The sequence below is a fragment of the Dendropsophus ebraccatus genome, chromosome 2, assembly GCF_027789765.1.
Source record: "Dendropsophus ebraccatus isolate aDenEbr1 chromosome 2, aDenEbr1.pat, whole genome shotgun sequence".
Lineage (NCBI taxonomy): Eukaryota > Metazoa > Chordata > Amphibia > Anura > Hylidae > Dendropsophus > Dendropsophus ebraccatus.
Genome location: NC_091455.1, coordinates 50,415,949 through 50,488,037, shown reverse-complemented (window position 1 = coordinate 50,488,037; position 72,089 = coordinate 50,415,949). Strand labels below are relative to the sequence as shown.

The window sequence follows — 72,089 nt, the reverse complement described above, 5'->3', positions numbered from 1 at the left end:
CTTTTTTTTTTTTAATGTTTAACTTTCATCATTCTCCAGTTCTCTCACTTGCCAGAGCAATATCAGAAAGCTGAGCTGTGATTGGTTGCTATGGGGGCAAAGAAAATCTTCCTCTAAAACAGCCTGCTGATTCTCCAGCCATATCCTATGAGGAGCTGATAGAGAGAGGCATCATGGGACCTGTGAACTAAATGAACTAGATGAACTGCTGAACGAAATGGTTTGAGAGTGAATCAGGAGAGTCTAGTTCAATGTGATGCATATGACTGAGCCCAGCACTGCCCCCTGTGGTAGTGTAGAGTACTGACTCATAATGAATGTGTATGAGGGAGCTGAGAAGCAGATCAGCAGCCACCATTTTGAGTACAGAACAGGAGCCAGGGGGTAAAGATTTTAGCAAGACTGATCTTCTAGGCTACAGGAGGCTGATCTAATCACAAGGACAGGTGAGGGACATGAACCACACATAGAAACTCTCTCTCTCATACACGCATATGGGCTGTGTCTGTCTACTGCATACCTCCCAACCGTCCCGTTTTCGGCGGGACAGTCCCGATTTCGGGGTCATGTCCCGCCGTCCCGGAACGGGCCCCAAGTGTCCCGCTTCCCAAAACACAGCTGGCCCTTTAACTACTAGTGCTCCTGGTGAGCGCTGGCAGATGCGGAGCTGTGATTGGCTGGCTCCTGTGACCGGAAGCTGCATTCTGCCTCCGGCCACAAGAGTGCGGGAGATACGAACTCCCTCTGTGAGTCTGTTCCCGGCCTCAGGAGTGTATCAGCCGGCTGCACCAATGAAGCAGGGGAACTACTCCCTGCTCCCGCCCACCAGAAGACCGTGAAGGAGGGAGAAGAGGAGCAGCTGCTGGGAGAGGAGCACTGCTGCTGCACGGCCCGGTATAAGGGGATTGGGGGGTGTTAATGAGGCCGAGCAGGAGGCAGTTTACAAGGAAGCGATTAAGTTACCTTTGGAGTCAGCACATCCCCCACCTTCCGTGCTGAGCACCCAGAGCACTGTACGGACTCAGCAGAGAAGGGGGGAGGGGAGGATGGAAGTGACTTAACCCCTTCCCTGCTGTGCACTGAGGTTAGCTGTCTGCTATCATGTCTGTCAGCCAGCTGCTGACGCTACCAGGCACTGCCAGGAGGGAAGGAGTTAAGTGTGATGAATGAGGCTTCTCTGCCTGACCAGCCTGGACGGCAGACAGTGACCTGGAAGGACTGTGGATGAAGTGCTCATTATCTGTGTATTGTCTGATGTCCCCTAAAGTCACTTTAAGGAAAGCCCCTTCTCTAGGGGGAGTAATCAGATGACTTCTAATACTACTACTCCCAGCAGGCTGCTGCATTAGGCTGAGGAGGCAGAGCCAAAACTTAATTTTACATAGTAGCTAAAACTCATCCTGGCAGTCCAGAGGGTACAGAGAGATAATAATAGAGAATCCCTCCTGATAATAGAGAATCCCTCCTGATAATAGAGAATCCCTCCTGATAATAGAGAATCCCTCCTGATAATAGAGAATCCCTCCTGATAATAGAGAATCCCTCCTGATAATAGAGAATCACTCCTGATAATAGAGAATCACTCCTGATAATAGAGAATCACTCCTAAAAGAGAGGATATCACCTTTAATACTGTTTCCCCACAATTCTGGTCCGTGTATGTAGTTTAATCCATGTCCCTATGTGGTCACCAATAGATGTACAATGTTGCCATGATTGCGCAGCTACTGGTGACCACATATATGTCCATACGCTGTACAAACAACGGCCGTTCCACGTGAACAACTGTTGTTTAACGCTAACTATGGTCAGAAGTAATGAACGTGTTCAATAACTCCAGCCGTAGGTTGTGTTAAACAACAGCCATTCAAGCTGAACGGTTGTTGTTTGTACAGAATATGAACATAGCCTTAAAGTGTAACGATTATCTTTCGCTGGTGGCAGGATACGCTGTCAAAATGCTGCCACCATGCTACAGTACCTGTGAAGGTCCAACAATACCATCAATTGCACTGTATGCAACGACACTGCCGGAAGTATTCCATCTCCACTGCGCGCATGTACAGGATATCCTGCCACCAGAGAAAGACGATCAGTACACTTTAAGTTTCACAAAGATTTGAAAAATAGGCCTTGGTACTTATGGCCAAAAGTGGGGAGTTAACAGTTAGAGAAGCACTACAGGAATTTTTTTTTCTTGCTTATATAATGCAACTTGGCAATTACTAGAGGTACTTTAGTTATCATGCTATGCAGTTAGTCTACAGTAGCGGCATTAAAGTGACTGTACCACCAGGCCCAGGCTGAAGCACTGGAGGCGGCCGACCCACCCTTAGTGGGGGGAAACCCCTGCCCCTCTATGATAGGGTTCCATTGATTCTAATGCTGTCACGTCATGGAGGGGCTGGAGTTTCTTCCCACTAGGGTACTATTACACCAACAGATCTGATGACAGATTATCTGCCAAAGATTTGAAGCCAAAGCCAGAAACAGACAATAAACAGAGATTAGGTCATAAAAGAAAGACTGGATTTTTCCTCTTTTCAAATCCACTCCTGGGTTTGGCTTCAAATCTTTGGCAGATAATCTGTCGTCAGATCTGTTGGTGTAATAGTACCCTAAGGGTGGGTCGGCCCGCCTCCAATGCTTCAGCCTGGGCCTGGTGGTACAGTCACTTTAAGTTATTGTATGGTGGCATTATTTAGTCATATATGTTGGTGATATTTAGATCTTTTGCTAATAGCGATAATTGGCGTGTTCAAATGGGCCTTCACAACGGGCGTATTGAGACCTAGGGCAGCCCAAGCTGTAAATACAGCCCTGGTGATCAGCAGTGTATTATATACTTATCTTCCTCCTGAGTGAGTATATATCTCTCCATGCTATGTAGGCAGCAGTGTATTATATACTTATTATCCTCCTGTATGAGTGTGTATATATCTCCCCATTCTGTGCAGGTATACAGCAGTGTATTATATACTTATTATCCTCCTGTATGAGGCTGGGTTCACACTACGTATATTTCAGTCAGTATTGTGGTCCTCATATTGCAACCAAAACCAGGAGTGGATTAAAAACACAGAAAGGATCTGTTCACACACTGTTGAAATTGAGTGGATGGCCGCCATTTAATGGCAAATATTTGCTGTTATTTTAAAACAACGGCTGTTATATTGAAATAATGGCAGTTATTTACTGTTATATGGCGGCCATCTACTCAATTTCAACATTGTGTGATCAGATCCTTTCTGTGTTTTTAATCCACTCCTGGTTTTGGTTGCAATATGAGGACCACAATACTGACTGAAATATACGTAGTGTGAACCCAGCCTGAGTGTGTATATATCTCTCCATTCTGTGTAGGTATACAGCAGTGTATTATATACTTATTATCCCCCTCCTCTATGAGTGTGTATATATCTCTCCATTCAGTGTAGGGATGTAATCCACAATATGTTATATTAAGTTTTATTAAGTTTTATCACTTATTGCCAGCTAAAGTCTTCAGAAATTAAAAAGATTTTTTTTGCAGAGGAAATGAGCCAAAGCCAAGAGTTAGCTCAGAAGTAAAAGAGATATAAGTTAAAGTGCTATACTTACCATCCTGGTCAAACCATTTATTTCTGCAAGAAAACCAATGTGGCACTACAGTGGAAGACGTGATATGGGAGGGTAGGGGTGTGTCTTGGGGATTGGGGGCGTGTCTTAGGGTTAGGGGCGTGTCTGGGGATAGGGCGTGTCTTTGGGTGGGGTTAGGGGCGTGTCCATGTCCCTCTTTCCTCTCAGCCAAAGTTGGGAGGTATGGTCTACTGTGCAATTTCAATGTTATTAATATTATTACTATTATATTTGTATGTGATGTGTGCGGTATAGTGTTTTACTACCTTATTTTACAGCATCAGGAGCTATAGAGCAAGTGTGAGAGCAGGGAGCTTGTTTCCTGGAGCTGGATGAGGGATCACTGGCTCCTCCCACTTTCTGTTTAGTTCATAATGAACTAATCTCTGTCAGGATGGTGAACTAGATGAACTAGTTCACTCTGAAGATTAGTTCATTTTGAACTAATCACTCACGAACTACCCATCACTACAGTACGGTAGGCTCTGCAAACTAAGTGTTCTGTATGTGCTGGTGCTTCTAGTTGTTTTGTGTATAGAGGTCCTGCTGTAATATATATATATATTACAGCAGGATATATATATACAGTATATATTACAGCAGGACCTCTATACACAAAACAACTAGATATCTCTATCTATCTATCTATCTATTATCTATCTATTTCCATATCTATCTATCTCCTATCTATCTATCTATCTATCTCCTATCTATTTTCATATCTCCTATCTATCTATCTATCTATCTATCTATCTTCTCTCTCTCTATCTATCTATCTATCATATGAACATGGTGAGACCTCTAGTTCTCCTATATACAGGTCCTGCAGTGATATTCAGTGTGTATGTGTATATATATATATATATATACACACACTGAATATCACTGCAGGACCTGTATATAGGAGAACTAGAGGTCTCACCATGTTCATATGATAGATAGATAGATAGATAGATAGAGAGAGAGAAGATAGATAGATAGATAGATAGATAGGAGATATGAAAATAGATAGGAGATAGATAGATAGATAGATAGATAGGAGATAGATAGATATGGAAATAGATAGATAATAGATAGATAGATAGATAGAGATATCTAGTTGTTTTGTGTATAGAGGTCCTGCTGTAATATATATATATATTACAGCAGGATATATATATACAGTATATATTACAGCAGGACCTCTATACACAAAACAACTAGATATCTCTATCTATCTATCTATCTATTATCTATCTATTTCCATATCTATCTATCTCCTATCTATCTATCTATCTATCTCCTATCTATTTTCATATCTCCTATCTATCTATCTATCTATCTATCTATCTTCTCTCTCTCTATCTATCTATCTATCATATGAACATGGTGAGACCTCTAGTTCTCCTATATACAGGTCCTGCAGTGATATTCAGTGTGTATGTGTATATATATATATATATATACACACACTGTATATCACTGCAGGACCTGTATATAGGAGAACTAGAGGTCTTACCATGTTTATATAATAATATATATATATATATATATATATATATATATATATATATATATATATAATCCTGTGCTGCTAGTTCTCCTGTATACAGCTCCTGCTCTGTGTGTGTGTATGTATACACACACACACACACACACACCAGGCAGGAGCTGTATACAGGAGAACTAGCAGCACCAGCATGATATATATATATATATATATATATATATAAAATCTGTGACTGGGTCTGACTCCTCCAGAGTCCTGACTACCACAGAGATCAGGAGATACAGGAGAAGAAAGATATGCAGCAGCCGCATGTTTCTTTTGCTGCAAATCTTTCCTCGCCTGTCTCTCCATGATTTGCTCCTCAAAGGGGCCCGCCGAGGCTCTGTCGCCCAAGGGCCCACAAAAAGCTGGAGCCGGCCCTGCTATAAGTCAATGTAATGACAAGGGATAAACCAAGGCCAGGTAACCATCCACATACAGCTGTTTTGGGGTGTTGCCCTTCATCAGTGTGGAGCAGGATTCTGGTTAGGTGGGAGCAATGCCTAGTAGAGCCATAAGAGAAACAGATTGCTGAACTCAGGAAGACCAGCCAAACGACAACACTGCCGGCTGCTAGTGAAAGCGCTCAATGCAGTGAAGTCCTAGGTGCATTGCCCCCTGGGAAACATGAATATGCAAAAGAAGAGCCCGTGGAGTCTCATAACACAGGACTAGCCAAATATCCCTCTGGGAAGGACCCAGCCAACGGGCAGCTCCTGTTAGGAAACCACCATATTAAGTGGCCCTATAAGTCAATGTAATGACAAGGGATAAACCAAGGCTAGGTAACCATCCACATACCGCTGTTTCAGGGTGTTGCCTCTCATCAGTGTGGGGCAGGATTCTGGCTAGGTGGGAGCAATGCCTAGTAGAGCCATAAGAGAAAGAAATTGCTGAACTCAGGGAGACCAGCCAAACGACAACACTGCCGGCTGCTAGTTAAAGCGCTCAATGCAGTGAAGTCCTAGGTGCATTGCTCCCTGGGAAACATGAATATTGAAAAGAAGAGCCCATGGAGCCTCATTGAAGAGTCTCAAAACACAGGACTAGCCAGATAAGTCCTAGGGGCAATGCACCTAGGACTTCACTGCATTGAGCGCTTTCACTAGCAGCCGGCAATGTTGTCGCTTGGCTGGTCTCCCTGAGTTCAGCGATCAGTTTCTCTTATGGCTCTACTAGGCATTGCTCCCACCTAGCCAGAATTCTTCTCCACACTGATGAGGGGCAACACCCTGAAACAGCTGTATGTGGATGGTTACCTAGCCTTGGCTTTTCCCTTATCATTACATTGACTTATAGGGCCACTTAATATGGTGGTTTTGGTGGTTTCCTAACAGGAGCTGCCCCTTGGCTGGGTCCTTCCCGGAGGGATATCTGGCTAGTCCTGTGTTTGAGACTCTTCAATGAGGCTCCACGGGCTCTTCTTTTGCATATTCATGTTTCCCAGGGGGCAATGCACCTAGGACTTAACTGCATTGAGCGCTTTCACTAGCAGCCGGCAGTGTTGTCGTTTGGCTGGTCGCCCTGAGTTCAGCAATCTGTTTCTCTTATCACACTAGGAAATAGGCCTAGGCAAAATACGACCAGAAGACAGCTCCTTTTTTTTAAGGTTGGGGAGAGGGAGAACTTATTGTAGAGGATAAAAAGATATGTTTCAAGGTAAACTTTTATTTCAACTAGAGGATCTTTTTTACAGCTGGTTAGATATTTTTAGCTTTTGTTATTTATGTTCACCTAGAGTTAAACTTTTTGGTCTTGGCTTAATTCTGAAGATCGTCCATAGAATTGTACACTGTAGACAGAAGAAGAGTAAAGAGCAAAACATTTTATATATGAAAAAAAAAACACTTTTATGGATTCTAAGTATTAAATGCCTATCAAGTAGAATAATGACACAGCAATGTTATTGCTGTCAGTGAAGATGTGCTGCCCTCTAGGGTCAAGTATTAGTATTTCACAAAATATTTCCGGATAACAGCATATCTGAATATAAAGGACATACAGTTTAGTGGCTCCATCCAAATGTCTGTATATGTTACTGGGCTGGGATCCAAGTTGAAAAAAATGGTCAGGTCCTAGTACGGACACGCACAGAACACTATCTATCTATGAAGAGGTCCGTGCATTGCAGACAACTATGGGTGCACATCTGTGCTGCAGTCTGCATTTGCAGGACCGCAATTATAGGACACGTTCACACTGCAGTACCGGCCAGGATGATCTTCACTAACACCGGCAGTTCTGTTACACAGATCAGAACGATCAGTGTTTCATGCTGTGTGAACACGGCCATAGACTGCATTACAGACATGAATGAGGCCTTACTCAAGGCCAGCCTTAGGCTGTATGGTGCCGTGTACAAATTTACCCTCTGCAAAAACTGTTATGCTAAAACTGTAAAATTGTAAATCTACCTAGTTAGGCAGATGTACCTTTGAAGGTTCAGGGAAAGCTGGGAAACAAACAGCATAAGGCTATGTTCACACTACGTATCAGATCGGCCGTTCCGTGACCCCGACTGCATCAGAGCTTCCCATAGCGCACAGTGAAGCGAGCGGCCGGAGCCGCTCACTTCAGTGTGTGAACTGACAGGTCTTTCTGCGACCGGAATTCTGTGAATTCCGGCCGCAGAAAACTGACAAGTCAGTTATTTGCAGCCCCGTATGGGATACCGGCCAGAGCATATACGATGTGTAAAGCGCTCCGGCCAATAAAGAAACAGGCATTGTTCCACCGCGCCAAAAGTACGGCCGTTGTTGCCATCGGCAACAACGGCCGTACTTTTACATAGTGTGAACTTAGCCTAAAGGTGTAACAGAGACGGCTGAACATTTAATCTACCTGGAGAATTCCTCCTTGCTCCAGGCTAATAAACCTTTCAGGAACCCAGGAAAGCTAGGTAACTTGCACACCTGTTACCACCATCATAATAGAGTGTGTATAACTCAAAAAACTTGGAATCTATCCTGTACAGTATGTCCCATTTGCCTAGTCCATCAGTGAAAAATCCCTTCTGCCTAAATAGGCAATATTGACATTCGGGCACCTGGGAAAGAGGGGTTACACTTTCTGTAGGTCTGCAATGGATGCCACAATAACTGTAAAGTAACAGTTGGATCAATACCATATACCATAGCATATGTACACACATACAAATAAGGGTGTGATGTGTCCTCAACAGCCTCCTCAACAGGCACTGTTCACATTGGTATTGAAGTAAATGGGCTCAAAGCCTTGATCCTTTCCCTGAGTTTCAAGTTGTGCGCTCATAGAGACATGTCAGTTGGTCCCCTGATGAAGAAGGGATGAGGAGGTATTTCTCTTGAATGGCAGATGTCCGTCTTTTTGACTCTGCAATATGTGATGGCCCCCCAACTCCCAAGCAAAATTAATGAAACTAAAAAACACAAAATAAAGACACAAAATATTGTAATCTGGTCAAATAATCACAAATTTATTTAAAATCACATAAAATTTGAAAGAAATAAAAGACCCCAACTCAAGAAGAGTCACCCTCCAGCACTCAGACAAGGAAAAAACCCCATGTGGAGGAAACCTTGAAGGAGCCATGGCTAGAGAGCTGCCCCTTCCCTGGGCTTAGAGGGTAATGCTATTATAGCATAGATCAACATAAACTACTGTTACGGAAAGAAATGGTACTGATTTTTAAAACAAAAGCGTTGGGCCCACTTGGCTTAAATGAACGGTCTGATATTAATATGGTTTTACAATAACAAAAACAACATGTATTAACTTAACTTAATGGAATTTTTTCCTAGAAATTTGTAGCTTTCTTTATGTCTTTTTTGTATGGTTTTGTATATTGTTTTTAACCTTCACATTATTTTGGGTGTATATGTCTTTAAGATGTCTCTGTAAAAAGACCAGGTGAAGGATATGACGTATGGGCTATGACACAGCGCGTCTTAGTGCGAAATGATCGTCGCCTTTTTGTGCATCATCTCACGAGTGTATGGCAAAATAAAAGTAATTTTTTGACCGGAAAACGAGAGCCGCACTACTTTGCCTGATTGTTGGTGTTTCAAGGACTTTCTCTATGTGTTGCTGAGCACCGTGGGTCCGTGGATTGATTCCAGGTGAGCCAGATCCTGTTATTTCCCAAAATGGTGGTGAGACAGTGCCGTGGCTCCATACTAACTACTGATTGTACCTATTATAGCATAGTTTGAGAATTTGTACATTTAATCTGATTTACAGACAATAATAACATAGACTATAAATATACTACAACGGATGTTAGAGAGATCTGGCTGCCATATCTGTCACCTTATTAATGGCTAGACGGAAGTACCATTTTCCCCTTACTGATCCAGGTTCATCTCTCAAGATGGCAGAGACTGGGTTGAAAGAGTAGTCTAAAGAAGACAACCCCCTGTTCCCCTTCTAGAAGCTCCAAATGACATCAGGGGCAGGAGGGAGTAAAGTAGTCAAGCTCAAGGTCCCCTGGCTCATCCAAGATGGCGCTGATCCAGGCAGCGGGCCTTTCTTTTAAGGAACCTTCTTTATGACATAAGCGATTGTCCTCACAGATTACAGTTGCCATGGTGACTAAAGGTGCCCACAGTGATCCAACGTATTGACCCTCTCTCTAATGCCTGGTGATGTGCTTCACTGCAATGGTGATTAATCATACTTGTGACCACACAAGCAGCTTATGGTTCGGGCACTGAGAACAACAAGAAATAAAAAGCTTAACGACTACACAGGAAGATGTAGATGTGATATACCAGGGACCGGCCCTGTAACCAGCACATAAGTCCCAACTATTTGTACATCCAAATTTGTATACGTATAGTCGCTTCACTAACACAACCTGCACTCGTCCTACGACTCTGTAACTGTCAGTGACTACTCTACATACAGCGTCTGTGGTTGTCATGGTGATGCTGCCATAACTAAACATGGCTACTTTGCCGTTTTGCAAGATTTGATGGAGAGCATGTGGCTCTCCAACACCACTGGAGATTCGGCTACGAGGTGCACACAGCCGTTCTGAGAGTACAATCAGCACAAATGTGCCGACAGGTTCCCTTTAAAGGACAACTCTGGCACTAATAAAAAAAAAAATTAACTGAAGCTCCAGTTGGTGTCATTTTTTTCTTTACTTTCTGGTTTGGGCTTTCCCATGATGCACTTTGTCTCCTGCGATGTCTAAATGACTCTGTAGAACTGTTAGATGGCTTACAGCTTGCTCAGCCAATCAGAGCTGAGCAACCTGTGTAATCTGACAAAGGGAGGTTGGCTTAACAGGGCTTAGACCAGTTTCCCTCTTTATGATGTCATTGTCACAAAATGGCTGCCACAGAAAAGCCTGGGGTCAACAGTCATTAGGTAAGAATGAGTTTACTTCCCTTCCTGGTGGGGGGTTGAGGGGGGAAAGATAGGGATGGGGGGCAGATAGGTGATTGAAGCTTATACAAAGTTATATAACTTTGTAATGTGTTTCAATTACTGGGAAAAAGCTTTTCACCGGAGTTGTCCTTTAAAATCACTACTTCAGTAACTCCCTTTGCAAAGGAACATATTACCTTGGTCACAGGGATCTCTACATTTAGGTACCTCAAAGCCAAGCAGATGACTCCATATATTTTTATTACAGACTCTAATCAAGTCAATTATTTTACTTTTTTAGGACTATTTGTAGAATTACAATATTTGCCAACTCTTAAAAAAATTTGGATTTACAAATATGTTTTGAAAGAGCAGCCAGTGCCTTAGATAGTCTACTGTCTGACCTTACTGTACTCATCACATTATACATTGCCTTGTACATGCTGAGGGCAGATAAAAAAAATAATGTAGATGAATAAGTAAGAGCATCTGATGAGATTACAGCAAAGGTAAAGAACAAAGGACCTTCTTAGAGACTGATGGTACTTAGTAAGAAAATTGGTACAGATTAGGCCTCATATGTCTCATTACTATCATTATGTCATTATAACTATAAGTACAATGTAATGTGGGAGTCGATTCGCAACATGAATTGAATAATCTAAGAAGTCTAAGGAAATATTCTACTATGAAATTCTATTAGGCTATGCTCACACAATGTATATTTTTGTAAAACCACAGCCGTTGTACAACGGCCGTGATTTATACAGAAATATACGTGCCATTGCTGCCTAGGAATCCCGGCCGGAGTATATACACATAGGGGGACATTTATTAAGTCCGACGTTTTTTACGCCGGACTTAAAAATGTCCCCGCATCTCCGGCGCTACGGGGGTTTATGTAGAGGCGGACTGCCTCTACATAAATCCCGTGCGCTCCGGTGCGCACAGCCGAAAACCTACGCCAGCTGAGGATTGGAGTAGGTTTTCAGCGTATCTTTTGGCGGAACGGATGGTGAATCGCGCGGACTCTGAGTCCGCGCCCTCCATTCCGCCCCCTTCCACCCCCTCCCTGCCCTGTGGCGTACCCGGCGGAAAGTCCTGATTTGCGTATATTTTATTCGCATATCGGCCATTTGCGAATAAAATAATGCTCAAATCGGCACTTTCCGCCGAAAAACCCCTGTACGCCCATTGATACATGTCCCCCATAGTATACACTCCGTCTGGGATCTCTAGCTGCGCAAACAACTGACATGTCAGTTTTCTGCGGACGCTATTTATTAAATAGCGGCCACAGAAAACCATGTCAGTGCACACTATGGAGCAAGCAGCTCCAGCCGCTCGCTCCATAGTGTACAGTGGGAGTTCTGAGGCGGGCGTGCGTGGAAGCGCCCACATCAGAACTCTGCAGCTGCAAAGATCCTCCGGCCGGTACTGCAGTACCGGTCAGGATGATCTTTCAGAGACCGGACGTTCAGTGACCCGGCCGGGACACGGGACTGCCGGTCTGTTACTGTGTGTGCACATAGCCTTATATAGTAAGAAATAATTTCCAGATATGTTTACTTGCCACGGTTCACTGAAACATTGGAACCTGCACTGGAATTAAATGATGTAATGCATGAGAATATGGTAAAAATTAAAAACAAAAAAAACGAAACACTCACCTGACCTGATCCCCTGACATTGCCATTCTTACATTGTCTGATCCCCACTGGTTTTGAGTGAGAATTTCTTGCATGAACCAAACCTCACAAGAACCAGAAGAACGGAGACCAGGAGCGTGGTCAGGGACTGGAACAAGAAGCATGTAGTCCAGGAGTTTCACCAAGACCTGGAATGTGGTAACAGCTCAAGAACATGGGCAGGAACCACAGGGGTCATCACCAGGAGAGCAGTTTGGGAACCAGATATCATATTAATGTTTCAAGATGGAAATGTAGTCAGCGGTAGTCACATTCTAGGTGGGGTATCCAGCGAGCAAACCAGGAATGTGTAGCCAGAAACAAGGCCAGGAGACATCCAGGGGAAAAAAACACTATCCAGAAATCAGGTGTCTTGAGGTAGGGACCCAGTAGAGTCCAGTATCTTGAGCTAGGGCCCAGGTAAAGTTTCAGTGTCTTGAGGTAGGACCCACGGGAAGAGAGGCTGGAGAAAAGCAGTAAAGAAATGTACAATGAACTGTGAGCTGACAGTAAGACAATGAGTGAGAGACCTGGCTGGGTTTAAATATCTAGAGCAGCGTTTCCCAACCAGGGTGCCGCAGCACACTGGGGTGCCGGGAGAACCTGTGAGGAGTGCTGCGGGATCCCAGTGGGAATTGCGACACTGTCACTTTAAGCATCCCTTCAGCAGCTTCTAGGGATGCACAGATCACTTTGTTGTTCCGCCCGCACTGTGAGCGGGCGGAACATTTAAGTGAACAGAATGTAGGAGCAAGGCCTGTCAGCGTCCTGCTCCTACATTCACTTCCATAAGCCGCGGCACTTCATACCTGCGGCCTATGGGACTCCGGGACGTGACCTCTCCGGCAGTAGTGATGATGTGACGTCATCACGCCTGCAGGTAGTTCCATCCTCGCCGCTTGCAAGATGGTGCCAGAAGAAAGAGAAGAGCTGCTCCCTGCAGCCACACAGCCCAGATTAGGTGAGTAAGGGTTTTGTTTTGTTTTTAATTATTGATGCACAGCAGGTGGAGGGGGGGGGGGCTAAGAAGTATAAGGGGAGGGACAAATCATGGGGGACATAATTACTAGGGGAAGAGCAGGGGGCATTATTATTGCATGGGAGTACATCTGGGGGCAATATTATTGTATGGGGGCACATCTGGGGCATTATTATTGTATAGGGACACATCTGGGGGCATTATTATTGTATGGGGGTACACAGCAAAGGGCATTATTAGTATATGAGGATCCTGCATACTAGCAGCTGGGGATCCTACATACAGGGGGCATCCCACCTTCCTACTCGTAACGTAACACCAAACAACGCAGTTACTACTGTATGGGAGCCTATAGGAGGAAAGGAAAGTTGCTAGAAATGTGCGGAGCCTAAGATGTTTGTCTTGCAGGTTCTAAAGAGATGAAATGTAGCTGGAAGAAATCATCATGGTGGTCTGGGCTGAATAGAAAGAGAAAGGGAAAGTGACGGCTCAGATCAAAGAAGTTGTCACCTGTGAGTTACTGTATGACGTTTTTTTTATTTTGTAAAACATTATTTAGTGGGGGTGCCCCGAGATAATTTTTTTTTTCCAAGGGGTGCCCCAAGGTGGAAAAGGTTGGGAAGCATTGATTTAGAGTCTAGATATTTAAAAAGACTCTGTACCCACAATCTGACCCCCCCCCCCCCCCCCCCAAAAAAAAAAAAAAAACACTTGTACCTTTAGATAGCTGCATTTAATCCAAGATCTGTCCTGCGGTCCGTTCGGCAGGTGATGCAGTTATTGTTCTAAAAAACAACTTTTAAAATTGCAGCCCTGTGCCCAACGGGCAAGGCCTAGATTGTGTATGCATTAGGCTGGCACACCCTCTCTGTCCCTCCTCCCAACCCTCCTCATCATAAAAATGTTCCAGGCAGACTCTCTCCTATTCGTCAGCTGTGTCAGCACGGCACATGGGCTGGATGGTTAAGGCACCTGTGCAATGTTCAGCATGGAGAAAATGTTCCAGTGGCATTCCTAATGATGGAGAGGGTGGGGAGGAGGGACAGAGGGGTGGTGCAAAGTTAGGGCACGGGGCTGCAAGTTTAAAAGTTGTTTTTTAGAACAATAACTGCATCACCTGACGAACGGACCCCAGGACAGATCTTGGATTAAAAGCAGCTATGCGAAGGTACAAGTGGTTGGAGGGGGGGGGCAGATTGTGGGTACAGAGTCGCTTTAAACCCACTCAGGACTCACTGATTGCCAATGTCTAGATTCTAGTGAGCATATAAATACCACACACAACCTGGGGACAGGGGTGGTGCTGTTTTTGCAAGAAAGTAGTTGTCCTGGATAACCCCTTTGAGGTTCTAAGAAAGCAACAGCAGAGTTGTTTGAAGTAATAGAAAGAAGATAATAATATCAGATAGGCATTAGTCATCTAATGTCATCTGAAAGGCTTACTAGGGGAAACTCTTCACTTCTAAAATGTAGATTGTAAAATGAGGAGAATAAAATGTAAGTATTATAAGGGCTCTTTTCTGCTACTTTACACCACAGCGGGAACATTTAGATTTCCAAGCACAATTTTCATAGCAACTATCCTCACAGCAGGCGTGCGGCACATCTGAATCATCTCGCACCATTTCTGCTTTCAAGCTGCAATTCTGTAAAGTTCCACATTTAGATGTGAGTTAATGTACTGGAGGTGAACAGGATTCATATGTACAGAACTGTCTCCTTTTGATCTATAATAGCTCTGAAAAGAGCATGAAAACACAGTTTACACAAATATATTTATTACATAGAAAGTGATGAGACATCCTCAAGCAACAGGCAACATAATTCCAGAGGTGCCTAGGGAGATAAAAATAATAATTAAAAAAAAAAAAATATATATATATATATATATATATATATTTATTATAACTGGGCATCTTGTAAAAATAAAAAAGTGATACCTACCTAGTGCCTCGCTTCTTGTCTCTTCTCTGTGTCTTGAAGATAAGGAGTTAGTGGAGGACCTGCCTGCTCTGCCATTAACTGAATAAGGGTCCTATTTTTACACTGACGATAATCGGCCGGAACTTAAAGGGGTATTCTGCTCAAAGATAACTTTTCAGATGCTGCTGCCCATGGTGAGACTAACAATTCCTTTCATACTTAAAATCTATTCAGTCTCCTACCCACAGTTTTGAGCTGCTGCTTTCTGCTGAAGACAGAAAAAACAGTATCTGAGCTGTTCAGTTCGTTTTTGCTCTCAACCTCCTCCTCCTTATTATGGGATGGATTTATTTAGATTTTAAAAACTTTTTATTTATTTTTGGCACACTTTTGTAGCTCCTTTAGGGGGCTACTCTGGGCAATACCATGATTGCTCATATGGATCAATGAAGTACAATCCCAGCATCCCAGCACACATAGAAGAGGACCTGGGCTGCCTGTATAATGGATTGGCTCCCCCTGATCTGTGTGGGGCTGATCCAGTCACTGGACCACCAATGACATGTATGAAAAGCCATTTAATTGCTGCCATCAGTTTTGACAACAGCATTTAAATTGTTAAGTATCTGGCACAGAGGATCACTCCATGCCAGCTACTAGCGGTGGCTCTCAGCTACTGATAGCAGGCAGAAGCTACCTGGAATGGAGCAGGGTCACGTTGTGTCCACTCTCTATACTGTCTTACCGGAACCACAAAGCAACTGTTCATTGTGGTGCCAGAAGGGGTTAAAGGGGTACTCTGGTGAAAAAAATTCGACTGGTGTCAGGAAGTTATATAGCTTTGTAATTTACTTCTATATGAAAATCTCACGTCTTTCAGTATTTATCAGCTGCTGTATATCCTGCAGGAAGTGGCGTATTCTTTCCTGTCTGACACAGTGCTCTCTGCTGCCACCTCTGTCCATGTCATGAGCTGTCCAAAGCAGTAGCAAATCCCCATAGAAAGCCTCTGGACAGTTCCTGTAAGAGACAGGGGTGGCAGCAGAGAGCACTGTGTCAGACTGGAAAGAATACACCACATTCTGCAGGACATACGGCAGCTGTTAAGTACTGGAAGATTAGAGAAATTTAAATAGAAGTAAATTACAAATCTATATAACTTTATGACACCAGCTGATTTGAAGGATTTGTATTTATTTATTTTTGCTGGAGTACCCCTTTATAATAGGCTTGTGCATTAAACTCACTGATGCTTGGGACAAACCACACTTCTGTCAGCAGCTGCATCTGCACATGAAAGTTTAGAGAGTCAGCCATGACAGGGATTCTGCACCAAAACAAACCAATGCATTTGCAGAAAATTTGCATGTGTGAACACACCCTAAACCAGCATACGTTTCTACCTCTTTTTATTCAGTGTGAACATGACCTTATGGTTCTAGAGAACTCACACAGCAGTGTATAATACACAACACTTAATATCTGAAAGGTTTATGGATTGTGTAACAGGGCTCTGTTTATTGGTGAAACTTGCATAACAACTTCAATATTTGTAGTGATTGAATTTGGAACTACAAGTCTCAGCAGTCCCTGACAGCAGCAGCAGAAGCCGATCCACTTATTTGTGAGAACATAGTCGAGTATAGTGCGACCCCTAGTGGATATAAGTAGTATTAGCCATATAGTCTTACCTTGTCTTCGCCACGCCCCCACCTCGCCGCATCTGTCAGCAGCAGCCAATCCGCTTGCGTGTTCACTCCGGAAGTAATCCTTTGACCCGAGATCAGTCATGTGCTTTTCCTTGTTGGCTACACGTGTTTCCGCTCTCCGCATCTCCTGCTGTAATCATGGCGGCCACCACCATCGAGCAAGTGCTGGCCCAGGCGGAGAAAGATGAGGCGGAGAAGCTGAGGCTGATCACCGTGGAGAAGGAGCTGGAGCTGCAGTATGACCTGGGGAACCTGCTCGCTATAGACCCCAATCCTCCGGACCTGAAAAGCTTCCGGCAGCAGAACAGAGCCGCGTTCCTGCGCTCCCTGGCCCGGGATAACACGCAGCTCCTCATCAACCAGCTGTGGACACTGCCCACCCAGCGGGTGCAGGAGGCAGTGGTCGCCACCTTACCGGAGCCCACCACCCGCCTGCCCCGGGAGAAGCCTGCGCCTAAGCCCCGGGCCCCCACCCGCTGGGAGGAGTTCGCTAAACTGAAGGGGATCCAGAAGAAGAAGAAGACCAACCTGGTGTGGGATGAGGTGGCCAAGGAATGGCGGCGGCGCTGGGGCTACAAGAGAGCCCGGGATAACACCAAGGACTGGCTGATCGAGGTGCCCGCCACGGCTGACCCCGCCGAGGACCAGTTCGCCAAGAGGCTGAATGCCAAGAAGGAGAGGGTGGCCAAGAACGAGCTCAACCGCCTGAGGAACCTGGCCCGGGCACACAAGGGCAAGGTACCGGGCGTGGGGCTGACCCCCAGCAGCCAGCCCTCCAAGGAGCAGCTGGGGAAAGCCCTGCACGTGGCCAAGAGATCCACAGCCTCCGCCGGCAGGTTCCAGGACAAGCTGCCCAAGGAGAAGGAGCCCAAGAACAGCGGCAAGAAGAGGAAGTTCCAGCCCCTTGTAGGAGACTTCAAGGCGGAGAAGAGCAAACAGCTGGAGATCCTGAAGATCATGGACAGCAAGAAGCCCAAGCTGGATGTCACCAAAGCGGTCAACAGGCAGATGAGAGAGGAGGATGCGGAGGCCTCTGCCAAGAGGAGGAAGAACCCCAAGAAGGGCAGAGGGGGCAGAGACCGAGGGGGGCCCAAGAAGGGCAAAGCCCCAGCCAGGGGAGGGGGGAAGGGGAAAGCCCCAGCCAGGGGAGGAGGGGGGAAGGGCAAGAGGAAGTAAGGACCTCTGGGGCAGTCATGCTGGTGAGGACTGCTGCCCACTCAGGTGCCCCTTGTGCCACCTCAGCTACATGAAAACTGGTCTGTATTGGTGCAGGTGATGCTGCATCCCGGCCTCTGAACGGTCATCATCTGACTTTTTGACATTTACAAATTATTTTTGTATTTTGGGATTTTGATGATTTTCCTGTCTATGATCCAGATCCGACCAGACTCCTGCAGCAATAAAGCTTCTCTGATGTCAGTCTGTGCCTTCCTAGTAAAACCCATGCAGTATGCACTGTGTTGTATATGTTAGGTAATATCTAGTGATGAGCAAACTTGCTGAACGTTCTCTAGTCACTACCAATAACCTTTTATGTAGCTGTTTATGTAAGTGTAAGATTATGTAAAAGGTGTTAAAGTGACCTGTGTCCTTGCCTGATCTAAGTAAGGGTATGTTCACACTGAGTAAAATCAGCGGAAATCTGAGGTGGACCCCCTTCTACCTCAATGTCCCATAGTATGTCTATGGGAGGGCTTGCGCTGCTGCTATCTGTGCAAAAAATTCAGCCAATCTTCCTCAGTGTGAACATACCCTAAATGCTTGTATTCCCCAGGAAATAACAATTCTGGAATAAATGTTTCTGTTGTGCTATTATTATTATTATTCCTGCTAGAAATGCATTTCTAAATAGCCAAATGGGTGTTAGCAGTCCTGGCACTAACAGCTCTGATTGGATAGTGTCATTGTAGAAATACCTCCCTGAGCTGGTTACACCCAGTTGGCTATTTAGTTGTTGGTGTCTAGAGGAACAGTACACCACAGAGATATAAAAAAAGATGTTCTAGAATTGTTATGGGGATTAAAAGGATTTTCTAAAAGTGACAGGTCCTGTGTGCAGAAAAATGGTCTAACCTGTTTGTTTTCCTGACGCTCTTCCCTCTGCTCATCTTGTTTTTTCTCCCTCTGCTCATCTTGGAGATATCCATCCAAGATGAGACGGAACAGGTGCATGGTGCAGTCATCACATGTGGTTGAAATCATATCTGCATGCAATGTCCAGTGGCTGCCTGATGTCACTGCACAAGGTTTATGGAGGAATCACTGGTACTGTTAACCTGTGAAAACATAATGTGCAAAAACTGTATGTGGTACGTTATGAGAATTGAGTTATGGCCGAGGGGAGTCATTAGGTACATTGTAATTATCATTAATGGAACATGATGGGGAAGCATTATCATTCCTACTGTAGGAAAGAAACCTCAGGTCCCCAGCTTCAGAAGATGACTGGTATCCAGTTATGGGCAAGGGGACATGGCAGCTTCCAGTCAAATTAGCAGGGAAAAGCCCTGTATTTAAAGGGGGAGATTTATCAAACATGGTGTAAAGTTGCCCCTAGCAACCAATCAGATTCCACTTTTCATTCCTCACAGACTTTGGAAAATGAGAGGTGGAATCTGATAGGTTGCTACGGGCAACTGAGCCAGTTTTACTTTACACCATGCTTGATAAATCTCCCCCCCCCCCCCCCCCCCCCCCCCAAGTGTCACTGTCCTTTGGGAAAAGTGCAAAGACTTATGATACCAGTGATTCTGCAATAAACCCTGTGCCAAACCTGTGTGTTGAAGCCCTGCCTCCTTCCTGACCTTTTGATGTAAGAAAATTCTTGCAACTTTGATTCCGCCATGAATGTAGCCACATATGCCCTTATTATATCTGTCAAAGACTTGTGGCTGCTCTAATGACCCAAATTAACTACATCCTAGATCTCTATTGTGACCATTTGAGCTTATCCTCAAAGCGAATGTACCACATATATACTGGTGGTGTGGCCCATTTTTTAAACTGCTGCCAGATTCCTGCTGTCTGTGCCTGTTTCTGATATGCAAATAGGGCCGCTCTCTACAGTGGAGATGGACCCAGCGCCCCCAGTGTACTTACATACCCTCCCCTCGGTGGTTTGCCTCCATAAAAAAATGGACCTCACCACCGGTATGAATGTGCCTGGCAAGGTAGTAAGAAAAAATGCTTTAAACTGAGGCTCCTACAGTGAAATCTATATAATATGTCAGCTGTTCAGCCCTAAAACTGCTGTCATGTCAGGTGCTTAGGGGCTGGACTCTTAGTAGTCCTGAACTCTGTGTATGCTGAGCCTTCATGGCCCATAAGATATGGTCCAGCTCCTGAATAGACTCTAAAATTGTCAACCGTGATTGAGAGGAGGAGTCAGAAGCTCCAAGGGATTATTTAGGGTACAAAAAGGTCCTACCTCCTCTGCTCCCTGGTGTTCCACTTCCCTCTGGCAGTCTCAGAATTATACCTGACAGGGAGGCAGGTGTATGTCCTGAGCATTGTGTGCAAGCCAAACCATAGCTGCTTGACGTTACAGCACTGGTAACACCAGGCAGCTTTTGGACATTGGGTGCAGGCGTAGTTTTGCCCACACGCAGTGCTCGAGACATGCACCCACTCCCCTCTTGTCTCAGAAGATACCTTCCTAGACAGCCAAAGGGTGGATTCACACTACAGAATCAGCATGGATAAGTTCCGGCGGATTCCGTGAACTGTGCCATAGACAGCCGGTCCGATTCCGCCGAAAGAACTGATATGAACCCACCCTTTGGCTAGGAATGTATCTTCTGATACCCGCGTGGATTCCGTAAGTGTGAACCTACCCGAAGGGAAGAAGTGGAGCCCTGGGGGGGCAGAACAGATAGGACCTTCTCTAATCAACCCCTTTATTCTAGAGTAACAATTGGAAAAATAATATCCATTGCTTTAAAAGAGTATTCCTATTACCTGAACTTTTAGGCGACAGAGAATGCAAAAGCAAACAATTTTGCAAATGTTTTGCATTAGCAAAATTGCTTAGTATTGCTTTTTGTTTCCAGGTTTTTGACCTCCGCTCTGTGATGACATCACCCAAGTGTTCAGCATCTCAGGAGCGCTAAGTATTCCATTTCTCTGGCTTTTATGTCTCCCTCTGAGATTCCACATGTCTCTAGGGGGTGAGGATTGTTCCTTTGTCACTAGCGACATGTGTAATCCCAGTGGGAGAGCCAGTAATGCACAGCCACGTCCTGTCCTTGTGGCCTTTCGGACAAACCAGGAAGTGTGAGGAGATGCTGCGGTGCCAAATAAAGTTTTGCAGCTGACAATACCCCTCATTTTGGGAACTGCAGGGCTGTGCAAGCCTTGAACCTGTTCTAATCCATCACTTCTGCTTATCCATCACTGCTGCATACATAACACTTCATACAGAGCAGTCCCCCATGTATGCTAGCCTTGTCTGTTTTAACAGTTCCCAGTCTTGACTAAAAAGCGCCTGCTCAGCCAATTGCTCTCCGAGGCTGCTCACCACTACAGCCTGTAGGAAGCTGAGCAAACACCTTCTATGTAGCAGGGGATGGAGAGACTGGGCCCAGCTGGAACAGAAGCCACATGTATTTAACTTCTAGCCTGAACCTCTATACACAAGTTTTGTGGGGCAGGGCAAGCCCTAAATGGAATTTTCCCATTCTAGCACTTCAGGCAGGGCGCACATATTAAAGGAGTTCTCCAGTGCTACAAAAACATGGCCACTTTCTTCCAGAGGCAGCCTCACTCTTGTCTCCAGTTTGGGCGGGGTTTTGCTGCTCAGTTCCATTGAAGTGAATGGAGCTTAATTGCAAACCGCACCTGAACTGGAGACAAGAGTCATGTTTTCTCTGAAAGAAAGTGGCCATGTTTTTGTAGCACTGGATAACCCCTTTAATCTGGCAAGGGAGAATCGTCCCCCCAGATATATCAAATAAAGTGCATGTAGAAGAACTCTCAGTCCAGTGGAACTTCATTAGCAGACACAGTACAGCTTTGTTTTGCACATGGATATTATAGTATGAGAAGAATTTGGGTTCTGCTATGGCTGAGCTATTATAGACAATGTGGCCATCTAAAGTGGAGCTGACGGGGGAAAAAGTGGCAAGGTGCTTTCCTAGTCCCACTGCCAGCGGTCAGCAGGATTGCATCAAGACAGAAGTTGAATCCATTAAAACCTCATTCTGAATTAAACAGCTTCAATAGGATTAAAGTGATACTGTCACCTTACTTTACTCTTGCTTCATTTCATTGGTGGACGGTGTCACCTAGGCGAGGCTTCATGGCAATTTGGCCCTTTCTCCTGGCTTGAAAGAGGGCCCAGCTGCTGTGAAGCCCCGCCTAGGTGACACTGTCCACCGATAAATCGATATTAGAGGAGAAAGAAGACACAGACAAGTTTTTAAAAGGTATATATAAAGTGTGAAGCATGTAAGCTTGTGGATAGTGTGGAGAACCGCATATATAGTGGTGGGGGGGGGGGGGGGAGGGTTTAACCATCACTTTAAAAGGGTACGCCAGTTTTTTCTTTCTTTTAAATCAACCGGTGTCAGATTTGTAATTTACTTCTATTTAAAAATCTCAAGTCTTCCAGTACTTACCAGCTGCTGTATGTCCTGAAGGAAGTGGTTATTCTTTGCAATCTGACACAGTGCTTTCTTCTGCCACCTGTGTCCATGTCAGGAACTGTCCACAGTATCCAGGTGATAACCTAGCAATGTGTCTTGGAAGGTTTGGTCATATGGGCCTCAGAGGGAGAGCTCTGTACATTCAAGAGCTAAGAGAGCATTAAAGAGCAAAAAAAAACATGGGCACTTTCAAAGACAGCACCACTCTCGTCCTCGGTTTGGGTGTGGTTTTGCAGCTTTGTTCCATTAAAGGGGAACTTTCAGCAGGTTAAAATAAATCTAATCTGCTGATAGCCACCTATTGCGCACAGGGTGGCGAGGAGAAAGGCATGTGACTTGTCTACCACCTTGGACCCGTTCCCATGCTGTTAGCAGTGTAATCCTTGGTCCGGAGCGCCGTTCCCCCTCCCCCAAACCACTTGTACCTTCAGATAGCTGCTTTTAATCCAAGATCTGTCCTGTGATCAGTTCGGCAGGTGATGCAGTTATTGTCCTAAAAAACAATTTTTAAACTGCAGCCCCGTTCCAAACGGGAGTATCTGTGCCCTAACTTTGCACAACCTCTCTGTCCCTCCTCCCCACCCTCTTCATCATTAGGAATGCTCCAGACATTAGGAATCCTCCTATTCCCCACCTGTGTCAGCCTGGCACATGGGCTGGATCGTTAAGGACCTGTGCAATGTTCAGCATGGAGAAAGTGTTCCAGTGGCATTCCTAATGCTGAAGTGGGTGGGGAGGAGGGACAGAGGGGGTGGTGCAAAGTTAGGGCACAGATACTCCCGTTTGGCACAGGCTTCAAGTTTAAAGGTATTTTTTTTAGTACAATAACTGCATCACCTGCCGAACGGACCCCAGGACAGATCTTGGATTAAAAGCAGCTATCCGAAGGTACAAGAGGTTTGGGGGGGTCAGATTGTGGGTACAGAGTCGCTTTAAGCTCACTGCCAGCCCCCATGGAGCGAGCCCACCCACTCCATTGATTATCTTTAGAAGGAGTAGGCCGGTGCTGTGGGCTGAGGATTACACTGCTACAGGAACAGCGCAGAGGTGGAAGGTGAGAGGCATACCTTCCTCCTGGGCACCCCGTGCGCAGTAGACCGATCAGTGGCCATGGCGGCATGTCCTGCCTCAGTCAGTTACTGGCTAAATGGTACATTCCCTGCATGGTCAAGAGGTCACTGAAACCACAAAGAAGCTGAGAGGTTTGGGACTAGCACAGCAGTGAGGGATCAGGGTGGAGGGGGGTGCAGCAGCTTATTTATTACCTTTATTTTACCACCAGCCATAGAGCCATTTTTATCCCTTTAATAACACACACACACACACACGTTAGTTTTGTGTTCAGAAAAACAAGTTCATGCACAGAGGATAAAAATACTACAGACTGTAAACTCAGCAACATCCGCTACCTGCTGTAACTGTATCCACGGTGTTGTAACACTATGGATTTTAGGGTACAAACACACACACTGTATACGCAGCAGATAAACAGCAGATCTGCAGCAGATTTGATGCTGTGTTCAGTTATATAGATCTAATCTGCTGCGTATCGCAGCAGTAAATATGCAGCGTATACAGTATGTGTGTTTGTACCCTTTAAGATTATTTCAATAGCTGATTTTTTTACCTGCATAGTAGTTAAAAGGGTTGTTCACCATTTTTTTTTCTTTCAAATCAACTAGTGCCATAAAGTGCCAGAAATTTGTAATTCACTTCTATTAAAAAATCTTAAGTCTTCCAGTACTTATCAGCTGCTGTGTGTCCTGCAGGAAGTGATGTTTTCTTTCCTGTCAGACACAATGCTCTCTGTTGCCTCCTCTGTCCATGCCAGGAACTGTCCAGAGCAGCAGCAAATCCCCATAGAAAACCTCTCCTGCTCTCCAGACTTGAAATAATACAACTTCCTGCTGGGCATACAGCAGCTGATAAGTATAGGAAGGCTTGAGATTTTTTAATAGAAGTAAATTTCAAATCTCTGGCACTTTATGGCAGCAGTTGATTTGAAAGAAAGAAATTTTTGGTGTACAACCCCTTTAAGTTTCTGCATAATAAATGTGGTGCAGGTCATCTCCATCACCCTGTTATGATATATATATATATATATATATATATATATATATATATATATATATATACATATAGCTGATGCATGCCCCCCTTCATCTGACTATACTCAGTAGGCAGCAGTATACATGGGGATGGCTGTCTCTGTAGTGGCCCAGGAGGGAGGGAGTGTACCAGGGATCACATTACCGCCTATGAGAAAACACCAGCACTGAATGCTGGGAAAGGCAGAGAGGAGAAAACAGGATTTGGCGACTTGTAACCACATACACAAGCATTGCTCCAGGTATCCCTGTCAGCGTTCTGTCTCCTATTCTCTGATACAGTGTAATGTATACTACAATATAAAGCCATATACTGATCAAAGCCAGATTAGTGCTCATGTATGACTGACAGCAAGGAAGAGGAAACTACTTTATGTAACACTGTAACTATATGGAGATCTGATACAGGATAATTCCATGTTACGTCTGGGATCACACAGCTTCCAGCTATAGAACAGATCCTGTGTATGTGGTTGATAGGCGACTGTTTCCTTGCGTAGGGTATTAACATTGGGGGTTATGGTGTAGCACAATGGTGACTGTCATATGGCTCATGGCTGCCCAGCTCCATGATAAGTGCCCAGAATTCAGTAAGAGAGGAGTCAAATGCTGGTACTAATCTAGAATTCTGCAATTCAATCCGACTTGTTTTCTCCATGAAATGTCAGTGTAGAAAGGAGTGCGGGATTCTAGAGGTCATATGTGTGGTAGGGCATTGCTGGTGCTGGTATGTCGTATAGATACTATTATAGCAGTAGTGAACTCTGCTGTGTGATTGTATTGTATGGTAATAGAATATTATAGGCTCTAGATCCCGCACTCCTTTCTACACTGACATTTCATGGAGAAAACAAGTCTGACATTGTGGTACCATCTTGTAGCAATCTCCTACTGCTGTATGCATGAAGACGTGTAGAAAAAAATATTCTAGAGGAATATTTTTTTCTACACGTCTTCATGCATACAGCAGTAAGAGATTGCTACAAGATGGTACCACAATGTCAGTACTATAAGAATATTGTGCAGGGAGAGTGAATGTTGATATTTCCATATATCACATATACAGTATCCACTTTGATAAGTGTTACAGATTTTTTTTTATCTATTGCATATATATAGAAAAAGTATACATTTAATTAAATGAAGATAATATAACTACTAAAGCTATTTATTAGCAAAAGTAGAGTACCCCTTTCATATATCCACAACCAGAAAATGGTGGCACTACTGTTCCCAGCAGTCCTCTTGCTCACAGTCCATAAACAGCACTAAAACCAGGTGGTGCTAGCTTCAAAATATTTAGGCACATGTATAATGTTGCAAGCAGAGAAGGAAGATGAAACTGCACTCACCCGTTTAAAATTTCTTCATCTTTATTGGCACATCGTAGTAAAAATCGGACAAGGTGCGGACACAGCGGCGGCAGACGCCATGGAGATAAGGTTACAGGCTGTTTCACGCCCTTACGCCCTTCTACGGGCCACGAGTGGTCTATGGTTCTCCCTCAGCCCAATGGGCCCCGGATTTACCAGTAAAATATATGTATTATAATGTAAGAAATAATAACAATTTTTTTTCTGTTTTCAGCACTACACCCAGCCCCACCTGATAGATATCATGGCTGCTGGACGAGATAAAGTGATTCACCTCCTGAAACAGCTGCACAGAGCATCGTAAGCTTTTCATCTCAGGGTTACCTTTACACACTGTACAAACAATGGCCGTTCTCCCGTGACTGGCCGCTTATGGTCATTAATTCCAGCTGTAGGTAGCATTAAACAAAGGCCATTGTTTGCACAGCGTGTGAACATAGCCCAAATATGTCTTTTCTGGCCATAAGAATGTGCAAAATCTAAACTTTGAATACATCATGTCATTTCTTTAATGTACATAAAATGTCAACTAGCAGTTAAGCAGATTCCAGCTTTGAAGGGGTTATTCTGGCTTAGAAAAACAAGGCTGCTTTCTTCCATAAACAGCACCACTCTTGTCCTCAGTTTGGGTGTGGTTTTTGCAGCTCAATTCCGTTAAAGCAGCTGAATTGTAATGGTGCATTTACACAGAGAGATTTATCTGACAAATCTTTGAAGCCAAAGCCAGGGACAGACTATAAACAGAGACCAGGTCATAAAGGAAAGAGGGATGTATCCTCTTTTCAAATCCATTCCTGGCTCTGGCTTTAAAAATCTGTCAGATAAATCTCTCTGTGTAAATACACCCATATTACCACACACAACCTGAGGTGGTGCTGTTTTTGCTAAAAAATAGCAGTATTTTTTTTTTTTAATTCGGAATAACCCCTTTAACTTTTAAACATACGCAGAGAAACACTCCCTGATTTTCCCATGAGCTTTAAGTTGGGTTTAACACAATGCAGTTTTTCTACATTTACAATGCATTATAAAAAGCACACGGATTTTACCAGATCACAGCAATTTTGATAAAAGAGCAGTTATGGATCCCTATTTACAGGACAGGTGATAAATGTTCAAATAAATGCAACCCCAACCCCCAATAGGTATGGGGGATTTTAACTTTTATTAGAAACATAGCAGTATTTTTCTGTAAAAATTTATATGTATACGACTTGATGTACATGATATGATGTATATGATTTATAATTTCTGTAGGTGCAGATGTCCAGCCCATTCTCACACGTACTCCCAAGGTAGGGACTGGACCCCATCACCCTTTTGAAAAATTTGAAACTTATAATGCTACCTGCAAAACTAATACCAAACATACCCTATAGACATCTGGGGTGCTCTTTCCTGTGGACAGTGTCTATGTTTTTCTAATTTCATACAACCCTTAATAGTGGGATTGCATCACTCTTGAATATCATATTGATTGCATAGATCAGTGATTTTCAACCTTTTTTGAGCCGCGGCACACTTTTTATACTTAAAAAATCCCGGGGCACACCACCAACCAAAATGGCACAAAATGACACTAAAACAGTACATATTATACATATAGTTAATAATATAGATTCTAAATGTATTTATACTCAGTGTGAAACCTGGGCCTGTTTTCTTCTCCCCCCTGTGCTTCTCTCCTGTGCTTCTCTCCACCATACTTCTCCCCCCTGTGCTTCTCTCCACCATACTTCTCCCCCCTGCTTCTCTCCTGTGCTTCTCTCCACCATACTTCTCTCCCCTGCTTCTCTCCTGTGCTTCTCTCCCCCATGCTTCTCTCCTGTGCTTCTCTCCCCCCTGCTTCTCTCCTGTGCTTCTCTCCACCATACTTCTCCCCCCTGCTTTTCTCCTGTGCTTCTCTCCCCCATGCTTCTTTCCTGTGCTTCTCTCCCCCGTGCTTCTCTCCTGTGCTTCTCTCCACCATACTTCTCCCCCCTGCTTCTCTCCTGTGCTTCTCTTCACCATACTTCTCCCCCCTGCTTCTCTCCTGTGCTTCTCTCCCCCATGCTTCTCTCCTGTGCTTCTCTCCACCATACTTCTCCCCCCTGCTTCTCTCCTGTGCTTCTCTCCCCCATGCTTCTCTCCTGTGCTTCTCTCCCCCATGCTTCTCTCCTGTGCTTCTCTCCCCCCTGCTTCTCTCCTGTGCTTCTCTCCACCATACTTCTCCCCCCTGCTTTTCTCCTGTGCTTCTCTCCCCCATGCTTCTCTCCCCCATGCTTCTTTCCTGTGCTTCTCTCCTGTGCTTCTCTCCACCATACTTCTCCCCCCTGCTTCTCTCCTGTGCTTCTCTTCACCATACTTCTCCCCCCTGCTTCTCCCCTGTGCTTCTCTCCCCTGTGCTTCTCTCCCCTGTGCTTCTCTCCCCTGTGCTTCTCTCCTGTGCTTCTCTCCACCATACTTCTCCCCCTGCTTCTCTCCTGTGCTTCTCTCCACCATACTTCTCACCCCTGCTTCTCTCCCGTGCTTCTCTCCCCCGTGCTTCTCTCCTGTGCTTCTCTCCACCATACTTCTCTCCCCCCTGTTTCTCTCCACTAAACTTCTCTCCCCCTGGTTTCTCCATACTTCTTCTCTCCTGTGCTTCTCTCCACCATACTTCTCTCCCCCAGGTTTCTCTCCCCCTTTGTTTTCTCCTGTTTCACAGGGGCACCATAGTTTGGGGAACTTTCCCCGCGGCACACCGGACCATGTGTCAAGGCACACTAGTGTGCCACGGCACACTGGTTGAAAATCACTGGCATAGATCATTAAAAAAAATACTGTTTACCATTTGATGATCTAGTGAAGAGCAGTGTGGAGGTCCACCTACTAAGCTGAATGCTGGTGAACACACGTTTCATCACTTTCTCTAGTGTGTATGCATGAAAGCAAAATATGATTAAAAAGGTATGTTGTAAGATAGAAGCATTTATTATAAAACACCTATAAAAGGTGTATTCCTGGTAGATTTTATTTTTAATGTACAAGGCAATATACTCACATATTTATAGGTAATGCATGCAAGAAGGCAATAAGGGCATGTATTCGGAATAGTATCATCAATGTTTAACTGGAAATGCAGTAAACCAAATAACAATAGCAAGCCTTAAAGGGGTTATCCAGCGCTACAAAAACATGGCCACTTTCCCCCTACTGTTGTCTCCAGATTGGGTGGGGTCTCAAACTCTGTTCCACTGAAGTAAATGGAGCTTAATTGCAAACCACACCTGAACTGTAGACAAGAGAGGGGGAAAAGTGGCCATGTTTTTGTAGCTCTGGATAACCCCTTTAATACTGAAGTAGGTAAAACTGCCTAGTAATGCATTGCAAAGAGGTACACAGGATTCCCAAGATGTACAACAGAGCCCAACACATATAAGAAGGCTGTGTTATCACCTATGGCTGCCAGCTACTTAAAAAAAAAAAAAAATAGAAAAATAAAAAGATTAAAGTGCAATGGTTATTAATCCTCAACGCTCACATGAAGTGAATAAAGTAATACTATAATGACAAGCCCTATTACCAAGGTAAAAGTGCTTAAGGCTGGGTTCACACTATGTATATTTGAGGCTGTATTTGTGAGGCTGTATAGCAACCAAAACCAGGAGTGGATTGAAAACACAGAAAGGCTATGTTCACATAATGTTGTAATTGAGTGGATGGCCGTCATTTAATGGCAAATTTTTGCTGTTATTTTAAAACAACGGCTGTTATATTGAAATAATGGCAGTTATTTACCGTTATATGACGGCCATCCACTCAATTTCAACATTGTGTGAACAGAGCCTTTCTGTGTTTTCAATCCACTCCTGGTTTTGGTTGCTATGAGGACCTGACTTGAGGACCAAATACTGCCTGAAGTATACAGTGTGTGAACCCAGCCTTATAGTGCATTAGAAAGATTGATGAAGTAAACAAGAAAAAAAAACTATACTCACCTCCCCTTGTCACCAGCCTGCTGTCACTGTCGGCATTAGGAATAGCCATTCAGCCAATCACGCCGGCCATAGCAGTGTCGCACCTCAGCCAGCGATTGGCTAAGTAGCAATTCCTTCTGCTGATACCAGGAAGTGCCCTGGCACTGGCGGGGTGTTGGGGAAGGTGAGTATAGTACATTTTTATATTTTACATCATGAGCAGAATTTTTTTTTTTTAAATATCCCAATAACAGCTTTAGGACTTGGTCTGAAAGTGACTCATATGAAAACCTGTTCAAAACTAATGTACCACTAGGTACATCATATTTTTTTTTACATGAAAAGACTGGCGCCGGTTCGGGGATGCTGCTGCCATGGTCTTTTTTTTCATACTGCCGCACACGGCGTCTATTCCCAAGCACCGGTCCGACATCTCCACACTCCGGCATCTCCACACTGATGCCGGTCTGTTCATGAAAGCTTAAAGCAAATGTACCACTAGGTGCGTTGCTTTGTAAAGAGAGGGATTCTGACTACCACTTCTAAGTTGCTCGGCCCCCTATAAAGCAGTAGCAAATTCTGCAAGCTTCTGTTATATTTAGTGAAGATTTACACATTGATTCCTTCTAAATACTTTATTTCTAGCTCCATCATCTCAGATAACAACAGAATATGCATTTGAGGTAAGTGTGCTTTGTAGAAAATAATTTGTGCTATATAATATAGCTGTACGAAAAAGATTGGTGAGGGTGCGACTGCAGGGGCCCCCACAATCCTGAGAATGTGGATAACATTGTCCCTGGAAGAACAGAGTGTACCACACTGGTGCAGCCAGCACTCCACTCATTGTCTATGGGGCTACTAAACATTGCCGAGGTCTGAACCCAACAATATCTGGCAGCCCCATAGAGGATAAATGGAGCACTGGCCACACCACACATGTTCATTCTGGACCCCCATTATGGATGGGTGGGCTCCAATTGACAGGCTCCAGTTATGACAGTTACTACACACTACTTTTGTGTGTCTGACCATGGGCCAATGTAAATGATCATGTTTTGAAGGAAAACTAACAGCAGGTTATGTCCCTATGGCGCATGGGACACTGGCAATTAAGGTAATTTTCTTTCCTTGATCCTCTGCACGTTTTTTTTGTGAAATCTTGACTTTATACCATATGCAAATGAGGCAGTTCAATGCACTGGAGGTGGGACTACTGTTCTAAGTGCACCAATCCTAATGACACCCTAAGAACGTCCTAGGGACGCCCCTCCTAATGAATATTGGGGCAGTGCTGACTGGGATCCAGTTGCTGTCTAAGCTTGTGTGAACGTACCGTAGAGGCAACCAAGGTAGCTTCTATGGTATTCATCTTGCCTCCTCCAAATAGTTCATGCACAGTATGGACCTACATAGGGTTTTCCATCTCTACAGGCCCACAATATTAGCAAATTATTTAGTAGGGAAGGTGTCTTGTCAGGGAAGCACATGAAATTCACTGATATTTCTTTCTTTTAGATGGCTGTTTCGAACATCAGATATGGAGAAGGTGTAACAAAAGAAGTGGGAATGGTAGGAAAATACAGAAACCAAAATAAACCCCAGCAAAGTATGGAAGGTAGTTGTATCCAAAATTTAACATGGGACGATGCTTCTATTGTAATTAACAGGAACTTACCAGGTGTGGGGCTGCTACCTTATCCCCACCCAAATCAGGGCAGTGACCCTTTAACGGGCATTGCCTGTTTAAGACCCACACCCGCTATCTATGTAATTCTTCACAGGATGTATGACAGATTTATTGTGATCAGCTGTGCACTGTATTATGTCTGTTATTCTTAACAATGATTTATTTTTATTCTAAAGGATTTGCAGAATATGGGTGCAAGAAATGTTTGTGTGATGACAGACAAGAACCTTGCATCTCTGCCTCCTGTTCAAGCTGTGATCGATTCACTGACAAAGAGCAGCATCAACTTCTGCTTGTATGACAAGGTCAGGGTGGAGCCCACAGATACAAGGTAGAGACCACAGTGCAATCCAATCCAAATGCATGGTAATGGTAATATATCATTAAGTGGTTCTCTGGGCAAAACTGGTGGCCTGTTCTCAGGATAGGCCATCAGTATCTGATCAGCAGCTAACACCCAGCACCTCTGCCAGTCAGCCTAGATGTACACTAGATATAATGGAACTATTATTGGCAGATCAGGAAAGCATTTTAAGCCTGATATCTTGCATTCTAGAAGAAAGAAACATTTTTGTCTAATAAGATATATTACAAAGTTTCTTATATTTGCTTTTACTATCAATGTATGCAAAGTTTGTTGAAAAGACGGTACCTATTTATCTAATGGGAAATATGTTTACATAATTACACTTTCTGACTCTTCTGAATTGAGATCGGGAAATATTTGAACACTATAATTTTCAAGGCCTCAACAGCCTATAGAATATATTAAATTGTAATGAACCTTATTTGGACAAGCAACTAAAATACAAGCAAACAAAAATTGGTGTTCTTGTATGTGTACAGCTTCATCGATGCAATACAGTTCGCAAAGAGTGGGTCATTTGATGCCTATGTCGCTGTCGGAGGTGGCTCTGTGATGGACACCTGTAAGGCAGCAAACCTATACGCATCTAGTCCTGATGCTGAATTTTTGGACTATGTGAATGCCCCTATTGGAAAAGGAAAACCAGTAACTGCGACTCTTAAGCCACTTATTGCAGGTAAAAAGAGATATTTGACAAACAATGAGAAGTACTTAAGACTGGAGGAGGCTCCATAGGCAGACCCCTCAATCATATTCTTCTTATGTTGTAATGTACAATGGCCTGGTAAGTGATAGACACTTGACATACAAGATATATGAGCAGCAGTCTAACAAGTTAATTTACCACGCCGGCATTGTCTGTCATTTTGCTGTACTGAGGGGGGCACTCGCATGCTTTGGCTGTGCACCAGGGGAATATCATAAAAGTTGTTTTAATGTACACTGCAATATGACTATAGACCACATGTAAGGCTACTTGTACTTTACACTTTTGGTTTATATTTATCCAGTTCAATATATATCAGTGTAAGGGTATATTCACACGAACGGGCTCGCAGCGAGATTCTCGCTGCGAGCCCGGCAGGTCCTGGCAGTTCCCACACACTACATACTTGCTGCGGTCTAAACGACCGCAGCGAGTATGTAATTCTGCCGCCCTTAACCCCTTCTGCTCCCGCCCGGCTCCCCCGCTGTAAGTATACATTACCTGTCCTTGCTGCACGGGTCCGGCGTCCTGCTCTTCCGCCCGGCCAATCAGTGGCTGCGGCTGGGAAACACACTAATTGGCCGGACAGGAGAGCAGGACGCCGGACCCGTGCAGCAAGGACAGGTAAAGTATGCTTACAGCGGGGGAGCCGGGCGGGAGCAGAAGGGGTTAAGGGCGGTACAATTACATACTCGCTGCGGTCGTTTAGACCGCAGCAAGTATGTAGTGTATGGGAACTGCCAGGACCTGCCGGGCTCGCAGCGAGAATCTCGCTGCGAGCCCGTTCGTGTGAATATACCCTAAAGCAGATAATACATAGTCACTAGGAGATTATGCTTGGTCTATCAGAGCTCTAAGGAGTTGCCGGTTCACCTTTGGAGAACCCTTTTAGGCGTGCCTAATTAAATAGTAATTATAACATGTAATACTCCAATAATATAAAAGTAGTGAGATCTCTGACCTCATTATATTACCTTGTTTGATTATTAAAAGTCCCAACGACCTCTGGAACCGGAAGTGAAACCACTGGGATTGCAATCTTTGACTATGAAGAACTTAAAGCAAAAACTGGTAAGAGGAAATTATTTGTTCCATATTAATATTTTCTCTCTCTTGATGCATAGACACAGTTTATTCACTCTGACTTTAAAGGACAACTCCGGCGGGACCCCCCCAAAAAAAATAAAACACAGACACACACAGACACCATACTCACCATCCCTCCGGTGACGATCGCCACTCCATTCGCCCGCCGTCCGCCTCACCGTCACCTGCCTCCGCCGTCCAGCGATGTCTCTTGCTTCCGGGTCCATGAGAGAGAAAAGGCTGCCGGTGCGCAAGCGCACTGGCAGCCTTTTCTTTGGCTGGAGCGCATCACATGGCTTCCAGCAAGCTCAGCCAATCAGGGCTGAGCAAGCTGGAAGCCATGTGATGCGCTCCAGCCAATGAAAAGGCTGCTGGTGCGCATGTGCACCAGCAGCCTTTTCTCTCCCATTCACTCTCAATGAAGACGCCGAAGAGGAAGAAGACCCGGACCGCCCCCCATTCTTTAACTTCCGGGGTGGGGGGTCGGGGGTCGGAAAGTGGGGGAAGGGGGCCAGACCGGGTATTTAACCACATTACAAAGTTATATAACTTTGTAATGTGTGTTAAATAAGCCAAAAAAAATTTCGCCGGAGTTGTCCTTTAAAGCCATTGTGCAATAAGGACACCCATGTTTTACATTGAACCCTCTTTCCTAACCACTTCACATGTACAACACACACATGACGGCCATTTCGCGCGCATGCGCGCTTCATCAGGAACTATGATTCCCATCATGCCTGGACAGCCAAAGCTTTAGCTGTGGCTGCCCAGGCATGATGGAAATTGTAGTTTCCATCCCCGTGTCTAAAGTTATAAAAATAATAGCGATAAATTACAGTTTTTGTGTTTTCCAGATGTATTGTTAAAAAAATTCCTGCAGCTGCATTTTCCAAAAAAATAACAAAGAAACTTTAACAAACAATGTTGTATTTCCTACACTATTGCACAGTGTATATACAGCCTCATACTTATATGTAAAGCTTTCGCAACTTTTATTTTGTAGGTATTGGATCAAGAGCCATAAAGCCAACTCTTGGACTGATCGACCCAGAGCACACATTACACATGCCAGAGAGAGTAGTTGCCAATAGTGGATTTGATGTGCTATGGTGGATATCACTATAGTCCTATTACTATTATTATTATTATTAGGTGATACAATGGACGTTAAAACATCTAATATTTTTTTACAGCCATTCACTGGAATCCTACACTGCGATCCCATATAACATGCGCAGCCCTTCTCCTACCAATCCCATCAACCGCCCGGCCTACCAGGGCAGTAACCCCATCAGTGATGTGTGGGCCAAACACGCACTGAGGATTGTGGCTAAGTACTTGAAGCGGTAGGTAAGCGTTTCTTACAATAAGCTTTTATCTTCTTATTATTATATAATAAAATTCCAGTAACATACATTACATCATACTGTTAATAGAGCTGTTATAAACCCGGATGACCGTGAAGCTCGATTCTCTATGCATCTGGCAAGTTCATTTGCTGGAATAGGCTTTGGGAATGCAGGGGTCCATCTCTGGTGAGTTGTAGTACACACACACTGTATCACATAAGGGTGTTTCAGACAAACTTTTTTTTTCTAATCAGACATGTCAGATTGGTGGGAGCTCCATTCTCTTTAAACAATTAGGGTACAGTATGTTCACAATGAGGAATCGGTGATGAATAGGTGACGAATTAAAGAGGTACGTTTTCTGCTAGAAATTTCCTCTCCTGCTCTGGCGGAATAGGAGCAGAATTCTAGCGGAAAGAAAAAATTCAAAGCCCCAATGACTTCTATGGGATTTCTCTAGCGGAATCCAGCCAAAGAATTTACATGTCAATTCTTTGGGTGGAAAGCGGATTTGCGATGGAATATTGGTGTGTAAATTCTGCTGTGTGAACAACAGAGCAGAAATCCTATTGAACACAATGGGACATTGCTCTGTAAATATTTTATGGGTGGAATTTCAAGCAAAATATGTGTAAAATTGAGTGCGGATTCCGCTTGAAATTCCTCACCTATCCCTCAGTGTGAGCATATCCTTACGTAGTTTATGGATACAATTCTATCTTCCCACAGTCAGCAGTAGGGGTCACTTAGGAGTTCATTGAAGACTCTCCTTACACTCTATAATGGTGGCAACATGCACCCATTGTATTTATCCCATTGTGAATGGGAATAGAGCATTTGGCTTTCTATGTAATAAATACAGAGCTTATACCACAATAAATATATATATCAGGAAATTATTCAGTACATACTTTTATTTTTAGTTTAGATTAAAAATCAATCTTACCTATTATGTCTCAGCATTGTGAAATGGTTCAATACTATGAAAACCTCTATGCACACCCCCACTGAATATGACATGATATCATCCCACCTGGGTTCAGAGTCATCTATCATCATATTCTTATGTTCCCAGCCATGGGATGTCATATCCAATTGCCGGGATGGTGAAGAAGTACAGAGCCAAGGATTACAACGTGGATCACCCAATAGTGGTAACTGAGTCCGCCTTTATTTCCTACACTTGACTAAATGTATGTTCCTTACAGTTGACTTTTTTTCCTCTTGTAATGCAATATTCACTTTATGGATTCTATGGCCTTTTGCATTTACTGTAGTTTTATGAAGCCGACACCAGCATTTTCAAGGACTAAGGGTGCCTTTATACAGAGAGATTTATCTGACAGATGAAGCCAAAGCCAGGAACAGACTATAAACAGAGAATAGGTCATAAAGGAAAGACTGAGATTTCTCCTCTTTTCAAATCCTTTCCTGGCTTTGGCTTTAAAAATCTGTCAGATAAATCTCTCTGAGTAAAGGCACCATAACTTGAAGCTCCCAGTCAGACTACACAGTGTTCAGATGACTTCTAGGAAAGCTATTGTTTTAGAAAACCTGTTTTTCAATTTTTTCTTATAGATCCGCAGCCCTTCTGACCCATATAAAGCGCTTTATATAAGTTACGTTTATTATTAATCTGGTTCTGATTTACCTTCCCCAGCCTCATGGACTTTCAGTAGTGCTCACTTCTCCAGCCGTATTTACCTTCACTGCAGCCATGTGCCCAGAGCGCCACCTAGAGGCAGCAGAGATACTTGGTGAGAATTTCTTACTTTTTAGCTAAAGTTCAGGTCATGTTCACACATTCATCCAGAATATGGTCATGAATCCGCAGTTATGTCCCATCAGAAACCACAGCTATCTCCCATTGCAGCTCCCACTGCTGTCAGTCTGCCTCCTATATTCCTGAATGTTAACCCTGTAAACCCAGATAAATACTTTTTCATTGGAAGAGGACCTCAGTGAACAGCTGGTGGTTCCAGGAAAAGTGGTGCTAACCATGCATGGGCGGTTGGCAGCACCAGAGCAAAAATCTTTCTTTAATAAGGGCACTCTATTAAGCTATGTTCACATGCTGTATGAGACCGGCCGTTCTGTGACCCAGCCGGTTTCGTTAAAGATCAACCCGGACGGTACTGCAGTACCAAATGATCTTTAGTGCCACATCCGTGCATCAGAACTCTCTCCTGCACACAATGGAGCAGGCAGCCGGAGCCGCTCGCTCCACTGTGTGCACTGACAGGGTTTTCTGCGGCCGCTATTCAATGAATAGTGGCCGCAGAAAACTGACATGTCAGTTGTTTTGCGGCGTGGCTAGAGATCCCAACCAGAGTGTATACTATGGGGGAGATTTATCAAAGGGTGTAAAATTTAGACTGGTGCAAACTGCCCACAGCAACCAATCACCGCTCAGCTTTAGGCAGTGCTAAAAGGAAAGCTGAGCTGTGATTGGTTGCTGTGGCCAGTTTGCACCAGTCTAAATTTTACACCCTTTGATAAATCTCCCCCTATGTGTATATACTCCGGCCAGGATTCCATAGACGGCAAGGTAACATATATTTTCGTATTAATCACGGCCGTTGTCGGCAACAATGCCCGCAATTTTACTAAATATACATTGTATGGACATAGCCTTATAGTGTATTCAGTATAAGGCTCTTTATTATTCATTTTATTTGGGAATTTGTGATTGAACTACTAATCATATATGGTAAAATCACACTGAAAAAAAAAAAATCTTTATGTTATCTCTTATAGACAGATTGTAATCTTCCTCACATCACCACTAGGTGGCAATATGTATCCATATGTCCTTTAATATCTTGAAATTAGGAGTAATAAATACTAGTGAAGAAGAGAAGGGGCAGATTTATAGATAAAGTCAAGATTATAATTTTAAGCAGTTTATGGAGCCTAGTAGTAAAATTTTGTAAGGCTCATGATACATGTAAGAGCCTCTCTCTATCTCTGTTGACTTCTGCAACATTTCTCATTGGCAGCAACCCCATACTTCACCTAGTCCTTACTCTACTGATGTTCCTGATACTGGGTTGACCAAATAGTAAATACTCCATATGCACTATACTCGTCAAAATTACGAGCACTTTCTGCTGCCTGCATGTTAATACTGGTGGGACAGGGATTTTTACCAATATGGTGGCATATATAGCCAAAAGTAGCTGGTTGCTACAAAGTACATAGCACCGCTCATCTGCAACAGTCTTCAGGAGCGGATTCCTCATGCTGTTTTTTCTCTTATGATATACAGTGGTGCCTTGGATTACGAGTATAATTCGTTCCGGGACCGTGCTTGTAATCCAAATCCACTCTTAAACCAAATCAAATTTCCCCATAAGAATTCATAGAAATGCAGACAATTGGTTCCACATCCCAAAAATAATGATTTATTATTCTGAAAACTTGTAAAACAGATGAAACAAACATTCAGAAACAGCAGAATGTGATATTATAAGTTACTGTACAGTAATGGAGAGGATGGGAAACACAAGGGCTGACAAAGACTGCAGGGAGCATAAGAGAATGAGCAGGGCAGATATGTGCACATGCACATCACTGTCTGAGGAGATAGGTGTTATAGTTATGGAGAGATTACCTCCACAGTCCTGTCCCCTGATGTAAGCCGCAGCCTGAAGTGGATCTGCTATGATTTGGAAGGTGAGGGAGACTTCCTGGGTCAGAGTACAGTGCTTTAGACCCCGCTATGCAGACCATGCCCCGCCTCCACTCCCCCTCTCACCCAGTTCCGGGAGCTCTAAAACCAAAGCAATGCTCTTAAACCAAGTCACAATTTTGAAAAACTGTGAGCTCTTAAACCAAAACGCTCTTAAACCAAGTTACTCTTAAACCAAGGTACCACTATATTAGGAAATCTTTCCTCAATACCTTGTCATTAGTGTTGAGTGAGCATTGGGGTGCTCGGGTAAAGGTGGCCATACACTTTTTTTTCGTTCTGATGTTTGTATATTTTGTCCCTTAAAGGGATGTTTAAACAAAATCTACAAAAATTAGAACCAACTTTAATAAGTTAACCAGGCACCCTCCCCTCTGCCGAGCAGGGAGCACCTGGCTAAATACTCGCGTCTCCCATTGATTTCAATGGGGTTTGGTACTTGATTCGAGCACTGCTCACTCAACACTACTTGTCATGAAAGAGGGTTATGATGATATATACACATATTCCCTTACTGTGTCTGCCTCCTTGAGAGAACAAGCCCCATTAAGCATTTGAATGTATTATAACCTTAGCCTACAGTAATACTCAGTGCTTTCCGCACCCGTCTATAACCTACAATAAAAGCTTTATGTTTTTATTTAGGGGCTGACGTCCGGACTGCCAAAATGAAAGACGCTGGGCTTATCTTGGCAGACACTTTACGGAAATTTCTCTTCGATTTGAATGTAGATGATGGCTTGGCCGCTGTGGGATACAGTACAGCAGATATTCCTGCATTAGTCAAAGGAACTTTGCCTCAGGTACGAGTCCAGATATAAAGTCTTGCTTGTTACTATGTTTTTTAGGGTCTAGAACTCTCAGGACCTCCTGGGCCGCTGACCTTTACCCTTTCAGCAGTAGAGCTCACACTTTCATTGCCTTACCCCTCATGAAGAAGACTAGTACAGGTCCAGTATTATGGGTAGCAAATTACTCTACCTACAGTGGTGCTACAAAGTTTGTGAACTCTTCATGATATTCTGGATTTCTGCAGAACTAAAATTCCTAAAGGACACAAGTCCTAGAAGAAGATAAAAACAACCACATCAAACAAATGAGGACAATGGTCCAATATAGCATGTGAGCCTTTAGAAATAGCAGATAATGTGAAGGTGAAATTAGTCAGGTGTTTCATTCAATGGGATAAATAGGTGTGAATAGGTGACACATCTGTGGAAGTGAGTAATGGCTGGAACAAAGAGATTTCAGAGAACCTGAGAAAAAAAATGGATTCTCATAAGGCTGGAAAAGGTTACAAAACCATCTGTAAAGCATTTGAACTCTGTACATATTTTACAGGTGAAATGTCAAGAGGAATACGTGGATACCGCTTGAAATTCCTCGCCTATTCCTCCGTGTGAACATACCCTTGTGCAGAAATATAGAAACTTCTGAAGGGTTCACAAATTTTCAAACATCTTTGTATATACTGTTTCAGGCTATGTTCACACTATGTATGTGTGCGGCTGTATTTTTTATGCGGCTGGAAATGTGCGGCTGAAACTACGGCCGTGGGAAAAAATAGACATGCGGCTGAAAACATACGGTCATTTACTTGGAAATCTGGTTCAACTAAAAATAACAAATAAAATCTTTAGAAAGTGATGCAAACACCTCTGGATGCATCTGGGAAAGCAGGGAACACAGTTTACATGAATTGCTATTACCGGGGTTTGCGATCCTCTGCAGTAATGCCGATGTCTCTCATGGTTAATCTATTGAATTAATAAAACACATTTTCGTTGTAATAAAGTCCCTTTCATTGTTCAATAATTAAATTTAAACGAATCCATCATTTTGCAATTAAATATACTGTTAAAATATATATATAAATAATTGTATATATATATATTTTTTTTTTTTTTTTGACAGTATATTTAATTGCACAATAATGGATTCGTTTAAATTAAATTATTGAACAACGAAACTGATTTTATTACAACGAAAATGTGTTTTATTAATTAAATATTAATTAGTACAGGAAGCTCCATTAAGCCGTTAATTCATATTGCCGGCAATAGAGCATTCTGTACTAATCATCACTTTACTTTAATTAAAACATCAAATGTTTCTTCTAATTATGTTATCACAATAGCATTATTAGAAGAAACATTTAGAATTATATGTGCGCTCAGCTGATTGGCTGTTCGGCTGAGCGCACATATAATTAGCGGGTCCGCAGCACAGTGACTTCATTGTGCTGCGGACCAGCGAAGAGGACACATTGGGGTGAGTATAAAGCTCTCCCCACCCCCTCCCCAGCACTGCACCCATCCCAGCAAGGAAGGGGGGTCACTTAACCCCTTCCTTGCTGGGATGGGTGCAGTCTGACATCAGTCTGGCCCCCAAGGGGTTAAGGGGGATGCAATACATCCTCCCTTAACCCCTTGAGGACCAGACTGTAAGCAGCGATCTGTAAAGATGCTGCATACTGTAAGGAGCACAACACTGCTCACAATGATGGGTGTTGTGCTCCTGTTTGTGTGTTTTTTTTGTGTGTTTCTCCCTTTTTGTTTTTCAGATATCGGTATCTTGTGGATTACGTCGGATTCGGTGGACTACGTCGATGACCAGCGGTTGTTTGGTGTGTTTTTTTTAATAACATGGTCAATGAGGAGTGTGGGGGTGTTTTTATTTGAATTAAAAAAAAATTTCACTTGTGTGTTGTCTTTATTTCTTTACTTTATAGACTTAGTAGTGTAAGCCGTCTAATAGACGGAATCCATTACTAAGTCAGGGCCTAGTGTTAGCCGGTATAAAATGGCTAACACTAACCCCCTATTATTACCCCAGTACCCAATGCCACCAGGGGTACTGGGAAGAGCCGGGTGCCAGTGGTCCCGGAGCGTCAAAATTGGCGCTCCCGGACCGGGCGGCAGCAGGCTGGTAAGATTTAGGCTGGGGAGGGCCTAAACCATTGGCTCTTCCCACCCTGGTGTTACCAGGCTGCTGTCGCTTGGTTTTTAACCCGGCTGGTTATAAAAATAGGGGGGACCCTATGCGTTTGTTTTTTTTTTAAATAAATAAATTTAAAAAAATGCATTGGGTCCCCCCTATTTTTATAACCAGCCGGGTTAAAAACCAAGCGACAGCAGCCTGGTAACACCAGGGTGGGAAGAGCCATTGGTTTAGGCCCTCCCCAGCCTAAATCTTACCAGCCTGCTGCCACCCCAGTCCAGGAGCGCCAATTTTGACGCTCCGGGACCACTGACACCCGGCTCTGGTGGCATTGGGTACTGAGGTAATAATAGGGGGTTAGTGTTAGCCATTTTATACCGGCTAACACTAGGCCCCAACTTAGTAATGGATTCCGTCTATTAGACGGCTTCCACTACTAAGTCTATAAAGTAAAGAAATAAAGACAACACACAAGTGAAAAAATTTTTTTATTCAAATAAAAACACCCCCACACCCCTCATTGACCATTTTATAAAAAAAAAAAACACCAAACAACCGCTGGTCATCGACGTAGTCCATGGAATCCGACGTAATCCACAGGATACCGATATCTGAAAAACAAAAAGGGAGAAACACACAAAAAACACACAAACAGGAGCACAACACCCATCATTGTAAACGGTGTTGTGCACCTTACAGTATGCAGCATCTTTACAGATCGCTGCTTACAGTCTGGCCCCTAAGGGGTTAAGGGAGGATGTACTGCATCCCCCTTAACCCCTTGGGGGCCAGACTGATGTCAGACTGCACCCATCCCAGCAAGGAAGGGGTTAAGTGACCCCCCTTCCTTGCTGGGAGGGGTGCAGTGCTGGGGAGGGGGTGGGGAGAGCTCTATACTCACCCCAATGTGTCCTCTTCGCTGGTCCGCAGCACAATGAAGTCACTGTGCTGCGGACCCGCTAATTATATGTGCGCTCAGCCGATCAGCCAATCAGCTGAGCGCACATATAATTCTAAATGTTTCTTCTAATTATGTTATCACAATAGCATTATTAGAAGAAACATTTGATGTTTTCATTTAAGTAAAGTGATGATTAGTACAGAAAGATCTATTGCCGGGAATATGAATTAACGGCTTATGGAGCTTCCTGTTATAATTAATATTTAATTAATAAAACACATTTTCGTTGTAATAAAATCAGTTTCGTTGTTCAATAATTTAATTTAAACGAATCCATCATTGTGCAATTAAATATACTGTCAAAAAATATATATATATATAAATATATATTTATTTATATATATATTTATTTTAACAGTATTTAATTGCACAATGATGGATTCGTTAGAATAAAATTATTGAACAACGAAAGGGACTTTATTACAAAGAAAATGTGTTTTATTAATTTAATATATTAACTATTAGAGGCATCGGCATTCGGCATCATTGCCGGCTATTTTTGAAGTACTCCGTACTGACCGCCTGTCAATCCACGGCCGCATTTCCAGCCGCAAACAATGGTCTTGTTCATTTTTTACGGGTCCGTTTACGATAGGGCCGTAGATTCATACATAGTGTGCACTGTGCAGCCGTATATCGTATACTTTCCAGCGTACGCATGAACCGGAAAAATCCGGCCGATGATTTACCGCCCGCAATACAGCCGCACAGATACAGAGTGTGAACCTAGCCTCAAGCATCACTGCACTAAACCGACCATGTGACTTAATGTAAGGAGCTTTTGAAAATGACAATAATACAACTCAGTGAAACAGATAGAGAAAGATATCCACTCAATCTTTATTCATAATTCTTCATAGTAAGACAGAGAAAAAATATTATGAAAAGATACAGTGAGGAGTATGACCCAATGATGGAGTAAACAGATCCTCAGAATAGGAACGTGCACCATAGATTAATGTCCATCTTGTATGGCTTGTAGTCGGTACAATGGAAATAACTGGGAAAAGAGAAAAAAGTGTAGGTATACTATAGATCTACTTATCCCTATACTATACACTTACCCCTCCCTTGTTGCGACTTTTCAGATTGCGGTTTAGATTTAAAGTAGGTCCATTCCGACCCCCTACCAGCAAGCACAAGTGTATATCCACATTGGACCTACGGATTGTCCCGTTCACAGGGTCACCATGCCAGCACCTTTACAATGTTGAAGGGATAAGTGTATACCCAACTGGATATTAAGCTTAATCTCAAGCCGGTGCATAATGTAGGATTCTATATATCATATGTAGTAAAATAGAGGACTGTATATATAATATGAGCTTGGGTGGTCCCAAAACCTTCACTAAGTGGAGTGAGAGATAGATAATGAAGACTAGGGGGGTCTGTCACATAAAGTAGCCTATCCTCGTTGAACATATATACATCAGTCAAGACACAGGGGTAGGAGGAGCGCACGGGATGAGCTCTGTGCTTGGCCAGTGCTTCTTTAGGAAGGAAACAGCTGTTAATGTGCTTGGTTCCTGTTTGCAGGAGATATAAGATGATTTGCATTTCTTATGAGAAGTCTGAAAATACCGCACATCTGTCACTATTTACCAAGGAACTGACAGTATTACCTTTGATTTCTCATGAAGAGCTGCTGTTAACGCGTCACGCATACCGTACATATTGTCACTTAATTTCACTGTAACCCTACTGCAACTTTGTGTTCTTTAGCATTACCAGCCTGTAACATATGGAGAGTTACCAGGGCTGCCTAAGCCCCAGAGCACTATATAAAGCAGGGTCCTGTTCATCCCCGTATACTGTACATTCTTATATACAGTACCTGGGGGGAAGCTGCCCATCACCACAGCAAAGTGCGCCAGCCTCTCCCATATCAGCGCTCACTCTGCTAGAACCACTAGCTAAGAGCAGGGGTCTGGGTACTACAGGGCTTAGATGGAATTTTAGCAAAGTAAATTTTAAAGAGAAGTGTATTTTTCAAAGAGAATAAACCTCAGTGGGAAACGACTGATTAAACCACAACAGATGGAAAAAGTCTTAAAACTGAATTTACAAATGTAACCGCGCGGCCCAAAGGTTAATATAGTTTTAAAAAAAGAAATGTATGCCACTAACCATTCAATTTTCTCAGTCTCAATAGCTGATGAGTTAACCGTGGGCCTCCATGTGCCTCGGAGAATCTGTCATTTTGGAGATGCTCTGATCCATTTGTCTAGCCATCACAACTTTGCCCTTGTTGTTAGAATGGACATTCACTAACTGTCAGAAACTACTACACCTAAATCCCTCTCTTCTGAAGTCTAACACAGAATTGCCGATATTAGTCTTCTTCCCAAGTGCATTATTTTACATTTAAAAACATTAGAAGATTAGAAGATTGTCGGCAGAAAAAGACCTTTGTGTCTATCTGTCCCTTTTTTATTATCTTATGATAGATATATGTTTATCCCAGACAGGTTTACATTTTCTTATTCTAGATTTACCAACCACATCTGCCGGAAGTTGGTTCCAAGCATCTACTACTCTTTCAGTTGCTTCTTAGCTTTCTCCCAACTCACCTCTTTTCCATAGTTTGGACCAATCATCTAGCTAAGCTAAATCCTTTTCTGTATTACTGACACCTCCAGAAATATCAAACCTATTACACACTTTTGTGTCATCAGCAAACAGACAAACCTTACCTACCAACCTTCTCCTATGTCACTATCCTTACCTACCAAACCTTCTCCTATATCACTATCCTTACCTACCAAACCTTCTCCTATGTCACTATCCTTACCTACCACACCTTCTCCTATGTCACTATCCTTACCTACCAAACCTTCTCCTATGTCACTATCCTTACCTACCAAACCTTCTCCTATGTCACTATCCTTACCTACCAAACCTTCTCCTATGTCACTATCCTTACCTACCAAACCTTCTCCTATGTCACCAACCTTACCTACCAAACCTTCTTCTATGTCACTATCCTTACCTACCAAACCTTCTCCTATGTCACTATCCTTACCTACCAAACCTTCTCCTATGTCACTATCCTTACCTACCACACCTTCTCCTATGTCACTAACCTTACCTACCAAACCTTCTCCTATGTTACTATCCTTACCTACCAATCCTTCTCCTATGTCACTATCCTTACCTACGAAACCTTCTCCTATGTCACTAACCTTACCTACCAAACCTTCTCCTATGTCACTATCCTTACCTACGAAACCTTCTCCTATGTCACTATCCTTACCTACCAAACCTTCTCCTATGTCACTATCCTTACCTACCAAACCTCCTCCTATGTCACTATCCTTACCTACCACACCTTCTCCTATGTCACTAACCTTACCTACCAAACCTTCCCCTATGTCACTAACCTTACCTACCAAACCTTCTCCTATGTCACTATCCTTACCTACGAAACCTTCTCCTATGTCACTATCCTTACCTACCAAACCTTCTCCTATGTCACTATCCTTACCTACCAAACCTCCTCCTATGTCACTATCCTTACCTACCACACCTTCTCCTATGTTACTATCCTTACCTACCAAACCTTCTCCTGTCGCTATCCTTACCTACCAAACCTTCTCCTATGTCACTATCCTTACCTACCAAACCTTCTCCTATGTCACTATCCTTACCTACCAAACCTTCTCCTATGTCACTATCCTTACCTACCAAACCTTCTCCTATGTTATTATCCTTACCTACCAAACCTTCGCCTATGTCACTAACCTAGCCTACCAAACCTTCTCCTATGTCACTATCCTTACCTACCAAACCTTCTCCTATGTCACTATCCTTACCTACCAAACCTTCTCCTATGTCACTATCCTTACCTACCAAACCTTCTCCTATGTCACTATCCTTACCTACCAATCCTTCTCCTATATCACTATCCTTACCTACCAAACCTTCTCCTATGTCACTAACCTTACCTACCAAACCTTCTCCTATGTCACTATCCTTACCTACCAAACCTTCTCCTATGTCACTATCCTTACCTACCAAACCTTCTCCTATGTCACTTACAAACATATTAAAAAGAATAGGACCCCGACCAGACCCTTGTGACCACCACTTGTAACCAGACTCTGCTCGGAATGTATAACAACAACCCTCTGATATCTATCCTTCAGCCAACCACAAATCCACTGAACTATCCAGGGAGTAAGTCCAATTTTCTCTAACGTCTCTATCAGATCTTTATGTGGAACTGTATCAAAGGCTGTGCTGAAGTCCAGATAGGCGACATCCACGGCACCACCTTCATCCAGCACTATTGTGACATAATCAAAGAAATCACTGAGATTATTGTGACCTGATCTGCCCGCAGTAAAGCCATCCAAACACATCACTTTCAGGAACTGATAACTTGCTGGCTTATTTACCAAACTTTGACAGGCACCATTGTAACAAGAGAACCAATGCTGCCCAGTTTAATCTCAGAGACCCCAACCGATGCAGTGGCCCTTCAAGTTACAATATTAACTGGTTCCAGGACGACCATTGTATATTGAAATTATTATTATTATTATTATCTTGAAACCAAAACTCTATTGAAAACTGCTAATTTGTTCTGAAGCCCTTAAAATGTCATCCTAAAATGATATAAAATGCAGATTTAAAAGGAAATAAAGAGATAACTAATATAGAGAATGCAAATACTTAGAAGGAGATACTGGAGGCTTTACGTTACTTTCTACTTAGAGAACAAGATACACCAAACGTTTTTTTTAAGTGACAGGGGCTCTAAAAATCTGATATACTGCTACAGCCAATGTCAGTCAGATGTGGAGACTCACTATAGCATGGTGGGGACACGAAATATGTTCCTTTTCTGCTCCATGTCCTGTGCTTTCTTTCCGTTTTTGACAACTGATTTTTAGTACAGAAATAAACTGTATTTCTTTAATAAATTTCCTTTTGCCTTTCAGGAAAGAGTGACAAAGTTATCCCCCAGACAACACACTGAGGAAGACCTTTCCAAGTTGTTTGAGGCATCAATGAAGCTTTATTGATTTGGAGGGCACATAGTAGATGTAAGGTTACAATTGGAGAAACAATAAACTCGTCCTGCATTACACATAAGTAATACGTCCCTGGGACATGCCAAATATATTTTTTAAATGACAAGTATGTGTTAGAGGGCGTCTGTTATCACTTTCATGCTGCCTGAATCATGAGTCACTGGGTCGGTCCCAATAGGCTCCTCTGCCGACCATGATTGACAGATCTCTTTGTAATTTAGGGGTATTGCACTCAAACATAACTTTTCATATGTTGCTGCCCATGGGGAGACTAACAATTCATTCCATACTTATTATGTATTCTATCTCCTTCCCCCAGTTCTGAGCTGCTGCTGCTTTCTGCTGAAGACAAAAAAATCTGTGTGAGCTTTTCTCTCCATCTCCCCCTCCTCCAGCCACCCTTTTGTAACCAGCAGAAGGCAGCGGCTCAGAACTGGGGGAAGGAGACTGAATCGATAATAACAAGTATGAAAAGAAATTGTTAGTCTCACCATGGGCAGCAACATATGGAAAGTTATGTTTGAGCGGAATACCCCTTTAACCTGTGATGTGCCATATAGGAAATATCGATTTTTCTGTGATTTAAGTTAACTTTGAAAATGTAAAATTTGTATTAAATGGTTAAACAATACTCTGTACCTTATTATTACTATAGAAAAAACAAAGGGCGACAGCGCTCCATGGCGAGGATCAGAAGGGCAAGGTGAAAAAGGGATAGGGGTGCACGGCAACCCTCACCTGATGTGGTTGTGCAAAGGGAGGCACAACACTCTGCAGCGTATATATCAAGGACCGCAGCCACTCCCGATATCCAACAGGAAACAATGATGCAAACAACCTCCAACTCCAGACTACACGGATTATGGGGCGCAGGTCCAACTTGAGATCGAGGCACAGTGAGTAATAAAAATATATATTTTATTGTGGAGACTCAACGCGTTTCGGAACCGCACCGGTTCCTTTCTCAAGAGTCATGATACTGATAAAACAGAACAGCACTATATATCACAAACCAAGATGACATTAAAAGGGGAGGAGGACTCAGACCCTCCCACTTCAATCAACACAGACACCTGTAACACCAATAAAGAAAGGCATATGGCTATATACTACATTGCATTAAAATACAATAATATATAAGAAGAGTATATAAAACGAATATGTATATAAATAAAAATAATATGTGTAGAAAATGTATAAAAAAAAAAAAAAAAATTTTTTTTTTTTTTTTTCCTCTCTCTCTTTCCCTTCTCTCCCTTTTTTCTTTTTTCTTTTTTTTTCCTTTTTCCCTTTTTTCCCTTCCCTTTCCCTTTCCTTTCTTCCTATTAAAAAAAAAAAAAAAAAAAAAACTTAAAAAAAAAAAAAAAATTTATATATTTATATATATATATTTAAAAATAAGTATATAAAGTTAAAAAATTATACCTTCGTATTTTCTAGTGTCTCATTTAAGCCATCTGGTGACAAAGAGCAAAGTTTAAAAATCCAGTATGATTCCCTATTAGTGAGCTGCTTGTATCTATTGGGAACATTCTCTCCTATACGTTCCAAAATAGTGAGTCTCAAACTACTAGGGTCAGAATTATGCTTAAGAAAAAAGTGTCGAGAGACACTATGCAATAAAAATGAATTTTTAATATTAGCTCGATGCTTGTTCATGCGGCAACGCACCGTCTGAATGGTGCGTCCCACATACTGCAGGTGACATGGGCATTCTAGGAGATAAATAACATACTGTGATGAACAAGAATACATTTCACGGACAAAAAATATCTCATTGGTGACTATAGAGGTAAATGTTGATGCTGGGGTATCTGTTATCCAATTGCAGCATAAGCACCTCGCTACATTGCAGCGTACGGTGCCCACAGATCTAGTTTTTGTATTATTATTTTTGTTTGTATTATTACTATTTTCCATATCTGAAGTAATTTTACGGAGTTTGCTAGGTGCTAGATGGCTACGTAATGTTTTAGTTCTACGGAAAATAACATTAGGTTGTTTGGGAAGAATTGATTTTAGAATAGGATCACTGAGAATGATACCCCAATGTTTCGTTAAGACCCTTTTAATTTCCTGTGTACCACAATTATATTCTGTAACCATAGAAATGCCATATTTATTGAGATCTTCAGAAGTAGTTTCATGTTTGTGGTTATTAGTCATCTTATCTAAAATCTTTTTTTGTGTGGTACATTTATTTTTACTGTAAGCATTGGATAGTAATCGTTTGGGATAGCCTTTGTTTTTAAAAAAAAGTTTTTTTTTGTTTTTTTTTATAGGAAGAAAGGAAAGGGAAGGGGAAGGGAAAAAGGAAAAGAAAAGAAAAAAGAAAAAAAAGGGAGAGAAGGGAAAGAGAGAGAGAAAAAAAAAAATGTTTTTTTTTTTTTTTATACATTTTCTACACATATTATTATTTTTATTTATATACATATTCGTTTTATATACTCTTCTTATATATTATTGTATTTTAATGCAATGTAGTATATAGCCATATGCCTTTCTTTATTGGTGTTACAGGTGTCTGTGTTGATTGACGTGGGAGGGTCTGAGTCCTCCTCCCCTTTTAATGTCATCTTGGTTTGTGATATATAGTGCTGTTCTGTTTTATCAGTATCATGACTCTTGAGAAAGGAACCGGTGCGGTTCCGAAACGCGTTGAGTCTCCACAATAAAATATATATTTTTATTACTCACTGTGCCTCGATCTCAAGTTGGACCTGCGCCCCATAATCCGTGTAGTCTGGAGTTGGAGGTTGTTTGCATCATTATTATTACTGTCATGATATTTCTCAGCAATGATGTAGATTCATTTTTTATTACACAATGTCAGGAGCAACAGAGGCTTCAGCACTTCCTTTCCACAGTGGAAATCAAGTGAGTTCAATCAAATCAAGCTTCTGTTGCTCTTGACATAGGGGGAGATTTATCAAGCATGGTGTAAAGTGAAACTGGCTCAGTCGCCCCTAGCAACCAATCAGATTCCACCTTTCATTTTCCAAAGAGACTGTGAGGAATGAAAGGTGGAATCTGATTGGTTGCTAGGGGCAACTGAGCCAGTTTCACCATGTTTGATAAATCTCCCCTAAAGTGGAATACTTGGTTCTACGGTGCTTATACACATGTCTGACTGAATAATTGTTTACAGCCGCAGTGCAGCCACTATACTAGTGGATAGTGCCAAAGCACAATATCTCTGCATACTATTTTTTTTATGCTTTGAGCTGTATACAATGTTTCTTCAGACCTTTCCTCAGTATAGTACTAGGCTCAGAAAATCCTTTCATAATTACAGGCCAACTATAATGAAACAAGTAATCTTATCCTCTGCCAGTAGTATCCTCTTGCCATAGTGATGTCCTCCAGTTGGTGCAATACCATTAACTCCAACTGGCGAGAGCGTAGCTGAAACCTCTATCTTGTAACATGGGCTCGCCTCATGCAGTATGATGGAGATCACAGCAAGCCAGGGAGTGAAGCCCATAACTATAGCTAAAGGTTAAAACTCTTGACCTCTGCATTTTTTAAATTGACAGGGACACTTAAAGGAATTGTTCGTCAAGAGTTATAGGGAGATCATCATAATGAATGATATGAGATTGGGGGGTGGGAAGGGTCTTCACATTTCACCTGGTGTTGTAGACCTGCAATACTAGACACATCCCAGTGGCAAAAAGAGCACTTTAGGCTGGTTTGACACTGGCTAAACAAAAATGCAACAAAAAAAAAATCTCCAGGTAGATGTTGCCATTAAATCAATGGGATTTTATAGAATGCTATACTTTGGCTTTGTGTGTGTGTGTGTGTTGTTGTTGTTGTTGTTGTTGTTGTTGTTTTTGTTGTTTGTTTGTTTTTTTAAAGCAGCATGATGAGGGTTTGGTGTTTTTTCTTCTGCAAACTGTGGCGTTTCCCTCCCATAGAGTTCAATATTATTTCTTCTGTTTGTCTTAAAAAAGCCAAACGCAAAAAAGAGGTCCAATTATATCCAAAAGTCAAAAACGCCAAAATAATCTTTGGTGTTTTTTTGGCAGTTTTTGGGAGGCCACAAAAACAGCACAAAAAAACTGTGTCTGGGAGTCCCCCTAAATAGGACCATTTTGTAATCTCATCTAACCCCAGTCACAGAACACTCTTCTAAATGGAGGTTGGACTTCTAAGTGGTAGTCAGTGACTGAGTATCAACAACGCCCCAGGTCAATGAAAAGGTTGTTTTTATCATAAGTGGATATGCAGCCTGCCAAATGTGAGAAATTGTACTTTTTTTCCACTTCCTCATTTCCATGTCTGGCCATATGCTGCTTTATCATCCATCTCATCTGAAACCGATTGTCTCCAATAATTCCAACTTAGGTGACGAAGTGGAGAAGATTAATACATGTGGTCTGATGAATTCTGTGCTCCCTATTCATGTGTTGTTCTTGTCACCCACACAAAGCCAAAAGGCCATCAGATTCTCCCTTTGTGTCTTTGTGGGATTCGGCAACAATTATTTATTGCCCTAAAAATAAATCCAATTGGATTTGCTGGTGTTATTGGTGTCATCTTCAATTTACTGATTTCACTTTCATGTTTTACTATCACGATGTGTCATGTGCTTGACCCTGGTGGGAAACCAATAGGATGCAGGTTGTTCTGGTTTTATTTTCTTTGCATAAACCAGGATTAGAGAAAGAAATTGGCATAATGAACATACATAGGTTGGGTCTAACACAACATTTTGGGCTTCATTTTGGTCAGTATTTTTACTAAAACCAGGACTGGGTTCAAAACACAGAAAAATCTCAATTTTTATTTTATTTCTTTCTCTTTTTCTTTGTTAGTTCCATGCCTAGTTTTGGTGAAATACCAACCAATATAAAGCCTAAAATACTGTGTGTGAACCCAGTCTAGGAATTCCTTTTTTATGTGTGAATGCAGCCTAAATCGAATAGTCTAAATTCATTTCTGATGTCTTAGTGATAGTCAGAGGTTTTAAGCGGTGTTGATCCTAATGCTGAGACCTCACTGATTGCAAATTGGGCAGCAGTGCTCTGTAGACAAAGCGGTGACTTGCAGAAACAATGAACACAGGACTGATCCCCATTTGTTTTAGTGATAGGTGAGGTCTAAGCACCTGGACCCCACCAAACGTCGCTACAGTATTTTAAGTACTGGTAACTGAACTATTTTAGGCTATTCAACCAATCCTCCTGATATATCTTATTAGAAAATATTTCTAGGGATAAGTGTATTTACAGTAATAGCAAAGCAAAGTGCTACACTAGGCTTAGCAGTAGGCTTGTAAGCCAGCCGTCTTTGAACTCTGTGCTGCTTGGTGCCTTTCCAGGTGCTTGGAAAAGCTGGATCCAGTCCTAGGAAACTGGGAGAAGTGGATTGAAGGCCCATTTATTGGAAGTAAATAGTTTTATAAATGATTGCTGGATCATTTGAGCTACCTTTGACTACCCTTACAGTCAGCTGCACATCCCATGTATACACAGGAATATGTGCTGCAGACCAAAGATCACCTTGCTGTGGTTTATCTCAGAAAACAGGAGATGATCGGGGACTGGGTGACATCAGACATGATGTTCTTTTGTTGCCGTTACATTGTGGTATCACTGAAGCTTTATCGTAATTTTCTAAAATTGTAAAAATAAACTGTCACATTTCTGAGAATTTGCATTAAAAAAAAAGCTTCTGACCCCTCCAGCACCAGGGCCTGGGTGTGGCCGCTATCTCTGCGCCCTCTATAGTTACACCCCTGACTGCACATCTAGAACCAAAATTTTTTTTATTAAAAAAACCTGCTAATAGCCCCCTAATGAGCACAGGGCACTGAGATGAAAGGCATGTCCTTACCTTCCTCCTTGGCACGGTTCCCATGTAGTTAGTGGTTGAGTCCACGGACTGGAGCACTGAGCCGGCCTGGTCCTTCTTATATCAATGGAGTGGATTACACTTCTAACTGCACTGGTACGGGGCCGAGGAGGAAGGTATGTCTCTTACCTTCCTTCTCTGCGCCATTCCCGTGCAGTTAGTAGTGCGCATTAGGGGGCTATCAGCAGGTTAGATTTGTCTAAGCTGCTGATGGTTCCCCTTTAAGGTAACCTGTTTACTCTCCCTGGTCCTGACAGATTTTTTCTAAGAACGGCAAATTGATATTTGTGAAATGTCAGATGTTTCAGCACTATACTCATGGACAGATTATTGAATCATATCCATACGCCTTTCAATAGAACCATTTACTGCACCCACAGCCCACAATCTCCGAACACAATAGGCGGACACATGGAGCTGATTTGTACACAATATTATGTTTCATATAGAATTAGCACAACCTTCTGCACCTAGCATATTAAGGGCACATATTGCCACTAGGATTTAGTGACACTCTAAACCACAGACATTGAGCACTGGGTCCTCTTATTAACCAGCTTCTTGCCAGATGTTAGCTGACAATGATGATACAGGCCTATATTAGTTTACCTATCGTGTTCATATTCATATTGTATGCCAGACTTTTACTAGAATACTGATATTCTACTACATACTAAGAACCTAATTATACAGATGAATCTCATCAATGGAAGACCCTGCGGAGAGGAAAACCAGCGCTTACTATTGTTATGTATGGTTTCTTCTTTGCTATTAAGAGAATAAACACAATTTCAAAATTCATTAAATTTTCAGATATAACAATTGCTGTTTGTGACCTCAAAATAATAAAAATAAAAAAATCTTAAATTTAAAAATCTTACCTATCTTTTCTTCTTTTTATTAATGTTGTAATCCTTGTCCTATATAAAATAGCTTTATAGCTATAATGACATGTACAAAAGATGGAGCTTGAGTTTTAAAAATTTTGTACGACGTTGTTTTTTATGCCTTTTCCCTGCCCCTAATCTTCGTTTCTAGCTGTTGACATCTTTAGTATAAAATGGATTCGTAGGTAATGTTGGGTTTCTGATTTTGGGGGGGCAAATTTTGGCGCAAAGCGATGTGTGCCAAAGTAATCAGTTCAATTCCCAGTAAAAAGTACAGGGAAAAGTTTAATTCAAGAGATTGTTGGAAAAACAATATGTGAACATAGCCTAAGGATGCAGCAGATTTAGCACAGTGGCCTGGGCTGTTTGCAAATCTGGTAACTCTTTAGTAGTGTTCAGCTGAGAAGCCAAACTGTCAGGCTCGGCACTGTTCTTTAAACCCGAGCATTCCCAGTGGCTGGAGAAGCTAGCCCTAGTGCCTATGGCTGTATCCATGTTTTCCAGGACTCCCTAGGTCAGCATCCAACTTCTCCAGCTGCCGCGTCAAACATGTTCAAGTTCGGAGAATTGTTCTGAATCCGAAGAGTCCGGCATCTCTGCTCAACTACACTACTTTTTAGTCTGCCCATTGTAATCTTGCACCATCTATTACTTTGCCTAATTTAAAGGGGTAGTGCGGCGGTAAACAATTATTCACAGAATAACACACATTACAAAGTTATACAACTTTGTAATGTATGTTATGTCTGTGAATGGCCCCCTTCCCCGTGTCCCACCACCCCCACCCGTGTACCCGGAAGTGTGGTGCGCTATATATACCTGTCACGTGCCGAATCGTCTCCGATCTTTAGTCTGCGATGTCGTCTTCGGACGGCCGGGCCGAATCCCTCCGAGCGTCCTGAGTGCCGGCCGCCCTCTTCAGCGTCTTCAGATGCTCAGCCGCGATTGGCTGAGCACAGTTTGGCTCAGCCAATCGCGGCAGAGGGCGGCCGGCACTCAGGACGGACGGAGGGATTTGGCTGAAGACGACATCGCTGACTGAAGATCGGAGACGAGTCGGCACGTGACATGTATGTATAGCGCACCACACTTCCGGGTACACGGGTGGGGGGGGTGGGACACGGGGAAGGGGGCCATTCACAGACATAACATACATTACAAAGTTGTATAACTTTGTAATGTGTGTTATTCTGTGAATAATTGTTTACCGCCGCACTACCCCTTTAACACAATTTTTTGGCACTTTAAGTCTCGCCTTTTGCAAAGCGACACCCACTTCTACTAAGCTAACCTCGTAATGGATCAAGTGTACAAAAAGTTTCTATAACATTAAAAATGTGGTTTTTATATTTAGTTTTTTGTGTTTGTTTGTTTTGTTGTTTTTGTTTTTTTTGCATGAATTGGAAATCCTTTGTTGTTGTTTTTTTTTTTTTTTTTTTTTGTTCAATCAAAATTGTTGAAAAGTATCTCTGGTGGCTTCAAAGTATATACACATAAAATTATAAAAGTATATTAAAGTACATACACATAAAATTCCTTATTTCAAATATTTAAATTTTTTTTTTTGCCTTTTATTAAGCAAAATTTTCATTGCAGAAGAATTGTTTCCCAAAGGGGATTTTTCATTAGCCCCCTCTGCCACAGTAACAAAAAAATCAAAACTTGCTTTACATGTGCGACTGTCTACCTACTGCGAATACGCAACAGGGGCGACTAGATTAGTATTATAAAAGAATCGTTTGCATCCAATCGAAAAATTCATATGTGACTACACAATTATAAGGATGGCAGGATCACACTCCAGATCTACTCTGGATCATACACTGGCCTTGAGCCTATGACAAGCTTTGGGCTTTCACGCTGTATTTGAACAAGGTGTTGGTAAGTTTTTTGTTTGGGGGCCATCTTGCCCGTCACATTAAATACCTTCATGTGGAGCGGATTTTGGTGACAGTGCGTATTATGCTTATGACTATTAAAGCATTAAATCCCTGCTGTACTACACAAGTCCCATTCACTCCGGGATGGACGGGCTACTGATCTTTTTATGCGTGGGTAATGGATTTGTTGTGATCACTTGAGTGAGCATCAATGGGAGGATAAACAATTCCTTTCTGGAACGTGCAATTCCCCATCTGCTGAGAGTGTTTAGTGCTGGGGAGAGTCAAGCCTGAAGCAGATGAGCACGCCGGCCAATCTCATGCTAATGACATGCCAGGCAAAGAGCTGGACGCGTGGCTCAATAAATCACACTGTAATTGAGTCTTTGGGTCACGTTTCACAACCCCTGTCAGTTGTGTGATATCATAGGAGACAATAGCCGGGGATTTCAGAGCTGTGTACTTCATAAATAATTCACTATAATTCTCTTCAACACATTTTTTTTAATGATAATTTTGAGGCGTATATTGAATTTGCTACATTAATCTGCAGCTCAAGGCGGATACCTTGCACTATTCGCATATGATGACAAGCTCAGCTCTGCTTCATTTGTATTTATAGGGATATTCTGCAAAATAGAAGTATCAGAGCTGACTGTTGTGGAGTCAGAACATAGCTGCCTGTTCACATTAGAACAAGAAATGCGCCTTTATTATCTTGCTTGGATTATAGAAGGGGGGTGATTTAACCCCTGAATGTCTGCACTTGACCTTATTTTGGCTTTAACAGTGCTGCCCCCAAGCCTATATCTATATCTTATTTATATACCTTAGAATTCTGTGAATTCCACAGAATCTACTAGACTCAGCACTAAATTATGAGGGACGCTACCTTACAGCCAGTCAGTTCACTTGCCCTATGGGTAAATCTTGTGTCTGAAGGGTGTGACATATTTACTTTTGCAAAGTGTACGTTAGAAATTCACTTAGCAAAAAAAAAAGTTATTTGGTATATTAATAATTTTATCTTTATAGCGCCAACATATTCTGCAGCACTTTACACTTTAAGGAACACATTGCACACCATACTTGTCTCCTTCTTTCTCTTTTTTCTTTTTGCTCTCCCCTTCTTTGTCCTCTTCTTCTTTGTTCTTTTTTGTCTTCTACCTCTTCTTCTTCTAATAATAATAATAATAATTATTATTATTATTATTATTATTATTATTAATATTATTATTATCATCATCAGGAAAATAAATACCTATACCACACATTACAGAACAGGGTCTAACATCTTGCTTTATAAGGAAATGAGAAGAGAATTATTGGCTACATGACAGATCCATTATAAATGTATCAGCCAAGATCTTGGTCAGCAAATTCATTATGTTAGTTTAACATATATTAAATATTTATAGATTAAATTTATTTATATAAATATATATATATATATATACATATATATATATATATATATATATAATTTTTTTAACATAATATGGGGCTATATTCATAAAGGTATATAGATATACAGATGTTTAGTTAGTCTATACCAGGGGTATGGAACCTTGGCTCTTCAGCTGTTGCAAAACTACAACTCCCATCACGCCTGGACAGCAGAAGCTCTTTGGCTGTCCAGGCATGATGGGAGTTGTAGTTTTGCAACAGCTGAAGAGCCAAGGTTCCCTACCCCTGGTCTATACAAACAAGAAGAACCCATTTTCCAGGTCATTTATTCTTAGAAGTTTTGAAAATCAATTTCTAATACTAAAAAAACTTTTAATTAAACTCAATGGGACAAATGTAGTAATTAGAATGTTCTAGAATTTCTTGTCTTAGAAGCCCCATTTCTTAACTACCTGGAGGTGTATAATTATATCTAATTGTCCATCATTGTTCTCCTGCTGAGACACGTATAGAGCACAATTACATGATGTCGTATGTAGATCTTGAATTTATTCTTTTTATTGTTTCTATTTGCACTATGTACATCATCTTTACTGGTTTATATTCTGTAGTTCACTTTTATGTTGTCTACATTTAAAGGGGGTTGGCCAAAATGTAATAACTAGAGATGAGCGCACCTCCAGCATGCTCGAGTCCATCCGAACCCGAACGTTTGGCATTTGATTAGCGGTGGCTGCTGAAGTTGGATAAAGCCCTAAGGCTATGTGGAAATCATGGATATAGTCATTGGCTGTACCCATGTTTTCCAGACAACCTTAGAGCTTTATCCAAGTTCAGCAGCCACTGCTAATCAAATACCGAACGTTCGGGTTAGGATGGACTCGAACCCGAACCTGGTTCACTCATCTCTAGTAATAATATGTTGCTTCTTTTAAAAAACAATGTCACATCTGTCCTTAGGCTGTTTGTAGTATTACAACTCTGCTATATTGATTAAATTGATTTAAAGGGGTTGTCCGGCGAAAAAAAATTATTCACAGAATAACACACATTACAAAGTTATACAACTTTGTAATGTATGTTATGTCTGTGAATGGCCCCCTTCCCCGTGTTTCCCCCCACCCACGCTAGACCCGGAAGTGTGGTGCATTATACTCACCGCATGTCGTGTCGTCCACGGTCTCCGATCGTCAGCAGTGACGTCTTCTTCGGGAGCTTGGCGGATCTTCCCGAGTGCCGGCCACCCTCTGCAGCGTCATCCGAAGCTCAGCCGCGATTGGCTCAGCATAACTGTGCTCAGCCAATCGCGGCTGAGCGGCTGATGACGCGGCCACGTCATCAGCTGCTCAGCCGCGATTGGCTGAGCACAGTTATGCTCAGCCAACCGCGGCTGAGCTTCGGATGACGCTGCAGAGGGCGGCCGGCACTCGGGAAGATCCGCCAAGCTCCCGAAGAAGACGTCACTGCTGACGATCGGAGACCGTGGTCGGCACGCGACAGGTAATGTATAGCGCACCACACTTCCGGGTACACGGGTGGGGGTGGTGGGACACGGGGAAGGGGGCCATTCACAGACATAACATACATTACAAAGTTGTATAACTTTGTAATGTGTGTTATTCTGTGAATAATTTTTTTTCGCCGGACAACCCCTTTAAGCTGCAATACCACACAGAAACTGAGGACAAGAGTGGCGCTTTTTTTTTTTTTTATCTGTCCCAATGGTTCCCCAACAAGAACTTAGGCTATGTTCACACTACGCATTGGACTGGCCGTTCCGTGACCCGGCCGGGTCATGGAACGGCCAGTCTCTGCAAAAATCATCCCGGCTGGTACTGCAGTACCAGCCAGATGATCTTTCGCTCGCTTCATTGTGTGAACTGACAATGAATTGCAGCCGCAGAAAACTGACATGTCAGTTCTTTGTGGCACCATACGGGATCCCGGCCGGAGGCAGTGTTCCACACCGTACAAAGTAGTGTGAACATAACCTTATAGTGCTTTGTGTTGACCAAGTAAATAATAGCTCATCATAGCCTTGGCACATTTCTTCAAAAGAAACCTAATGTAATAATAGTATTTTAAGATGTGATCACACCAAGCAGATAACCTGCAGAAAATCTGCTCCAAAACAAAGAAAAATCTGTTTATTTAAAATCTATTGCAGATCAGGGCATAAAATATGCCACATTGTGTGAACATGTTTTGGAGTAACACATATATATATATATATATATATATATATATATATATATATATATATATATATATTATAGGAACCCTTGAAGCTCTTGCCTTATAAAGCTCCATTGATACTATATTACATAACTCAGCAATCAGGGCACACAGTAATGTCTGCTAAAGCATAACTCACTCAAATTTGTGACACACTCATCCCGTCAAAGAAGTGTGCCAGAGTGATGTACAAAGCCTTAAAGAGACAATGCAGGAAACTGCCCTGGGGTGTTTACTATTCACATTGGCAACAAACCCTTGTATGAATGGAATTCTTGGCAAGACAGATGGGAGTAAATAATGTTACAATGTGGAATAAGGAATGAGATGAGATCACAGCTCCAGCCTGGCCATCCTTTGTAAACCTGGACAATGATCAGGGGTGCAGAATTCTGCAACCTATTTATGTGAGGCTCAGATCAGTCTGATCACGCTGCTGGACACACCATACTACCTCAGTGAAAATGAGCACAATATGCAGCCGCAAGGAGGACACTTTACAGACCTTTAACACCGCTTTCTCAACCAAAGGTAAGGCACTTAAAGGGCTCCTCTCTACTGGTCAGACATATCATTCTAAATCTATCTAGTCCTCTTAAATAGTGTTGTGTTCCTTTAAATGTTTTACCAGGTCCTGTCATTGTGTATCATATTTGGTATAACATTAGTACATGTGTTTGTATAATTCTGCAAAACCTGATATGGGTTTAATATAATTCTTTATGGTGAAGAAATGCTGAAGGACAAAAGAAATATAAAAAACTGGATGTATATTTTTATAGTGTACCCATGTGTTCTGACATCGTAATACAAAATCTAGTGACCTGTAGTAACCTTTCTTGGCCTGCAAGTGACGCTAGAAATAGTAAGTCTGCAAAAGCCACGGATCAATAAAGAACATATAATATTTTTAATATAGGAACTACACCCCTGGGACCATACTTTTTTTTAACATTAATAATTGTATATGTAAAAATATATCGCCTGCCGACCCCCTGATCGAATGTAGATTATAAGGTCTCCATGCTGATATCACATCTATGGGTCATGTGACGTGATCACGTGACTGCATAGTTCGGCGCTCTTGCACTGTACACATTGAACTTGTTGTTGCTCATATTTTAGTAGCATGGCGGATATTTTACATGATCAGACAGAAACGGCAAAGTTTGTTCTATATCTATGTCTATATGCTCCGGAGAGGGAATGGAGTGTCTATGTGGATAAGGGGCTATGGATTTTTCATCTGTTTTGCTGCAGTGTTCCTGACTCCATAAGGCCGGCTGGTTTGGAGGTAGTGGATAATTTTAAAGCAAGCAACAAGCCCCTGGGATTAGTGGATTTTGACTTTCCATGGATTTTTTAAAAGGTGTAATCCACAGTGAAATTCCATATGTCACTTTTCCGTCATAAAATGATCAGCTATGAGCCGCACATCTCTCCATGTAATAGGGCTCATATGCTGACTGTAGTAAAGGATGAGCCAGTGATTGTTTGTGCAGCCCTTCCCATCTGGGGTTCAAGCCATGTAATGACTCTGTAAATAAGAGTTGATAACAACCAGAATGGTTATCATATACTGTGTGAGGTCGGAGCCATGTAATAGAGCCCTCAGACAGTCTCCAGATTTATCACAGTGATTTATCTATAGACTGTCTAGTCTAAGTTTGCACTGTCTAGTCTACTTTTAAATCTATTAGTTGGATTTTCTATTAGTTGGCTTACTTTAGTAACTATAAAATAGCAAAATAAAAATTGTGAACTCAAATTTTAGGTTACCGACAACACATTGTAGGCCACACTCCATTCTGCCGCGTCACCCCACAGGTCACATAAGGAGCACTTTACTGAGTACTTTGGTGCACCATGCATGAAAAATCTGCCTTTATTCTAGAAACGTTTTAACTAATTGTTGGCCTATAGTTTTCTTAGTATAGTATAGTACAGTGAATCTCTTCTCCAAATATTGCTTCCATGTAGATGATACAGTGGATTGAGCACAACAAGACATGGCGCTCTATTCATCTGAATGACCTGTCAACTTCTCAGATCCTTTCTTGGGATATGTGAGAAGATTATTGTCCTGCAAACAATCCTATTGCAGATGTGAGCAGCACCCTGCAGTGTTCACTAGATAATAGTGTGTAGGCGGCACTGTGCGGCAGTAGCTCAGGTGGGTGCACTACCTTCACAAAGTCAGACCCCGACTCCACGTAGATCCACAAACAAGAGAGATAAGGCGGCACTCTGGAAATTAGTTAATAAAGCAATGAATTTATTCACCCATCATGTGCAATACAAAGTTTCAGTTTTTCAATGAAACCTTTTTCAAGCAACACATATGTGTTGTTTGAAAAAGGTTTCATTGAGAAATTGAAACGTTGTATTGCACATGATGGGTGAATAAATTCACTGCTTTATCCACTAATTTCCAGAGTGCCGCCTTATCTCTCTTGCTTCTGCAGTGTTCACTAAATGTTTGGGCTTCTTGATGTCTGATATTTCATTGTATATCAATCAGGACATCCGTTTTGTGGTATACGGATTTGTCACACCTATTTTGGCAAAAAATTTGGGAAACAAACATGGGGGGAGATTTATCAAACTTGGTGTCAAGTGAAACTAGCTCAGTTGCCCCTAGCAACCAATCAGATCCCACCTTTCATTTTCTGTGATGAATGAAAGGTGGAATCTGATTGGTTGCTAGGGGCAACTGAGCCAGTTTCGCTTTACACCATGTTTGATAAATCTCCCCCATGGTGTAAAGTGAAACTGGCTCAGTTGCCCCTAGCAACCAATCAGATTCCACCTTCCTTTCATTCCTCACAGACTCTTTGGAAAATGAAAGGTGGAATCTGATTGGTTGCTAGGGGCAACTGAGCCAGTTTCGCTTTACACCATGTTTGATAAATCTTCCCCAAAGTTTGATGGCCATTAGATCATTTACTTAAGTGAGCAATGTCTGAGTATGCCATAGGCAATTGTGACTTTCATAGAAATACTTTGGCTTAATATAGGTATTCAATAGCCTAACATTCCCCTTATGGATGTATTATGACGATGGTGACTGGAAAGTTATTGGTATATAACAGACTAGGCAGGCTAGGTACTGTAGTTTCTGCAAGATGTTGAAAACTTGCGGAAGATGTAGGTCGCCAAATCTGCTAGATGTCTAAGAGTCCTTTTTTATTGACTCAATATGGGGCCGTGTACGCAAATGAGCGTCAATCAGAGTGATTTCCAGTCTGGAGAGCAGGAGAGGTTTTCTATGGGCATTTGCTATTGCTTCGGACAGTTCCTGACATAGTCAGAGGTGGCAGCAGAGAGCACCCTGTCAGACTGGGTGAGTACACCACTTCCTGCAGGCCATACAGCAGCTGATAAGTACTGGAAGACTGGAGATTTTTTTTTTTTTATAGAAGTCTATTATAAATATCTGGCACTTTCTGAAACCAGTTGATTTGAAAGAAAAAGATTTTCGCTGGAGTACTCTTTAAGCAAGGCATATCTGTAGGGTTAATCTTACATGTTTATTGATTAAAACATTGTTTTACATTGTACACCATTTTTATTTATTATTAATGTTTCCTTTCTTCCTGTCAGTCCACAGTATACCCAGAAGAAGACTGTCGAGTAATCAGAGGATACCCTCAAATAATGTAAGAGCACAAGTGATTGGTACTTGTATCTGGATGTTAACTCTGAAACAGTAAACCCCAACCACCTCCACCCCTTACAATGCTCTCTATAAGACTACACATATGTACAAAGGTCTCCGAGTGCAATTCAACATCATAGAGGCAGATCATGCATCTGCTATGGGGCCCTTGGAGAGAGGGGGCCCAGTCTATCTTCATCCCATCCCCCATGATACTGAATGGTGAAAAACTGTGCTTGGTTCTGCAGGGATACCAAGCAATGAGTGATAACAAAGGTTTGGAGGGGAAACTCCCTTCGGTCCTTAGAGTAGCAAAATTAAAATAAAAAACAAAATCAGAAATAATAATGGGGGGGGGCATTTTGATCTTTGCCACAGGGCCCTCACACTGGTCCTACTGCATCCACTGCCTCAGGAGCTAGTAAAGCAGCCTATGGTGCACTTGACCATTTATACAACTTACTAGATCTTAGCGTCCTGTACTCTTATAGTGTCACATAGGATAAGGCCAGAGAACTTTTCCACATCTCCTTCCCGACCATGTGGCTCTTATACTATACTATTATAAAGTGAGTACGGCTATCTAAAAACCATAGATGACACCTTATTTCATTAACATTACATGCGGCCAGTAATGCACAATAGAGCGAGACATGCATCACTTGACTTTAGCTATTCACTAAGAATTTTGATAGGTGTGTACAATGGCCGAGACAATCATTATCTCTTATTCCATTCTGCAGGTTATAGATCCGCACTGGACAAAGAAGTATCTGCCCCAGCAAAGTGATCTTCTACATGTTCTACGCAAAACTGAAGAAGTTTGGAGACTCCCTCCACCAGAACCATTCCGGCATCGTCGCCCCACTAAACACAGTAAGCTAAACCTTAAGATTATTATAGGTCAGATTTACTATGCACCAAAATTTTCGAGACTAGAGATAAGCAAGCCTGGAGCACACTCAGGTTCCTCTATATCCGAACTCTCGGCAATTGATTACTGGTGGCTGAAGAAGTTGAATGCAGCTCTGGGGAGTCACAGAAAACATAGTTACGGCCTATAGCCTCTATCCTTGTTTTCCTGGCAGCCTGAGAACTTCACCCAACTTCTTCAACCACTGGTGATCAAATGCCAGGAGTTCAGATTTGGAGTGTGCTCGAGGTTTGTTCATCTCTTCTGTTATTTATTTATTTACCTGTCTGAAAACTGTTCAAGTGTAGGCAACCTATTGGTTGACTTCAAACTAGAATTATGCACCAAACATTTAGTGCACTTCTGGCACATTGAAGTCAAAGACCTTTTTAACACCAAAGCCATCCACCGGGCAGGGCTAAGTCACGATAATCACATATGGGCAAAACACATGCGCACATGGAGGGAGATTTATCAAACATGGTGGGAAGTGAAACTGGCTAAGTTTTCCCTAGCAACAAATCAGATTCCACTTTTCATTTTCCAATGAGTCTGTGAGGAATGAAAAGTAGAATCTGATTGGTTGCTAGGGGCAACTGAGCCAGTTTTACTTTACACCATGTTTGATAAATCTCCCCCATGATGTCCAATAGCTGCACAGTGTACCTGCAATATTGGAGACATTAGGCAGCTATTTGATGTGGGGACGACACATGAAATCTCAGGACAAACCCTTTAAACTAATCTAAAGATGTACTAAATTAATCAAACAGCCTGACCCAGTATGATAAATCTGGTGTATTTTTAGACTGGTGTCCAAGTCTATACTGTGTAAGAATATGAAAATCTTAGACAATCTGCCCATATATATATATATATTTTTTTTTCTCCCATTCTTCTGCTGTGGAAAAATAATATACATATATATTAGTTTATATATTTATATATATTACATTCTGTAAGCATGTAACATATTTGCTTTAATGAATGGGGAGTAAATAAAGAAATAATAATGACCTGCTGAACCCCGGCAGATATTGATGCTAAATAATAAGCAAAAACTGAAATTAATGTTGACATAATTCCCTTACATTTTGCAGGCGTATGTATGGAAATCAAGACACCAAAGTTCTCTAAGGCCAAACAGAATGTGCCCCTTCAAAGTGTAAGTACCTTGGTTTGTGATGCCATCAATACTATCAGAATCTTCCAATCCTTAGTACAGTAATGTGCACTATTTCATAAAGTTATTCACAACCTGCCTGGTACGTTGGCAGCATTTTCTGGCAGACAACACTGGCGTAATAGCATGAAAGACAAGTAAAACGTTTAACAGGTCTACAAGCCAAAAAAAAACATATATACGCTCCTGTTTTAGCCTGTTTACCGAAATGTTCATTTTTCATGCAAAAACATCTAGTACAGTAAAAAGCAGACACAGGCAAACAAACTTTGCAATGTGATTTGCCATGTGAACAGAGTCCACCCACCTGCTGCCCCTAATGATGCTGCCAGCCAATAAATTACAGCGGACGATTAGGTCCCAGCTGCGTACCATGGTCTAACATGCCATAAACAGCATGCAACTCATAATACCCGTCATTGTCTTTCATGAGAAATTGCTGAGCAGAATATCCATATAAACAAATTATGCGTCATTAAAAAAATATTTTTATTTGTATTGTTATCATATTATTCCTGCCCATTTTAAACTGTGATCTGTATAAATATTTATTGTTAAAACATTGAAACAATAAGCATTGTACAAGGTGAATTGTTTAGATGCTAAATGCTATAGGGGATGATTGACAGAAATTACAAATCACTTTTGTTTTAATCTTGTCTTTTAGAAACCTCTTCCCTCGCCATCAGCGGCCCTCAGTGTGCCCAAACAGATTGCCAGCACTTTGCCAACCCCGACCGTCATTCCTGTCACAGTAGGGTAAGTCCCCTCCCCAGCTAACTCTAAGTAAGCAGCTGCTGCTTGTGTGACAATAGCCGCACTGTGTAATTGAAGTAGGTCAGGTCCCTAATGTCCCCTGGACTTAAGAGAATAACAGGTGGCTTGGGTTAGGGGTCAACTATTTACCATAAAACACAGGCAACTACAAATGATCTAATTAGAAACTTCAGTCAGCGGAATCATAATCATATATTGCCTGCTGATTGCAAGCACAAGAGCATTTCAATGACAATGAACGGCGGAGAAAAAGTACTAAAAATAGCATACACACCACAAAGCATTGTACAAGACGAGCCCAGGCTGCCTCTATATTCATGACCGGTCCCGTTCCAAATTAAAGGCTCTAATAAGAAGTCTTAAATATGCAAGGCCTACATTGTTTTAAATAACTTTATTGACTCTCAGTATAATCGCCGCACTTTTAAGGTGCCGGAATAAGGACACTTAAAGCAATTATTCTAGGCAGGTGCAAATTTGCCTATATTACAGTTATACCCGTTCATCTTGGCATGCGTTTGGGCACTGCTTAATATACAAAGCACTTAATTATACAGTCGATGGGGGATATTTTAACTCCATTAGATGATTGTAGCTTTTTAAAGGAGATTTACAAAGGATCTAAATAAGATACACATTGAGGGATGAAGGGCACAGGAAGTCACTTTCAAGACGCCTGCAAAATAGGAAACCTCGGCACAGTATGTTCTCTTCAGTACAGATGCTGTTTGTCCGAATCTACATTTTATGTAAAAAATTAAAATTGCTTTCTATTGTTCCGTTGCAGGTGCAATGACCCAAGGCTTGTTGACTTAGAAGAGGACATTAGCTATGAAAATGAGGCCTATTTGCCTCTAACAGCTCCTTGCACACCCAAAAAATCACCAAGCTTACTGCAGAAAATGGGCCTAAAATTCAGGAAGTCCGTGGAGTATATCGGTGCCTCAAACTGTGCCTTTGAGGAAGAATAAGGAAATCGATAAATGAAGCGGATAGCCCTGTTCTCATGTGTTTCAAGCCAAAAAGGACCCGTTTACTCTACTATTTATTTTCTACAAATGCACTTGACTAATTTATAACTTGAGACAATGCATATGATATATGATATAAGGATGCAAGGGGAAGAAGGTAACTTATGGATCTCAAGTTGCGCCTATTGAGACCTGTATTTAGCTGCATCATAAGGTTCCTTGACTTGAAATCCAACATTACTTGAATTTTCCATCTTTGCCATGCAGGAGTCTATATTCTGTCTATGCACTATGGTACACTGCAAGAAAATACGCTTGTGGCTGTATTCTGCCCCTACAAGAGACCACTAGAATGTTTAATTCCCCTATGGCCCCAAATGCCCTTATGTATTAGTGTTAGAAAGTAGGCTAAGACCCCACAGGCTATGGTGTTCTTGGACGGAACAAAGATGTTCAACCATTAAAGCCAAATCCTGCGTGATGTTTCCAGCGGTGCGCTGAATGGGGTTATCCAGGAATACATAATCTATGGCAAGGTTCCAGCAGATAAAGCACTCTATTGGGTAAGCTCTCATTGTATTGTATAGGACTTTGTGCTGTTACAGACCCATTGTAAGGAGGTAATCAGTAAAGACGTCTGTAACACTAATATGCGGCCGTGTCTTATATTGTGCTGACATTGTGTAGACCAGCATTTTATCATGACAGGGAATATGCAATATACAAAGGAATAAGAAGACGCATTACAATAGTATGTGCTGTGTTCTTTTGAAGAAAACTGGCACATAACACACACACACACACACACACACATATATATATATATATATATATATATATGTTCCGTACATATACATGTATTGGCAGATTATAGCAACGTAGTAATAGGCTTCTCTGTCTGTGGTGCTAGCAATGCAGTGTATTCCTCACCAATCAGTCATAGCATTAAAGTGAAGTTAATAACATACTGTAGGCCAGCGGTGTTAAACTTGCAGCCCTCCAGCTGTTGCAAAACTACAATTCCCATCATGTCTAAACAGCTAAAGCTGTAGCCGTACAGGCATAATGGGACTTGTAATTTTGCAACAACTGGAGGCCCACAGTTTGATATCTATGACATAGATTATCTCATTAAATGGCTCCTGGCAAAAATAGGATGTATTAGGCAGCAAGTAATCTGTCAGTTCTTCTCAGAAGTAAGAAAGTTTGGCCAAATTGTGATTACTATATGGGGTTAGAGCATCTCCAACATGGCAGGCTGTGTCATATGGGGAAGCATAGTTGCAGACCACTCTCACTGCCCATTACCAGAAGCTTGTACAGTGGATTGGAAGCAGCATAAGAAGACAGTGTGATGTCCAAGGCAATGCTGGAGCGCCTCATGTGGATGTTACTGTGACATGCACCACCTACCTAACCATTGCTACAGACCAAGTACACCCCCAAGTACTCCTTATTGGCAGTGACACCTTTCAACTGGATAATACTCCCTGCCACACTGCTAATTTGTGCAGAAACAGTTTAAGGAATGTGACAAAAAATTGTGGTTACTTGGCCTTCAAATTCCCCAATTCCCCAGATCATAGTCCAATCAAGTATCTGTGGTGGGAAAATAGAGATCCATGGAAGCCTCACCTCACAGCTTAGGCTGGGTTCATTCCATTTAAAGTATACATTTAATAGAGATTAATGGATTTGTGTGCATCTATTTGGATCTGTTTTTCCATTAACTTTCATTTAAAAAAAAGGATTAAAACGGATCCATTAAACAGACAGCAAAAATGCAGTGTGAACCCAGCCTAACAGGACTTAAAGGATCTGCTGAAAAACTTCTTGGTGCCAAATACCATATGATGTCTTCAGAAGTCTTGTAGAGAAGAGGTCTCAACTAGAGTTTTATTGTTGCGGCTGATCTGTGTACATGTTCCTACACCTTTAAGACATGGTATCCACCAATTCCTCTCTGCTGCTGTATGTATAATATAGAACAGGTCTCCCATGATAATGCTTTAATGAGGCAAAGCCCAGCTCTGCCATCTAGTATTATATCATGCACTATGTATTGTATTACCGGATAAGATGCTGCCTGGTAATGAATCTCTTTATAAAGCTGTCTCCTTTGAAAGATCAGATTATAGTTATAATGGAGGATAATCTGTAGGACTCCAGAGCTGGAAGGGCTGGTTCTTTTTCAGCACTATTATATTTGTATTACTAAATGCTTGGCTGGTGTAAAATGATCAACCTGTAAGAGGGGGCTCACAGGTGGACCACAGGTTGTGCTCCTCCCCAGACATAAGGTGCTACATTTTGCCCACGTCAACAAATCTCCTTATCCCATTCATGAAGCTAAGCAAGGAAAGGGTTATTTATTGGTTTACATATTTATAATAGTTTTTTTTTTTACTTAATGTATTTATTTATTTATATCTGCTGTATACAAGCCATTGTCGTGCAAAGTGACCAAAATATTTTATTATCAACCTTTTATAGTGAGCACAATGCAGATGGCCAAATGTCCTTTATATGTGTATTTATGGATGTTACTGAGTATGATGAAGAGGTGAATGGCGGATGTAAAGAGGCTGAAGGAGATATTTTTATGTCTGATTTTTTTTAAATGTCAATAAAACGATATTGTCATAAGATTGTCTCGTCTCAGTGGTATTTGTTAAATTTTAAGGCAATCTGTGAGCTTTATATCGTGCTGAGTAGAGATGATCGAACATCAGAAAATCTTCGGAACCTTGTCGAACCTTCCGCATTTGATTCCCGATACATTCCCATTCCATGGGGATGGAGGAGACAGCCCGGGTACCGCCTGGAATTTCAGGATTCAGTCTAGGTAATAGGCTGTATTCCGGAATTCCAGGCGGTACCCGAGCTGTCTCCTCCTTCCCCACGGACCGGGAAGGCATCGGGAATCAAATGCGGAAGGTTCGACAAGGTTTGAGTTCTATAGAACCTAAGATTTTCAGATGATCGATCATCTCTAATGCTGAGAGCTGCAGACATGGGCAGATAGCTGGTATACAGATAAAACAGATGATACCTGTTTCTTATGGCTGTTTGCAAAGTTTCCAAGCTCAGGAACTGTAGAGGCTGTGCTGAGCTGCAGCATGCATGCTCCTATCCCTTCCCTACCTGCCCTGTATGACTAATGTAAAAGTCTCTGTGCTGAAAGCCAAGCAGGAAAGGGCAGAGGAGGGAGGTGGCATGCATGCTGTATAACACATATTATATCTATGTGTCCCATCTGATTTCACATGGATACTTTTTATTCTTACAATAATCATATAGTGTCATTAAGTAGATAAATTGTGCTATATCCGATTACATGCTGGTTATATTCTCATTTCTTCTCAAGAAGATAAGAGCTATATGGAGACACTATGACAAAGATAGCCAAGTGCTATACTAAGCCAACTTTGCCAGTCCTATAGAGCAGCAGTGAACATATAGTACGTGACCGTTTTCCAAGCAGCAGAAAACACACCTTGTGACCCTCCTACCCATCTATTCCCCAATAATTAATTGCCGTGCTGTTGTCCCACTTCCCTTAGATTTGCCAAAAAATAGTGCATCCCCAGATCACACTTTTTTATTATTATTATTATTATTATTATTAATAAGGGGTAGGATCGCCTTTTACACATAATACAGCTGAAACATGTCAAGAAATATCATTTTCTTCTTATACAGAAGCTAATTTCTTAGTGGAAACGGGTGGAAGATATTTACTCCGAACATTGTTCTCAAGAATGGCGCAGACAGTGTCAGAAATTCTTAGGTCATGTGACTGGGGGGCCAGGGTAGATGCAAAACTTCATTTTCATGCTCCAAGAAAGATCCTAATATATCCTAATATTTCTGGGCTGTTACTTTACAACTATCAGACCCAGAAAGTGCAATGATATTTAATCCCAAACTATAAAGGAACCCCTGGCAGTGGTTTTAAAGCAGAACCATGAGCAGGTTAGAAGACAGCTCCCTATAGAACACTGGGCGCTAAGGATGTAGGTATGTCTTTTACCTTTCTCCCCATGCAGTCTTAAAGCGATTGTGCCACCGGTACACTGCTTTTTTGTTTTTTACATGAATAGACAGGGACCGGCACAGGGATGCCAGTGGTTCGGTCCTCTTTTTTGAACCACCACTTGGTACCCACGCACAGCGCCAGTCTATTACTGAACACCAGTCGGGCATGAAGCCCTGGAGGCGGGCCCGCCGGCCCACAGTGTGAAAAAAAACCCTCTTCTCCCCATTGATTCTAATGCCCAGCCGGTGCTCAGTAATAGATAGCACAGGTACCAAGCGGCAGTTCCAAAAAAGGACCAAACCACCAGCATCCCCACGCCGGCTCCCATCTATCCATGGAAAAAACAAAAAAGTGATGTACATTTGCTTTAATGTAGTCCTGAGTCTGGTAAGGCCATTTGGAGCATTGTCCCGTCCCCAGAGCCCCAGTTTCATACTTACCTACTGTGCTGCTGCTTGTGATCCTGCATCCTCTTTACCGGCTCTCCCATTCAGCTGCTGTGTTCTTGCCTTGTCTTCTCCAGAAGATTGACAGCCAAAGAAGGTTGGGCACGAAGACAGCAGCTGGATGGGAAAGCCAGAGAAGATGATGCGGAA

The 72,089-nt window shown here is 42.2% G+C and overlaps 3 protein-coding genes across 5 annotated transcripts; all 3 read left to right on the top strand.

Annotated features, from left to right (window-relative positions):
* Nucleotides 1–16,885: 16,885 nt before the first annotated feature.
* RRS1 (ribosome biogenesis regulator 1 homolog) lies at nucleotides 16,886–18,216 on the top strand. Its single transcript, XM_069959991.1, has one exon. It carries the CDS (start codon nucleotides 16,936–16,938, stop codon nucleotides 17,971–17,973), a length of 1,038 nt encoding a protein of 345 aa, XP_069816092.1. The 5' UTR covers nucleotides 16,886–16,935; the 3' UTR covers nucleotides 17,974–18,216.
* Nucleotides 18,217–24,699: 6,483 nt separating this feature from the next.
* ADHFE1 (alcohol dehydrogenase iron containing 1) lies at nucleotides 24,700–48,315 on the top strand. Of its 3 annotated transcripts, XM_069957524.1 has the most exons (15): nucleotides 24,700–24,789; nucleotides 26,135–26,220; nucleotides 27,178–27,215; nucleotides 30,504–30,541; nucleotides 31,377–31,430; nucleotides 31,725–31,879; nucleotides 32,395–32,591; nucleotides 33,615–33,692; nucleotides 34,711–34,816; nucleotides 34,901–35,053; nucleotides 35,144–35,242; nucleotides 36,132–36,210; nucleotides 36,717–36,813; nucleotides 39,393–39,550; nucleotides 47,592–48,315. In XM_069957524.1, the coding sequence occupies exons 2-15, from the start codon at nucleotides 26,165–26,167 to the stop codon at nucleotides 47,673–47,675; spliced, it is 1,392 nt and encodes a 463-aa protein (XP_069813625.1). In that variant the 5' UTR covers nucleotides 24,700–24,789; nucleotides 26,135–26,164; the 3' UTR covers nucleotides 47,676–48,315. The 3 variants fall into 3 exon arrangements, with proteins under 3 accessions (XP_069813625.1, XP_069813626.1, XP_069813627.1); XM_069957525.1 differs by lacking the exon at nucleotides 35,144–35,242; XM_069957526.1 differs by lacking the exons at nucleotides 24,700–24,789; nucleotides 26,135–26,220; nucleotides 27,178–27,215; nucleotides 30,504–30,541 and having other exon boundaries at nucleotides 31,394–31,476.
* A 14,960-nt stretch (nucleotides 48,316–63,275) lies between these two features.
* Nucleotides 63,276–68,104, top strand: LOC138784423 (vexin-like). Its single transcript, XM_069959989.1, has 6 exons — nucleotides 63,276–63,295; nucleotides 63,556–63,611; nucleotides 64,354–64,486; nucleotides 65,624–65,688; nucleotides 66,374–66,465; nucleotides 67,271–68,104. Exons 4-6 carry the CDS (start codon nucleotides 65,632–65,634, stop codon nucleotides 67,452–67,454), a joined length of 333 nt encoding a protein of 110 aa, XP_069816090.1. The 5' UTR covers nucleotides 63,276–63,295; nucleotides 63,556–63,611; nucleotides 64,354–64,486; nucleotides 65,624–65,631; the 3' UTR covers nucleotides 67,455–68,104.
* The last annotated feature ends 3,985 nt before the right edge of the window (nucleotides 68,105–72,089 follow it).

What these genes read in the sequence shown, in the direction of transcription:
- RRS1 (XM_069959991.1), top strand. Translation starts at nt 16,936, where the DNA reads ATGGCGGCCACCACCATCGAGCAAGTGCTGGCCCAGGCGGAGAAAGAT.
- LOC138784423 (XM_069959989.1), top strand. Translation starts at nt 65,632, where the DNA reads ATGGAAATCAAGACACCAAAGTTCTCTAAGGCCAAACAGAATGTGCCC. An exon ending in AGAATGTGCCCCTTCAAAGT is followed by an intron (nt 65,689 to 66,373) that starts GTAAGTACCTTG and finishes CTTGTCTTTTAG; the next exon opens with AAACCTCTTCCCTCGCCATC. An exon ending in GTCATTCCTGTCACAGTAGG is followed by an intron (nt 66,466 to 67,270) that starts GTAAGTCCCCTC and finishes GTTCCGTTGCAG; the next exon opens with GTGCAATGACCCAAGGCTTG.
- ADHFE1 (XM_069957524.1), top strand. Translation starts at nt 26,165, where the DNA reads ATGGCTGCTGGACGAGATAAAGTGATTCACCTCCTGAAACAGCTGCAC. An exon ending in GTGGAGCCCACAGATACAAG is followed by an intron (nt 31,880 to 32,394) that starts GTAGAGACCACA and finishes GTATGTGTACAG; the next exon opens with CTTCATCGATGCAATACAGT. An exon ending in AGAGGCAGCAGAGATACTTG is followed by an intron (nt 36,814 to 39,392) that starts GTGAGAATTTCT and finishes GTTTTTATTTAG; the next exon opens with GGGCTGACGTCCGGACTGCC.